This window comes from Lytechinus pictus, chromosome 10 (assembly GCF_037042905.1).
Source record: "Lytechinus pictus isolate F3 Inbred chromosome 10, Lp3.0, whole genome shotgun sequence".
Classification (NCBI taxonomy): domain Eukaryota; kingdom Metazoa; phylum Echinodermata; class Echinoidea; order Temnopleuroida; family Toxopneustidae; genus Lytechinus; species Lytechinus pictus.
In genome coordinates, this window is record NC_087254.1 from 20,429,639 (window position 1) to 20,501,727 (window position 72,089).

The 72,089-nt window shown below is 35.1% G+C and overlaps 4 protein-coding genes across 4 annotated transcripts in view; all 4 read left to right on the forward strand.

Moving 5' to 3' along the window:
- The first annotated feature begins 563 nt into the window (after positions 1-563).
- Positions 564-9,883, forward strand: LOC129269246 (fibrinogen silencer-binding protein-like). The gene is made up of 3 exons (XM_054906719.2): positions 564-1,160; positions 6,965-7,644; positions 9,080-9,883. The coding sequence occupies exons 2-3, from the start codon at positions 6,977-6,979 to the stop codon at positions 9,594-9,596; spliced, it is 1,185 nt and encodes a 394-aa protein (XP_054762694.2). The 5' UTR covers positions 564-1,160; positions 6,965-6,976; the 3' UTR covers positions 9,597-9,883.
- A 4,903-nt stretch (positions 9,884-14,786) lies between these two features.
- LOC129269248 (beta-1,4-galactosyltransferase 6-like) lies at positions 14,787-27,844 on the forward strand. Its single transcript, XM_054906720.2, has 9 exons — positions 14,787-15,038; positions 17,013-17,304; positions 20,199-20,333; positions 21,529-21,576; positions 22,879-23,138; positions 23,536-23,652; positions 24,790-24,977; positions 26,159-26,383; positions 26,940-27,844. The coding sequence occupies exons 2-9, from the start codon at positions 17,109-17,111 to the stop codon at positions 27,166-27,168; spliced, it is 1,398 nt and encodes a 465-aa protein (XP_054762695.2). The 5' UTR covers positions 14,787-15,038; positions 17,013-17,108; the 3' UTR covers positions 27,169-27,844.
- Positions 27,845-32,060: 4,216 nt separating this feature from the next.
- On the forward strand, positions 32,061-35,634 carry LOC129269249 (uncharacterized). Its single transcript, XM_054906721.2, has 3 exons — positions 32,061-32,645; positions 33,714-33,919; positions 35,026-35,634. Exons 1-3 carry the CDS (start codon positions 32,568-32,570, stop codon positions 35,135-35,137), a joined length of 396 nt encoding a protein of 131 aa, XP_054762696.1. The 5' UTR covers positions 32,061-32,567; the 3' UTR covers positions 35,138-35,634.
- A 30,966-nt stretch (positions 35,635-66,600) lies between these two features.
- LOC129270319 (uncharacterized) overlaps positions 66,601-72,089 on the forward strand; it is an 11,480-nt gene continuing 5,991 nt past the window's right edge. Inside the window, exon 1 of the mRNA XM_064106051.1 lies at positions 66,601-66,606. Within this exon, the coding sequence (XP_063962121.1) occupies positions 66,601-66,606 (6 nt within the window). The remainder of the gene's footprint in view (positions 66,607-72,089) is intronic.

A 72,089-nucleotide genomic window follows, 5' to 3' on the forward strand; every position in this document is an offset into this window, starting at 1 on the left:
ACCTATATAGCTGATATCACATAGCTGTTAATCAATTTCATTATGACGTCACTATGCGCATAGTGTAAAATATGCATGATCATGATGCCCATGCACAAACATAACTATGGAACGTCCTAAAAACTTAATCCACTCAGAAAACCCCTTAAACCAATATACGAGCATAAATTGTCGTCCTTGTACCTTTTTTTTCTATATCTTAAAACCAAAGCTGAGTTTTCATGGCTTTGAGAGTGCATTGCGATCTATGCTCCTCAACAATCAAGCAATATATGACCCATGTTAACATCATAATATACTTATAATGCACATGAACGAAGCTTATTCCTATTTTATATTATCAAATTCAAAGTTTGACACTGATGTTGATCTGTCATCCTCATGTTTTATGGCCGAAATTTGTTTTATAGGCCTATATACATTTTGAATTCTCTATATATTTCAAAATCAACTTAAAAATGTTGCTGAAATTTTGCCGTCTATAGCCATCCTCCCCCCTCAGGTACTACCAGGGTCCATGCCCCTATTATCTGGCACCCTGCACCCTGCGCAATTAAGCCAGTAAAACAGTACGGATATAAAATTAGACATTCAACGTGGAGCACTCCCTAATATGGAAATGCTATTTTCAACACTATACTACAAGGGAACACACAGCTTACTTCAGCACAGTATGCAATAACCTTTGTGGAAATTTTTTGACCTATTCGAAACAGCGCAAAAACGCTGTGTGTCGAGTGTTTTAGGTATGACTGATTTTTGTACAACCGCATGCAGCTAGCAGTGTATGCGTACTTCATCCACACACAAAAATAATAATACCGAGTGTATGTCAGACACAACGTGTGCACTCACACAAAGCTGAGATTTCTGTCTCTTCAAAAATAGGCAGCATTTTATCTGGGGCTTTTTAATACTGTATCCAATGCCAGCTTGGACAGAGCTTTAAATCATATCTGTTCAGCCTTTGTTGTGGTTTTCTAGCCGTTCCCAGTGTTATAAGAAGAGATAAATTGAACCCGAGAAAATTGCCTGTTTTGAAACCTGTTTTTGTCAGTCGAAGAATTCTTCACTTCACTTCTGCTGCTGGGCTATATTATATATATATAGCAGCCGCGTTGCAGTTGAGCTTTGTCACCTCGGTATACATTTCCTGCGCGGTGAGTACGATACACACACAGTTTATATAATAAACACACTCGATCGCCAGTTGCCTTGCAAGCTATTTTAGTCAAGGAAAAATAGAGACAATAATTCAAAACCGGATTTAAGTCCTATTTTTATGACTGTTTGTCTTTATACTTCATTCGACTTTTTAAATTCATCCCTGCAAGTCATATCAATGTGTAAAATTGATTTACCCCGTAAGAGAACTACATGTATGGAGGGCCGGGGGTAAACACCCGGGGTAAAATGCGAATGGAGAAAATTGAGAGAGGGGGGGGGGGGTAGTGTTGTAAAATATGCCATTGATCCCTTGATTGAATGCAACGGGCAATAGACTACTTTATATTTTCATAAAATACCAACATGTCGTCTACGCCGGGCTTTCGAAATGCCCCGCTCCATCTTAAATTTTAAAGTGGAAGCTTTAGTGGAACAAATTTCTTATGTAAACAAACGGGAACATGTGGGCTTCATTTGGCGGGAATTCGAACAATACAAATAGATCTAGGATTGGTGTTATATGATATTATATTCTCTATTATGTTCATTACTTGTTTATCGTGTCTCATATTTAATACACAAAATTATCATCCTTATCATATGATATCTCATGGTAGTTTGATTTGTTCATACAGCACCCACGCAAGCAACTGAACATTCCCGGGCAAACATTTCTCCCCCCATCCCTCTATACGATTCGGAATGGTTAGATGGCGCATGATGTGTTTATTATAATTATGGCCGTGCAGGCAATTAAGCAGGGGTGCATGATGGGGGCTGCTGAAGAACCCCCCGGCCATGTTTTTTTTCCCGGGGGAGTTGCCTATGTAAAATACCGGGCCATATAGGCTACACCCAATCAGGTATATGCTAAAGTGTAAAAATTAATTGCTTGTAATTTTTTTTCCCACCAAAATTAACTTCATTTTGGAGTGAAAGCTTTTTTCCTGCCATTTTTTCCAATTAGCACCCCCTCTCAAAAATTGTTTTAACTCTCCTGATCATGCATATATCTACAACTTTCTTTCTTGACTGAACCAAACCTGATTTTTCACCAAATTCCGCTTTAGTTTTGTGAATAGTACTTAGAACAGCATTATTTTATCAAGAAATTAATCAATGTAGATTTCATGTATTTTATCAAATCATTAATCAAATCAATTTTGAATTCTATACTTTAAAACAAAATATATGAAATTCATATGTCCCTATTTCCAAATGAGCATTCACTTTCTTGCAGTAAAACGTTATGGTTTTGGGTAATTCCGCGACATTCTTTACACTTTTAGTCATCCCCAGTCTATAATTGGCTCGATCCTACTTGAAGATTCATTTATATGTTTTTATTTCTATTCTATATTTGAAGCGTTGATACCTGTATAGTCAAAGGCTACTTCATATCAGTCCCTGAGAAAAGTTTCAGTGAAGGAGGATATAGTTCATAGGATCTTTAATTTGAGACATGTGTTCGTCTTAAAAGTTTTAAATTTGATTCAAATATCAAACATAACAAATTGTGATACTCATATGCTATCGCTGGATAGTTTCAAAGTCATTGAAAGTGTAACATAGTTAGAAAGAGCTTTATTCTGAAAAAAATCACGTTACGTTAAGTTAAACTATACACTTTGTAAAGATTAAAGATTTTCCATTTTGATCGTTTCATCTTTATTAATCAATTAAAAGAAGTTTTACATTCAGCCTAGGTCTATGGGACATAACATAACCAGTGGTGTAACAATGGGGGGGGGGGGGCTTTGGGGCTCCTGCCCCCCCCAAAAAAAAAAAAAAAAAAAAAAAAAAACAAGGCAAAAGCGATTTTGTGTCTCGCCCATTTCTTATGAAAATAACCAGAAATATCGTGATTTGCGAGGGCACGAAACATAATTGTATCGAACTTCATTGTGAAATGACTGGGATGGAATAACACTTGTCATAAGAGCCTTGCACGTAAACTTTAATGTTGACCTGAAAATGACCTTTTACCTTACCATGTGACTTCCGACTGCAGCATAACATGCAGGTCCCCCAAGTCCATCTACCATCCAAGTTTGGTTGAAAAGCGACTTACGGTTGTGGAGTTATGTGTCATTAGGTTTGTGACGGACGGACGACATTTGGATCCCTAAGTCTCGCCTTCACCTCTGGCAGTCTGGTGGGCGAGACAAAAATTAGAATCTAGGAAGAAAAGGAAAGAGAGAAGGGTGAAATATTATATTATTTCTGAATATTATGTCAAAACCTATCACAAAATTTGATTTTCGTCTTAACTTAAAATGATTAAATCTTTTTACTCGCGATCGCTTCGCTCGCTTTTAACAATAAAATTTAAGTGATACGTCATATCTATATAGCCCTCTCAAAATGTTTAGCTCATTACGCCACTGAATATGATAATATATTTATGTCATTGGTACACTGTAAGAACAGTGGTGTTAAAACTGACACCAGTTGGTGTTAATAGAGGACCACACCCCGAGGTGTTAAAATTACACCCTAGAGATTGAACATAACACCAAAGAGTGTAAATGTAACAACCAAAGGTGTTGTAATAACACCTATAGGTGTTAAACTAACACCATCAATTTAACACCGGAGTAAAATAATTGGTGTGGTCCTCTATGTACACCGGTTAACACCACAGTTTTTGCTGTGTATGGTGTATAGACAATACAAAATAATATGAAGCATAAAAACATACAAAGATACATAAAAAAACCAAAAAAACTTAATACTCGAATTTTGATTAAAGATTCTATTCATAAGACGGAAAATATTTCTTTGTTCGGATTTGTAGAGCGCACGAATCCACCTTGTCAGCTGCTCAAGGCCCTCTTATATTATCCGGCTAATGAATGAATTAATATTAATGACTCAATATGAATTGTTTTCAAGGCGACGAAGTAGCTATGTATATTGAATGAATTGAAATTTCATATTGTAGAAAATGTTCTTCTAAAATTGTCCTTCGAACCATCAATAATAATTTATAACAAAAAGTTTCTGTAACACTCATGCAGTTATAGGCTATACGCTAATTTGTTGCAATTATTCTTTGGCATGGTCGGTACTTGATAACATCATTTTTTAAACTGATTTCAATGAAATATTGTTAATTTTTCCAATGGTAATCCTTGCATCCAACATTTTGGGACCTAGTCCCCTTAACCGGTCCTCGAATAACAAGATATAAGCAAGATTTCGCTCCGCGGCGCAGGACGAATTAAAAAACATAGAAAAATGTATCAATAATCATATGCCCTTCATGATAAAAAGCAACCAAAAAAAGTCTTTGTCGAAATTGGTGAATCAAAACGGCAGTTTCGTTTTGGTGGATGTTTCATACAGTTCTGTTCTTGTGAAAAAAAATGGTATACAATCATTGGCGATGGTTTAGCGCGCAAGAAAGGTTCACCAGTCGTTCTTAAAGGTCAAGTCCACCCCAGCAAAATATTGAATAGAGAAAAATCAAACTAGCATAACCCTGAAAATTTCATCAAAATCGGATGTAAAATAAGAAATTTATGGCATTTTAAACTTTCGCTTATTTTTAACAAAATAGTGATATGCACAACTCAGTAACATGAAAATGAGTCAGTCGGTGATGTCCATCACTCACTATTTCTTTTGTTTTGTATTGTTTGAATTATACAATATTTCATTTTTTACAGATTTGACCATAGGGACAAACTTAACTGAATCATATAGTATCAAACAATGCTAGTTCCACATGTTCAGGGAGGAATTAATCACTGTTTCACTTGACTATGAGGAGATAATTAGAATATTTCATACTTCATATAATAAAATACAAAAGAAATAGTGAGTGGATGACGTCATCACTCTCCCCATTTGCATATCGACCAGGATGTGCATATAACTGTTTTGTGAAATTAAGCGAAACTTTAAAGGTCAAGTCCACCCCAGGAAAATGCTGACTTGAATAAATAGAGAAAAATCAAACCAGCATAGTGCTGAAAATTTCATCAAAATCGGATGTAAAATAAGAAAGTTATGACATTTTAAAGTTTCGCTTATTTTTCACAAAACAGTGATATGCACAACTATATATGTGAGTCAGTCGATGATGTCCATTACTCACTATTTCTTTTGTTTTTTATTTTTTGAATTATACAATATTTCATTTATTATAGATTTGACAATAAGGACCAACTTGACTGAACCATATAGTATTAAACAATGCTAATTCCACAAGTTCAGTGAGGAATTAATCGTTGTATCACTTGGCAATGAGGAGAAAATTAGAATATTTCATATTTAATATAATAAAATACAAGAGAAATAGTGAGTGGATGACGTCATAGTCTCCTCATTTGCATACCAGCTAGGATGTGCATATAACTGTTTTGTGAAATTAAGCGAAACTTTAAAATGTCATAACTTTGTTATTTTACATCCGATTTGGATGAAATTTTCAGTGTTATGCTTGATGGATTTTTCTCTTTTTATTCAAATCAACTTTTTGTTGGGGTGGACTTGTCCTTCAAAATGTCATAACTTTCTTATTTTACATCCGATTTTGATGAAATTTTCAGTGCTGTGCTTGTTGGATTTTTCTCTTTTTATTCAAATCAATTTTTTGTTGGGGTGGACTTGTCCTTTTAAGTCGCTCTTAACTTAGTAAATTTTCACGCTCTTAATAGTAATTTCTTTAGCAGGAAGGTCGTGCTTTAGGATGTATAAAGGTCAAGGTAATATCTACTTTATACCTTATTTTCGGCGAGGACATGCATACGGTTTTGGCAAAATTGGGCCGTAAAGAAAATTTTCGCTGCAGGGCGAACCTGCCCCACCCTGGGGCAAGTTCGCCGGTTTGGCGGGGCGAGTTCGCCCATACACTGTTAAAAAAAACTGATTTTACAGGGGAAAAAAAGAAGATTTTGCAGAAAGCAATAACAGAATCATTCTTTAAATTCATAAAACATGAATTTTTCTGCAATTTAACAGAACAGGGGTCCGTTGCAGAAAGAGTTGCGTTTAAACGCAAGTAAAAAAAAATCAATCGCTAGTCCGAAATGCGCGCTGTTGATTGGTTGAAAATCAAGTTGCGCATGATTTTTAGAGTTGCGATTGATTGCAACTCTTTCTGCAACGGGCCCCAGGTCTGTTTAAAAAGGGGAAAAGGGTGTTTTCTTAAAGGAAAGTAAGATTACGCAATCTGGTAAGATTACCGTACATGTGTTCTCGAGACTCTGCTGCAGGAACTTCTTTTATTTTAAGGGTAAATTTTCTAACAGTGTAAGGAAAAAACAGTGATATATGAAACAAAATGATGTGTTCAAAGATGTGTTCAGATGACCTTTCGCCAAGGTATGTTGCTACCTTTGGGCAGGTTAATATTACATCATCAACAAAACCTACATCCAGTCATAGCAAAGTGGAAAGTCAAGTGGTGGGCGGACTTGCCCTGGGGGCGGATTAGCCCCGCTCTCCCTTACTCCTATGGCCGGTTTAAGATCGCATGCTCGATCCGTTATGAAAATCATAAGTCAGAAAAAAAAATTACGAACAGCTTGATGAATCGGCATCCTGGACTTTGGACAAACGACATATTTGCAATCTTTCGTTAGCTTTGAAACTCAGAACGAAACCGCTCTTCCGATTCACCAATTTTTGACAAAGATATACTGGTTGCGTTTGTCATTTGACGGGGATTTTCAATACATTTACTTTAAAAAAAATCTATTCTGCGTCGCGTTGCGGAAACTCCGTATGAACGATATTAGTCTTACCTATGGCATACTTCTTATACAATATTATTTATGTTTTCTTCCAGAGTTGTCTCAACATGCCAAAGGCAAACAGGTTTACTTTGGAGGAGAGGATGGATGTTCTGGAGCTGATCAAGCCGAAAGTTGCTATAGTGGACGCATTGACCAGTGATTTCGTGGCCAATGAGAAGAAGAAGGAAGTTTGGGAAGAAATTACCAGGGATTTTATCAAGGACCGTCCTGATCGACAGGAATTGACCTCTAAAGAGGTGAGAGAACTATGGCGAAGGGTAAAGCACAGAGCTAGAATGGATGTTCGTCACGCCATTCAGAATGCCAAGGTGGGACACGTCAGATCCATGGGAGAAGCAGACAACTTGGGTTGGCTCCCTGAAGATAACACTGGTCACAAGGTCATCGACATCAACGACCTCGGTTTAGAAGTCGATACTAAGTTCATCACTGACTTCGTGCCTTTGCTGGAAGAAGAAGCGACTGTACTTGAGACACGGAACGGTGTCTTGCTAGACTATAATGGAAAGGGCAGTACGAAGGAAAAGCGGCGGGCGTCTTCAAGTCATTCAGTGCCCTCTAATGGGAAACATAAAGTAGCCAAAACCGATTCGATAGGTGGTAATGATGTCTATGAAGTCATAGAGGTCGAGGATAGGACTTCACCAGAAGTGGAAACACCACTAAGTGACCTGTCAAGTCCAAACCAGGAAAACCAAGGGGACACTTCACAGTGAGTGCACAGTCATTTTAAAAACCAATAATAATATAATATAATAATAGCCATTTTTTATGTAGCGCTTCTCCCAGAATGGCTCAAAGCGCTTCACAGCATACTATTACCCCGGTCATTGGATTAATTTCAATCCCGCACAAAAAGTGCACAATTTCCACTCCCTGGGGACCATTCCTTGCATTCATCGCAGCCTCATTATGGCGCTGGCAAATTCAAATATACAATATCTTTCGCATCCTACCGGGTACCCATTTAGCACCTGGGTCGAGAGTGGCAAAGTGTGGATTAACGCCTTGCCAAAGGACGCTAGACCGCGGTGGGATTCGAACACACGACCCTCTGTTTACAAGGCGAGAGTCAGAACCACTACACCACGGCTCTTCCACTGAATAATATTAATAATGCAATATTTGCCAGCGCCATTTCTCCTGAGCTATGTATATTGGCCAATGGCCATACCTACCAAGGGGGGGGGGGGGGCTTGACCAGAGCTGGACTCCCTATGGATGCCATACGATATGGAAATATAATGGCCCGAACTGAAGTAGAACTATTCTGATCCCCGGTTTGATCTTATTGGTCTCAATTATGGGTAGCTAAATGTGACACCAATTACCTCAACTTCAATTTACCAGCAAGGATGAATGTTATTTGAGGAGTGTTTCATAGAGTTTATGAACTATAGAAATGAAATGCTTTGTGAAGTATGAAGTGTTATGTTTTTTTTATTATTATTATTTGCTTTTATTACTGCGTTCAAAATAATAAAATATCAAATGTGTTTACAGATGCAATATATATGCCTATATAAAATAATCAGTAATAAACATGTGAACAATATAATTATAACACATAATTAATACAAAATAACGATACGAGAATAAACTTCACTTTTCAATAATAATAATAATAATAATAATAAATTAATTAATGAACGCAGGAGGCCGCCATCGTAAGCGGTTAAGCTTGATATTGATGGCGGCCTCATAAAAAGGTTCGTGACTGAGATTGATATTTACTGATCAAGAAAGAGTGCCCTGCAGAATTTTACTGCCCTTTTTAATAGTCACAGTATTTTGGGAAATGGCGGCGACCTTTGACTTGTTCTAGTTGTCAGAAAATGTTTGCCCCTCCTGACGAGGTGCGCCACTGCCCCCACCCACAACACACACAGACTCACATTTGACACTTTAGCCAATAATATTATACCATGTCTTGAGTGAAGACCAGACGCCAAACTTTATGTCTGTGTCAAGGGAGAGCCAGCCACAGCTAGTGCATAGTAAATTTAGTCTCACTACTTCAGACACTGCATTAGGCACTATGTGAATTGCGAAAGCAAAGGGTCTGTGCCTGCAGACTAACCACACACCTTCATAATAATATTACACATAAACTCACCTTTTTCTCTCCTTTTTTTTTTTTGCTACAGGATTGATAGTATGTATGATGTTCATGGGGGTATTCAGATCGCTGCTGTAATGAGCCAACAGCCAGAGTTTGCCCCAGATACAACCAGTAGGAGTGCATCACATCATTTCGATCAGCACCAGCGGGTTAGAACAAGCACTACCACGGGAATGAACCCCTCACTAAAACCGGCAATGAACTCGAAACTCGGTATGTACATCGGTATGAACTCCATGGCCCACCCGAGTATTGGCTCACCGATGAGCTCGGACATAAATACGAACATGGCATCGGATATGGGTATGAGCTCGGGTACGACCAGGGCATCGACAGCGATGAAAGACACTGATAAGGAGCTGACGGCGTTGTCGATCGAGTATTTAAAGCAGGAACATGAAGCAAAGATGGAGTTGATTCGTTTGAAGCAATCAGCTGCAAAGGCAAAAAGTGAAACAGCCAGGGCAAAGAGATCAGCTTACGATGAGAAAAGAATGTTTTACTTTGAAAAAAGAAAGCAATTGCATGAAGATCCTGTTTGATTTGGGAAGAAAAGTATTTTTCTAGATTCGGACTGAAAAGTGGAAACAAAAGAAATGTGTAACTCATTGTGTCAATACGACTCGTTTGCAAGAGTAAAAAAACGCGGCTATAGCAAATAATAAACTGTCGGAGTCTAGAGATAGGTCTTCGACGATGAACGGATTGATTTTATACGCATGCCCATTCTCTTACCAGTTTTGTCACGATCGTGAGGAAAATAATCATAATCTTATCATATTGTCATCAGAAACTTTCGATTTTATTGAAAATTGCAGCAGTCTATATATACATGTATAGAAAATGAAACTCAACTATACAGGATTTCTTATTTTGTCAATAATGAATAATGGACTTATTAGCATAAAATGAACAGCAGCCAAGGCAAAGGAGTGAGCAACCAAATTTTAAGATCGGCTTATGATGTTTTTAGAAAAGAAAGCAATTACATCGACATTGTATACCGATCCGGTAATAAGTGTCTTTAGGTTACACTCGTCCACGCGCCGGGTCAGAAGTGACCCCGAAATAGGGTTAGATGTGATATAGAGTTATATCTGAACTTATTCCGGGTCATTTTGATCCCGGGGTTTTGATCCAAAGGAGGTGTGACCTCAATGGACTGATTTCCCGGTTTCTAAGAGTATACAAGTGTATTCTACTGGAAAGGATTTAGACAAAATATTGACAGTGACGACATGGTGATTCTGATATCTGTTCCATTTCGGCAAATATTTGAAGTAATTTATGTAGTCATTATTTTTTACTAAATAAACGTAAAAAATATATTATCATCGACTTACCTGTTATGACTTTTCTATAAAAAAAAGATATGCACCGTTTTAGAATTCCATTTTAGATGTAAGTCAGCCCTGATTATCAACTATGTTAAAAACACTTTTGAGACACAAAGTTCAATTATTTTATGTAAATGGCAGGTTTGCCCTGTTATACAATAAGTGTTCCCCTTCGTTTTATTTCCTTTTAGATTGAAGGATTATAAGAGACTTGTATAAAAGGCAAGTCCACACTAATTGAGTTGAGTTTTGATTTATTTTCTAAGATTTGTGTTTACAGTAGAAGAATTTCAGGGGGTGGTGAGGATCACCCATTACCGATATTTAACCTGTTTTCTGCCTTTTTAATTTGTGCCAGTATTTCGAAAAAAGGGCAATTTTCGTAAAAGTTAAAGTCTATATTATATCTTTAGCATGTTTTTAAAAGATGTTTTTCGAAATAAGACAATAATGTATGCTAACTCGCTTCACTAGCTCTCATATTGATGAGACATCATGCACAAAACCAAAGTTACTTTGACGATTTCAGTAAAAAAAATTGTCACAGCAAAAGTCAGATCTAGGAATCATAGAAATTAGCATAATTGTGTGACATTATTTACCTTTTTATTATTTTTACTTTTCTGTAAATAGTGTATTGTATACTTATTTGACATGCCATTGTATACTTTCTATGCATAAATCACAGTTGGTTATTATAAAAACTATTAATGTGTTTTAAACTCAGTTACATAATACAGGTTTGTATCATTACTTGCTCGTACATTTTAGTGTACAATTTTGTATTCAAATGTCGTTATACCTTTACTATTTGTGTGCTTTTTCACATTCCGAGGTGATTAAGGAGCCTGGAAATGTTACAAAATCATTTTTAATTGTCTCTTTTTGTTTCTTCATTGGACATCGGAACGGAACGATAAGCGAACAATGTCAAAAAAGACTAAAAGAAAAAATGAAACAAAATCTTGCCATTGCATATTTCTCGTTTGCCATGCAAGTAGAAATAAATACCGTTTCTTTGGTCGTTAAAGGTCACGTTAATCAAAAGAAAGTGTAAATGGTGTTTGAATGTTTAGATTTCTTTACAATGATAATAGCTAGTTTTCGCTCCGAAACGTACGGAGCATTAAAAAACGCAGTGAATGTATTGAAAATGTCCGTCAAATGACAAAGAACAGTTGGGACGTCTTTGTCGAAATTGGTGAACCGGAACAGCATTGCTGACTAAAAATTGCAAATATGTCGTTTGTCGAGAGTCAGGACAAAACTTCTATTTAGATTCACCAATTTTCGACAAAGGCTTCTTGGTTGTTCTTTGTCGTGAAAAGCATTTGACAACACATTTTCTATGTTCTTGAATCTTCCGTACTTCGCGACGCGTCGCTCTCGGGGTCGCTCTGCGAAAACAGCTCGCGGTCACACCAACACAAGAGACCCATCACAAGCGATCATGGTCGAGCAAACCTTCGACGCAGTATCGATGTCGGGCTGGGGACAGTTCGTTTGTGTGACTGCGTCTATAATGTCACGGTAAATTGCCAATTCGTCTAATGCCAACTCGTCCACTCATAACATTGTCTACTTTAGTTTAGTCTAATGCCATTCCAACCATCAACATTTTCGTCAAACAACCATTCGGTCCAATCACCATTTGGTCCAATAATCACTTCGTCTCATTACCAGTTGGTCTAATACCCAGTTTCTTTTCATTCAGTTGGTCAATTAAACAGTCCAGGTGAATGTTTCATAAAGCTGTTCGTAAGATAAGAACGACTGTTGATCCTTTCTTTTGGTAAATGGTATACACTTGGCTTAGCGCGTAAGAAAGAATCACCAGTCGTTCTTAAAGTCGCTCTTTAATTTCGAACAGCTTTTATGAAACGGCCTCCAGTTAGACCTAAAATGGTATATGGACTAAAAATGGCTAATGGACCAACTGGTTATTATAAATTGTGATTGGACGAAATGGCAATTAGACCCCGTGGATAGTAGACGAACTGTTGGTAGACCAAATGATAGTATACGAGTTGGTGATTGGACGAATTGGCATCGGACCAACTAAAATTAAACCAATGTCACTGGCGTTAGAGACAGGTCTAACATCTCTAGGTAAAATGAAGTCAGGTAGTTTTATCTTCTTTATTGCATAACAGACCTATATAGAGATGCTGTCACTGGCTTAATATTACTTTTTTTTTCAACAACAAAAAATCGATCTATACTTTTCTATTTATCCGCCTTTGACTGAAATTCATTTTAAACTGTTTAATTACTTGGATGGATTTGATTTTGATGTGTCGAGGTGCCTTTGTCTCTGGACCTTGAATAGATACCCAATAAATTGAATGAACATGATGAAAAGGATTGGGAGTCATGAATAATTAACAAAATTAGCAAAACAAATCCAACGAAAAAAATTATCCAGACAAGAATGACCCATCCAAGATCCATGTATTTTTCCTATTTAGCCTATATTGCTTAACGCGATTTCAAAAACTATCATATAAGAATATTAAGCCTATCCATAATCAATAATCATTGTTATGGCAATTTGAGCAGGTCATGGGCAGGGGGCAGGGGCAATATTGCAGTTTGCAAACATGAAAAATATAGGAGAAAAAAAAAATGAGAGAGAAAAAAAGAGGTGAGGGTTGTGTAAATCTATCTTGATTCTATTGTGAGTGGTGGAAATGCCTTCAGTTTGCTAAAGTTTTCCCATCCGCCCTAATCAAAATATCCGGATGCTATTCAAGATCTGGGGCACTGATCAACGAAAATACAACCATTAAAATTTATTTTCATTCAATGTTAGCTGGCGCCCTTCAATATTCGGAAACGGTGTCATTAAGTATGTATTCCACAACCGCCCAATCACCGGTCACAAATGACGAGATCTTGCTCTGGCCTATTTCGCTCTATATACCTGGTATATTTCTTTTAATGGTTGACCGAATTTTATAGCAAGTATCAGAAATATTTAGAGGTTACAGAGGACATTAAACAATTATGTGCATCATTTAAATCTAACCGCCTTCATATGTGACGATTTTCTGTTATTGATGACTGATGACTTGGTGTTCATATTTTAAAATTTTGTTTTATACAAAGCATTGATAAACTCAAGAGGATGCTGGCAAAATTGCAATCCCGTTTTGATAGGGGAAACGTATACTATTACTATAAATCAACTGCCGTAAATATACTTATGCCTGATTCGATCGCTATAACGACCCGGGGGGGCCACTTACATTGACGAGTGGATACCATGCGCGACCAAAAAAACACGTAAAAAGGATGTCTTTTTCAAGATAGGGCACGTTACGTACGTAACGTGATAAGGGTGTCAAAAACACAAAAATAATGAAAAAAGGGTATCTATTTCGTTAGGAAAGCTACGTGTTTAGGGTCAAATTTGCGGGGATGATAAAACAAAATTAAAATGTTTTATAAAGGATGTCCTTTTTGCTCCAACACTACGTGTTTAGAGTCCGATTTGCGCGACGTGTGGAAGGTAGGGCCGTTCTAACCAAGTGATGTGTAAAAGTAACCGACGACCGACGGACCCGTGACATATCGCTGTACTTGTTTAGGGGTTCATTTCAGGGAATACTTGTCAAGAGTATCGTTTTGTTTCCAATACTTGTTAAGGGTAGGGTTTCACAGGCCAATACTTGTTAAGGGGTGCATTTTCAGAATATGGAAAATACGTGTTTAGGGTGCTTTTCGAGACCCCATGGTCGCGCATGGTATCCACTCGTCAATGGAAGTGGCCCCCCCCCGGGTATAACGATTATGTCGAATCCACAATAGCCGCCATTAGTCCATATTTAGGATTTTTTCCAGTTCATTTTCAATATGATTGAGCGTTTTGTAACAAATCTTTTTGGTTGTATCGACTCAGTTCCAAAGCTATAGCATCTTGGCCATACTTAATAATGATCATGATGAATGCCCGGATGATAACACCTGCGTGAAGGGAAATTGCTACTGCAATGGGACACGTTCTCGTCCCAAAGTGTCAGGTTGTCTGGAATTGGGCGGCAACTTGAAAAACATTATTGCTGCACCGGCGAGCTGCAGAAAGTTGTGTCTGCGACTGTGGAATAGTGTTAATAATAATTATGTTACATATTATTTTCGACCACTGATTTTATTTATTGCTTAAGAATCATAAACATCTTGCTTATATCCATCCATTCAAACGCCCAACTTCCGTTAACCGACCATCTTGACGAAACGGCTTCAACATTAACACGGTCTATTGTTATGCATCCTTGTGTTACATCACAGTGTATTCATTGGCACTGCTTTATAAATCTAAGAAACCTTATCATTGTCTAGTGCAAACATAACACAATAACGATTATCTCATCTTGAAGGGACGATAGTCCCATCAGTGTTTACATGTGTTGCAAACAGGAAAACCACAACTTATTTCATAGAGGTGAACATATATATTCTTTTGGCTTGATATCTGTAAAGCGTAAATCATTTTGGAGGATACACTGCCAAGAATTATCACACTTCTTCCTCAGCGTAATAGAATTGGGCGTTGCTGAGTACCAGAGTAGATGTAGATGTGGATTCGAAGGTGTTTTCTATCCGAAGGCTGTACTCGAAGGAAGTATATGGTGTTTAATCATAAAGGTAATTCGCAATATTATCATGCTTTGAAATCTACCGATCATGCCTTATCATCTTAGTTTGTTAGACCGATATTTCAGAACATAATAAGTATGCCTATTCCTCGAATTAAATTTACACTATGGGATTAGTCTTCTCTCCAGAACTTTATCGTAAATATAACAGACTTGTTTGAAATAGATGTTTTGAGAATGAAATTGTTTAAAATTAAAAATATATCAATTTTCGTTTCTTCACCTGAGTATGCTTTCTAGCTCGATACTACAACGCAAAGCATAGGTAGAAAATATAGGGCCTGTAGCAGGGTAAGAAGAAGCAGTAGTATGTATGTATATTAGTAGTATCAGCAGCAGCAGCAGCAGTATAGTAGTAGTAGTATAGTAGCAGCAGGTAGTAGTAGTAGTAGTAGTAGTAAAGAAGTATAGTGGTGGTGGTGGTGGTCAGGGTCGGATCCATGACTTTCCAGGGGGGGGGGGCAAATTTTTTGGAGGAAAATTTAATTTGGCAAGCAAAAAAAACCCACAAATTATTTCGTACCCGAAAAAAATGATCCGCCAGGTGTGGTGGTGGTGGTAGTAGTAGTAGTAGTATTGTAGTAGTAGTAGCAGCAGCAGTAGTAGAAGCAGCAGCATTAGTAGTAGCAGCAGCAGCAGACGTATTAGTAGTAGTAGTAGTAGTAGTAGAAGTAGTAGTAGTAGCAGCAGCAGCATTAGTATAGTAGCAGCAGCAGACGTATTAGTAGTAGTAGTAGTAGTAGTAGTAGATATATATAGAAGTAGTAGTAGTAGCAGCAGCAGCAGCATTAGTTTAGTAGCAGCAGCAGCAGACGTATTAGTAGTAGTAGTAGTAGTAGTAGTAGTAGCAGCAGCAGTAGTAGCAGCAGCAGCATTAGTATAGTAGCAGCAGCAGCAGACGTATTAGTAGTAGTAGTAGTAATAGCAGCAGCAGTAGTAGCAGTAGCAGCATTAGTATAGTAGCAGCAGCAGCAGCAGACGTATTAGTAGTAGTAGTAGTAGTAGTAGTAGTAGTAGTAGTAGTAGTAGTAGTAGTAGTATTAGCAGCAGCAGTAGTAGTAGCAGCAGCAGCATTAGTATAGTAGCAGCAGCAGCAGACGTATTAGTAGTAGTAGTAGTAGTAGTAGTAGTAGTAGTAGTAGTAGTAGTAGTAGTATTAGCAGCAGCAGTAGTAGTAGCAGCAGCAGCATTAGTATAGTAGCAGCAGCAGCAGACGTATTAGTAGTAGTAGTAGTAGTAGTAGTAGTAGTAGTAGTAGTAGTAGTAGTAGTAGTAGTAGTAGCAGCAGCAGCAGTAGTAGTAGCAGCAGCAGCATTAGTATAGTAGCAGCAGCAGCAGACGTATTAGTAGAAGTAGTAGTAGTAGTAGTAGTAGTAGTAGTAGTAGTAGTAGTAGTAGTAGTAGTAGTAGTAGAAGTAGTAGTAGTAGTAGTAGTAGTAGTAGTAGTAGCAGCAGCAGCAGTAGTAGTAACAGCAGCAGCATTAGTATAGTAGCAGCAGCAGCAGACGTATTAGTAGTAGTAGTAGTAGTAGCATGCAGCAGCAGCAGCAGGCGTAGTAGCAGTAGTAGTAGTAGTAGTAGTAGTAGTAGTAGTAGTAGTAGTAGTAGTAGTAGTAGAAGTAGTAGAAGTAGTAGTAGTAGTAGTAGTAGAAGTAGTAGTAGTAGTAGTATAGAAGTAAAAGTAGTAGTAGTAGTAGAAGTAGTAGTAGTAGTATAGTAGTAGTAGTAGTAGTAGTAGTAGTAGTAGTAGAAGTAGTAGTAGTAGTAGTAGTAGTAGTAGTAGTAGTAGTAGTAGTAGTAGTAGTAGTAGTAGTAGTAGTAGTAGTAGTATACATGTAGTAGTAATATATGAGAAGAGTATAGTAAGCCAAAGTATTCACAAAATCATCTTAGGTTATTCAAAAACTTGCAGTGATATCATAATTTCATTTCTGCACTCTACTATTTCATTTATTATCATCAGATAACACTATAATGACGAGATGACAAGGAATCCGCTGTTACGTTTTCCACCACATATGATATTGTGCCATTCATCATCAAATCACTGCCGGTCCAAATGAAACTCCAAATTCCAATGCTGTCCCATGTCACTGCAGTGAAGTCACGATTTTCGTCTGTGACTTCTCACATCTGGGAAACCTTGAGCGATGGGCGTGTCCTTGGCAGAGCTCTCTTCTGGTATATCTGGATCCTGGTTGTCATGGCAACCGTTTCAACGCTTGCTCTTTGGGCGTCGTTTGATGCAAGTTATGGTAAGGAGGAGTTTTTATATCGCTGTCCATTCTTTCTTTGACTTTTGAGAATCAATCGCATTAATTTGGGGATCTGTAAATTGCTCTCTATCTAATTTTAATTCAAGTTGAAGAGTTTTTTTTTCATTTACAACTACCTAACAAAAACAAATAAAATTTTGTAGTACAAGAATCATGCCCAAGCTCTCATGGTCTGATAAATTGTGTTGAAAGTAACTTAAATTAAAAAAAACAGAACAAAGTCAATCTACCAAGATTTAAAAAAAAAACTTTAATCTGTTCTTTTGAAGGTTTGAAGGCCTGCAAAATTAAGATACGACGTGTTTTGCATCATTTTATGTTTCATTGCATTGCAAAAACTCTGGTGTTGTTTTAACACCAGCCCGGAATCTATATATGTCCACAACAGAGAAGTGTTTAACAACACCAGTTTCGTTTTGGTCTAACACCAGATAGGTGTTTATACAACACCAATTAGTATCAAAACAGCATCGGTTTGATTCCAAACTGGTGTTGTTTCAATACTTCTCTGGTGTGGACATATATAGATTCCGGGCTGGTGTTAAATCAACACCTGAGTTTTTGCAATGTGTAAATGAAGCACAGAAGCCCCTGATCATGCTTCAATACTGACAAGGGAAGGGGCCAAGCTTAAAGAAGTGGAATGTGTATATATTATGAACTCAAGAAAAGACTTTCTATCTAGAAAAACTCGGATAGAATGCATGCATGTAATAAGCCGTATTTGATTTTTCGGAATTAAATATTTCTCTTCAACAAAACTCTCCCTGTTTAGGGCATGTGTAGAAAGTATCCCTTTGTATGGGTCAGGAACGTGGACAATCAAGAAGTCCTTAAGATTTAGACTAGATGGCACATAAATATACTCGACTTTTAATGAGGTTACAAAATACTAGTAGGATAGATCACAAAACAAAAGATGAAATTCGTGGAGATCTTCCCCCATCTCCAACACGGTAATTAAACGTAATTAGTATGAGATTTGCTGGTCACTGTTTTTTTTTCTGATGTTATATTAATTGTTGCGCCTCCCTCATAAAACCAGAGGACGGATACCTAATTTGTTACATGATTTCCCAACTCTCATGTCAGATCGCAAAGCCTGGCATATCTCGGATGCGTCCGATTTGTAGTGCACTACATGTAGTGTAGTAAATGGTACCACTAAGGGACGCACCATGAGATATCCAGGTGGGTGGGGGGGGGCTGGAAGTTTTTCCCCAAAAAAACTTGACTCACCATCAGAGTAAAAAAAAAAAACTTGGTCCATTGATAAATCATCTGAAAGGTGTAAAAACAAAAAGAAAAAACATGTCTCAATGGAGTAAGGAAAAAACAAACTTTGCTCAAAGAAGAAAGGATTTTTTTTTGCATCAACCCCTCCCCTAGGTATCAAATGGTGCGTCCCTAAATATACCAACATAGTGAACATTCGTAGGCATGGTTATACTCAAACTAGAATCCATCATGTCCACATTAGATGCCATGAGCGGAATAGACAAAAATGGGTTTGCCAATATTTTCTTGGCATTTCAATCTAAATTCCTTGAGACTCGAAGATAATTGAATCTCCAAACTTACCAAGATTTAAAAATAGTAAATTGCCTATTTTAGTTGACGTACTCAAGAATTAAAAGATGAGTGTATCTACTGGGAAAGGCAATAGACAATGCCCCCCCCCCCCTCCTCATACAGTCGTTGTTGTTTGTTGGGTATAATGGCAACCAGTCATGTTTGACTATTTTTACCGCAACTGGGTTTTTTTTCTTCGTTCTTTTCGTTTTGTCCCTTTCCTTTCTTTCCTTTTCTTTTCCTCAATCTTTCCTCTCCCATTTTCGAAGTATACTTTCTTTCCTGTGATTTCTTCTTCTTATTATCATCGTTATTATCCTAAGAAAGGAAGTGCGATAGCTCAGTCGGTAGAGCGGGGGTTTCGGATTCCGGTGACCCGGGTTCGATTCCCAAGAGGTGCGCTAGTGCCCTTTGGTAAGGCATTTATCCTCATTACCAGGTCCCTCGGAAAGGACCTTAAGCCGCTGGTCCCCTGGTTGCTTGCTCACAGGCATTCGTGCTTTCTTAGCAGTCAGGTAAAAAAACCTCGGTATAAAAAAAAAAAGACTATTGTATCTTATACAGCTAACCCGGATCCTGTCCGTTCTTCGACACCGTCCAGACATCGTCACTTTTGTCAGTCAAAATTTTGCCAGTCTCCACTTCTTCAAGTCGGCCATTACTAATACCATTCATATCATGTTACATTCGTTTATTGTCTTTTATGCTTTTTATCTAAAATTGCATTAGCTTTTTAAATGTATGTAGCCTTTAAAATGTTATTTTACATTATGTTTTACTATGTCATTTATTGTGCCAATACAAACTTTTAAACAAGATTTTGTCAGCTCCGGCTGTTTATTCCTATGCGACAGTTATATAAACATGTTTGATCATCAATAAAGACCATTTTAAATTGAATTGAAATGAATTGAACTTATAATCTAAACTCAAATCTTTGCCATTATTTTGACGGGCTTTACGTGGGAGCCACGTTCAAATATTTCAAGGTTCATCTTTAAAATTGTATTTAATTTGCCTATGGCCTATATAAAGATATTTTCCCAATATAATAGCATACAAATTATTTTAGAAAGGGGATATCCTACCCTAACCACCAGACGATATGATTGAAATGATTACCCCTGTTCGTGTAAAAAAAAAAAAACCCAGGAATGCTCCCCGTTAGTGGCGAAAACCATTTTAATGCTTGTCACAGAACTATATGGACGAAATAGAGCGTACCATTGTGGCCTGAACCATGGTTAATACGCTGGCTATATTATTTCAAACATTTTATCAATATTTGTTTCACTATGCAGGGCGTTCCCTAGTCGTATATCGCTCCGGGAGAGACCTGGATGGAGGATCGGAGTTGATGAGTGGTCTGAGAAAATTATCAGATCGGATTGGAGAAGCTTTTACAAGATCAAGGACAGTTGATGTCAGAGCGAGAAGTGAGAAACTATGTTATTAGCATAATTGCAGAATTTTGTTCTCAGGAGAGTTGGCAGTCTATATACGCCAGTTTATTTTGGACTTTTAAAAGATACCACCCACTTAATATCTTTCGCAGATTATTTGTTTCAATGTGAGCTATATAATATGAAGAGCTCGGCTGTAGAAGGGGTTAGATCCACTTTGGGGATCATTTCGAGAAAAATCATATTTGTTTATTCTCCCATATTGCAATATTCTTATGAGAAACTAAATTGCCATGATGCACTACCCTGCCGTGTGAACATAGAATTGGGTATAAAAAATGTACCTGTCTTCATTTTTTAAATATATATATTTAAAAAAAAATTATCATTGTGGATCTATATCCCCTTTTCAAGCAAACTGAAATGAAGCCAATCCCTTTTGAATAAAAAAGTGAATTTTCTTTGCCACTTTTATTCACGTTTTAATGTGAATTTCAAATTGTCTTTGGTATCATCAGAGCGACTAAAAATCTATGTTTTGAGACAACAAAAAAATAAAATGTATGAAAAATGGATTTAACCCCTTTTGACAAATTAGCTCTTCAGAAGAGTTTGTTTGCAAAACGGATTAGATCCACTCCAAGAAAATCATTTTTTTAATTCTCCCATATTGCAATATTCTTATGCGAAACTAAATTTTCATGATACCCTACCATGTGAACATAAAATTTGATATAAAAGAAACCTACCTGTCTTTATATTTTTTAGAATATTCTTTTCCAAAAAAAATCTTTGTGGATCTAACCCCTTTTGCAACTGAGCTCTTCATATCTTATCAATTTGTTGATCATTCTTATTGATCTATATATTTATGGATGGCGCCACACAGAGGAGGGAACCGCAATTAATGTTTATATCCAACTATTCAGGGGGAGAGAGAAGAAGAAAAATTGGTTTAAAATTGATTCAGAGGGTTCAGTTGTAGAACTTAATACCCCGTTATACGTTACCCCATCAAAATACCCCGACCCAACTCCCGACTATAAAGCGAGACTTCATCAGATAAATAACTCCGGACAGTAATCAAATATCACCGTCGTTCTAACAACTTTCCAACAGATAAAGACTTTAGATCTTGTAAAATAGAAAATGTTTTATCCGACACATATTGAATTACATGTATGTTTAGTGTAATAATCATTCCCGTTTTATACATATATTTTTACAGAATCTATCCATGGTCCGGTTTGCCCTGAGATAGACATACCCGGTTCAGGTAAGAGATCTCAAACAGCCCTACAATCCATTTTAATCAAATCGTGATCAATATGTGTCGTTTACGCTCGAAGCGCAATTCGTCAGATTTGACAAGCTGAATGATCACCAGACCAGGGGCCCGTTTCATAAAGGACTTGCAACTGTTGTAACTTTGCCATTACGGCAACTACCATGGTAAACTTGATTATGATTGGCTGCTAAGCCCCGTTACCATGGTAGTTGTCATTATGGCAAAGTTACAACAGTTGTAAGTCCTTTATGAAACGGGCCCCAGCACTTGGCTATCTTAATTGATACAGATCGGACTGTATACGTGATACTGTACAAACGATGAGAAATTGCCTTATACAGCTTCTACCGTATAGGCAAACACGAAAAATAAAAATAAAACATTCGATAATTACTGTCAATTTGCCCTATATACTTTTAAACTTAACCCCCACAGTTATCTAACAAATATAGATACCCCCCCTTTTTTTTGGGGGGGGGGGTACTTAATCAATCCGCCAGTGAGCATAGTGGGTGTAAGACTCATTTTTAGAAGTTCTCTTGATTGGCACCATACATTTTTATTGCATAATACGCTCTATTTCTAAGACTTAGTAAATCGAGATCGGTTGTGGTTACTGATCAAACGAACACTTACTTCAAGATTTTATATACTTTAATCAGAAATATTATTTAAAAAGAGATAAACTTGTTGCCTCGATGGGATTTCAAACTGCAATGGTTTTATACGTGCACACGTCACTATAGAGCCGGGGTAATAGTATGCAGCGCTTAGAATCATTTGTATTAAGCGCTATTATGAATGCTGCATGCAAGTTCCCCGCTGTGATTAATTCAAATGATATGCAACTAGTTATCAGATGCACGTTCTGAATCAATAACTATTTACATAGTTTAGCACCTGACTTATTCTTTAATAAAGCTAACACGTGTCTCTCTCAAAATTTTACTGATCACTAAGAATGATCATTACCTTTTTTATTATGATTATGAACAAGGTACACTGTAGTCCTATAGGTCTATGATTATGAAAGTTGACATTTGAGCCAAAAAAAGAAGATATATTTGATATCATTTCTGAAAAGGAAATCTTATTTTGAATCAAGTCATACAGCTGTACTCATGAGGGCCTTTTTTCCGAGGGGCGGGCCAGAATATACGAACATTGTATGAAAGGGTACGAAAGTAAGAGAGCAAAGTGAGCTAACTTATCACGAAGCCGTATTTTGCACTTTGAAAGTTGAAAAGAAGGATTTGGTGCACACCTAACCCGCTACCATGACTATTTTAGATAAAAACCTAACGCATGAACTCAACGAAACAACAATGAACCACGCAGAGGAACGCATCCTCCTCACTCACACCATGGATGCCCGTCGGCTCACCCGACATAGCAACGAGAAACTACAGGATCTCTACTACGCAAGGAGGATTAACAGAGCATCTGGAGCTGGTATCCCGGATGTACTGAATGATGGGCTTGAGACAGAGGATTATATTGTGTTACCAGGGGGTCATTGGATACCCACCACCTGCTCACCCAGATGGAAGGTGAGACTTTGGGAAGAAATATGAAGATATTTATTCCTAAAGGAGTTGGTTCCCTTTTAGACTTGGAAAATTATTTCAAAAAAATTTTATAAAATATATCGCTAGATTTTTAATAGGATGATAGAATTAATCTATAGGAAAATAGCCAGATCGTGATATCGAAATAGGATAGCAGTGTACAAGGGATAATGATGGCCTATACTGAAAAACCTCCCCAAAAAACCATGAAGGGTAAGCTCATTTTGAAAAAAGGCATTCTTTAGAACCTTGCAAAGAAAATGTACTCACAACATTACTTTCTATTAAAAAAATGTAATTAGATTATTACTTTATAAATAAATAAATAGTTAAACATTAATTTGTAATGATATATTTACTATCCTTTTTCCCCTTGTAGGTAGCAATAGTAATACCATTTCGAGATCGTCATCAGCATCTACCTATCTTGCTGCTTCATCTAGTACCTTTCCTAAAGAGTCAATACCTAGAGTTTGCCATATTTGTTGTCGAACAGGTAAATATACTAAATGAATATAAGCGCACAGAAAAAAAGTTTGGTAATCGCTATATAAACATTAAATTCGTATTATCATAATTATAAGAACAGCCCTATTCCAATATCCATCTCTAAATGGCTAACTTGTTTCATGGCTGTACTAAGTAATTTTGAAAACCTGAAAATTCACCAAAAGTGTGCACGAAATCCTTTAATTTCACTCTCGAAAATGCAAAAGGGCCCCGCATTAGAAGCTCGGTCATTTCGCTCCCTCGCTTTCGGGTTTCTTCGAAAATTTTTAAACTTCTTGCCCCCCTGGAAAAGTTTCTGCGTACGGCCATGTGCTGTTTATACATGAGGCCATCTTTGTTTAATTGTATCCCGGAATTCCACTCAGAAGTGCCCAATATAATTGAGGAGCTGACCAAACTCCTTATTGGACAAACAAAACAAATATTTTATTTTCTTGATTTACTCGAAATGAACTTTCGTGGATCAGGGCCGTCCCTTTGTTATACCCAATTCAAGACTAATAGGAATTTCAATATCAATCAGCTCCTCAGTTGAAGTTTGAACGAAATACAATTATCTCTTCAAAATGTATTTAAAAAAGCATTCATTACAAGTCATAATTAGGTTGCCAAGAATTATTATTTTTACATGAAATATCATTATATATCATCCAAGTAACTCTGTTGACAACATTTGAGAACTCATCAGGGCGACGTTATGATTATTTTTTTCACCAAAACCTTGATCTAAACAATTAGTTCTATAGGTCGGATTATTCTCCAAAAAGTGTTGTCAAGTAATTATATCGCAAAAATGAAATTAGTAGAAAGAAAATACAAAAAGTCATGATTGATTCCTACATACTATACAATATTCGATAGCAAAATAATAGAGCGTCATTTATTAAGAAAAAAGGGTCTAACTTATGCATACATGAGAATATTTGCAAATTGATTACTTCGTAAAATTTTACTACGAAAATTGACAGATTACGTCACGGTTGACGAGGTACGTGCCGAAATTCGGCGCGATCGCGTGGTCGACTCCGATTGCTCGTAAAGCCGAACCCCATTAGAGGCATTTCATACTTTCCCCTATGCACATTTTATTTAGTATCCGCTTTTATTTCATGCCTATCAATAGGAAAATGATCTTCGTTTTAATCGAGCGATGTTGATGAACGTCGGTTTCGTCGAGGCTCTAAACTACACCATGTTTGACTGCTTTATATTTCATGATGTTGATCATATACCTCTCTCATATGGAAACTTTTATGGATGCAGTGGAATGCCTCGTCATTTCGTCTCAGGTGTCGACCGATGGAATTACAAGTAAGTATAGACACATTATCAAAGTCATTTTGGACGCTATACTCTGCAAAAACTCTGGTGTTGATTTAACACCAGCCCGGAATCTATATATGACCACACCAGAGAAGTGTTAAACAACACCAGTTTCGTTTTGGTCTAACACCAGATAGGTGTTTATACAACACCAATTAGTATCAAAACACCATCGGTTTGATTCCAAACTGGTGTTGTTTCAATACTTCTCTGGCCGGTGGACATATAGATTTCGAGCTGGTGTTAAATCAACACCGGAGCTTTTGCAGTGTATTATCTTTGATATTAAGGTACTACAGGTGAGCGTTTCATCAACAGTTATCGTCTGACAATTGCTCTCGTTGAATTTGAATGGATAAGAAGCTCATGTGTGTATGTGTGGGTTTGTGTATGTGTGAGTGGTATGGTGTGAGGATGGATGTTTGTGGCTGATTATTAAGTTAATTTGAGATAATTTAGCTTGTTAATGTCAATGTGTTTAAATTGTCTTGAACTTATTGTCAGTCTATATTGTTTGTAACTGTTATTTTATGAAAACCAATAAAAACAGAAAAAAAGAAGCTCATGTGTCTGACTGTTACCATGGTTACTGTGGGATGACTTTCATGAAATCGTTTCATCAACATTTGTCGTTTCATTGACAATTTTTTGTTGGTTTTGATTGCCTAAGAAACAAAGGCGTCTAACTTTTACTAACTGTCGGATGAAATAACCTTGTCATAAAAAAAAGTTCATCATAACAGATTTACTTTGTTGGATAACATAAAAAGGTTCTTTCATGAAAAGTTCTCTTGAAGATGAGAGAAGGGGCCGCCCGCCTCTATGATTTGCCAGTAAGATAATTGGTCGAACAAAGCAATCATAAAAAGGTTTATGATGAGAGCAATATATTTTTGAGGAAAATATCAATTTCAGCTGGTTTTATCTAATCTAAACTCTAAGTAGTCATAATAGCGATTGTTATCATTCATTATCGTTTGTCGCCAATGTTATTTTGCTATTTAATCATCATCATCATCATCATCATCATCACCACCACCACCACCACCATCATCATTATCATATTTCTGTAGTTGTTGCTTTGTATGTAATATCATGATTATTTTCTTCTGGAGAAAATTGCGAAAATTCACGATTATACATTAAATCCTCCTATTTCTAATTAACAGATTATTGTATTGGGGATTCTTTGGTGCTGTTACCGGATTCACGAGAACACAGATTGAGACATTTAACGGGTTTCCTAATGTCTATTGGGGATGGGGAGGAGAAGACGATGATATCTTAGGCCGGATCAGGGCCAAGGGACTCGCGAAGACCAGGCCTTGGGGACCGGTTGGATTCTATAATGTCATACCACACCATCACAAGAGCGCCAAGAAAAATATGGACAGGTGATCTATAGAATAAGGTTTTGCCCTTATCTAAATGAAATAGCGTCACTTGGTGTTTGTGTATATAGTTTAGATAACGAATACTAAACGCAGAGATTGTGTTTTCCTGTAATACGTTTTAAACATAACTATGCCACACCTTTATCAATAGTTTATTCGAACTGATTTATAGTCTTTGCCAACTAAATTTTGATAGACCTTTAGAATAAGGCAATGATCGTGTCCCATGCATGTACCAATAAAAAAAAGCAAGAAAATTTATCGTTCATTATTTTGTTTTACTGTTTGTGATTCCAAAACAGAAAAGAGGGGAGTTTAATGTACTTCCGTAAAATACAAAACGAAATCGTATTATAATATATAAGGAAAGAAATGGAAGGCCTATAATAGATATGGAAAGACGGCCACCGAATTCCATTCTTAGCCTTATCTTTGTATAAGAGTGGTTATTTTTATTTATTTTATTTATTACGTATTATTTAAACAGTTAACGAACCGAACTTTGAAATGTTTTGGTGGGTTAATTATTTTTCTTTTATAATATGTTTCAACACAGGGTATGTCTTCTGAATAATTATAAAGAGCGCATAGATACAGATGGTCTGAGCAACCTGTACTATGGAACGCCACGTGTGACGCTGTATCCCCTATACACCAACATCGCAGTAGACATTCAGGACCTACCCTGGAACGTTGCATGGCATGTATGTGACCGTGATGCTGAACTCTTGGAAAAGATTTTAAAAGAAAAAGATTTTATTGCAGATGAAGGAGATGGAACGTGAAATACCACTTTGTCTCATATCTTCTATATTATCTTCTTTGTACGAATCTTCAAGTAGCTCATTGTGGAGTAAAATCAATGTGTAAATATCTTTTTTTTTCTATATATCAAATATTTCAATGCAGAATGTATCGTTATTTTGTCAAAATTTGAATAGGGTTATAGGAAATTCACTTTATTTTTGCTAAGACGCCAGGGAAAATTGGGGTATTTCATTTTTATAAGACATGCACTTTGCCGTCGCGCGTACATACAACCTTACGTATATAATGCAAAAGTGCATTATTTACTAATAGCTTTATGTATATCATGAGATGGAAATAAGTAGACTATCACCTACATGTAGACAAAATTAGCAATGCGATACTTAGAAATGATTAGTTCATGCGGTGAATGACAATCAGTCAATTTAATATTGGACAAAATTGCAATCAGACCAATATACGCTTTACCCAGATAATGAGAGATTGGGCTACCGAACCATATAAAAATATTATCGCAACATTTTATAAGGATTAACAAAATGTTTTTCATGTCGTGTTTTTCCATTTTTCATGCATGATGTCTTATCAAATTTTGAATGTTTTTATGATGTGAAGTACAATGTATTTTAATGATCTGATTCGATTTTTTTTTCTCTAGAATGTTTTATGAAAGGGTTCCACTTTTTATATTTTAACAAAAAATGTATTTTTACCACAGTAAATACCTCAATGACATAATGGGGTGTAATTCTTGTATGTGTTAAAGGTCAAGTCCACCTCAGAAAAATGTTGATTTGAATCAATAGAGAAAAATCAGACGAGCACAATGCTGAAAATTTCATCAAAATCGGATGTAAAATAAGAAAGTTATGACATTTCAAAGTTTCGCTTATTTTTAACAAAATAGTTATATGAACGAGCCAGTTACATCCAAATGAGAGAGTCGATGACATCACTCACTCACTATTTCTTTTGTTTTTTATTGTTTGAATTATACAATATTTCAATTTTTACGGATTTGACGATTAGGACCTCCTTTGCCTGAAGCACAAAATGTTACAATAATGGAATTTCACGTGTTCAGGGAGGAATGAAACTTCATTTCACATGACAATGACGAGAAAATCAAAATATTTCATATTTCATATAATAAAAAACAAAAGAAATAGTGAGTGAGTGACATCATCGACTCTCTCATTTGGATGTAACTGGCTCGTTCACATAACTATTTTGTTAGAAATAAGCTAAACTTTAAAATGTCATAACTTTCTTATTTTACATCCGATTTTGATGAAATTTTCAGTGTTATGCTGGTTGAATTTTTCTCTTTTTATTCAAATCACGTTTTTGTTGGGGTGGACTTGTCCTTTAATAATATTTAAATATTGCAATTGCCGAATGATACAAACATGTTTTCTTGATGATTCCAAGAACTTACATTATGTTATATAATGATTTAACATTAATTTTAAAGAGGAATCGTCTTTCCATAATTTATAATATAAATATTTTTGTTACTTCTGGTTGAATTGCTGACTTCCGTCTAAGTAACTCTCAATTATAGGTACACTGTTAAAAAGCTGTATATACAATTTTAAGCACGTTGTTTAAGCCCGTCACTCTAACAACTATTTAAACTTTTTAAACAACTGTTTAAACTTTTTAACAATCATTGTTTAAAAAGTTTATACAATTACAAAAAAGTTTAAACAACTTGTTGTTAGAGTGTAGACGGGCTTAAACAACGTGCTATTTTTTTTGTTTTACTGTGTGTGGAATGGGGGACTCTGCATGCACGATGACATACGAATATTCTTAAATAAGCCGTTATTTTGGCACGTCATAGGCCTAATCAATTCGTTGAAAAATTATCACTATATGAATCCTCCAATGGAAAAATAGATAACTCTTAAAATGTATGTGCCATATGTAGTATATTCTTCTTGGTTTTAAATATTATTGAAACAAACCATGTAAGTTGTATTAATCAAAGTACATATTAGTCACAATCATGATGTAGTTCGATAAGATCTTGCCTGTAATATAATGTTTGTTTTTTCTTCGATTAATGTATCCGTATTAATATCTGTATATAATTCAGAAAAACGTTTTGATTAAATAGACACTTTTAACACTTTTCTTATAGTCTATAAACAGTAGAAGAAAAAAAGTAAGGACTTTTTTTAAATCTCGAAACGGCTATTTTCAGCGGCACTGATTAGAGGGACTCTCTTCCGCATGATCTTGACAATCGAATGCATGTGCAACCATTAAAAAAAAACCTTGTTGGTATTTAATTTAAGTATTGTAATTTCATTATTCAAGATCCGTATTCCCAATTCATTGCATATTATCAGAATTTTTGCTCGATTTTGAGCTAAGAATAATTATACACGAGACTCTAAAGATCGTATAATTGCTCTGCAGACTTCTTGATTTGCGCTTGTATACTGCGTGTAATGTTAAAAGGTGAAGTTCGATGTGACAAGGCCTTATCACGAATATGACCAGAACTCGCACGAAATCAGGTTCAAAATTAAGAGGGGAGGAATGGTGTCAGATGCAGAGGAAATCTGATGTGTTCATCAAACTTAGTCTTTTACAAACCAACATTTTCGAACCTTCTGGATTTTTTTTGTAACTTGTCATGCATTGTTCCTATAAAGTTTTGTCTCAATGACAATCATTACTCTTCATGAGTGCACTTTATACGTGAAAAAAATAAATGTATCATGAATTGCTGATGAGTTTGCTTGTTTTTCAAAATCTGAGTTTAGAGTATGTTATATACTACAATCACACCAACGGAGCTCACTCCAAATCATGCTCCAAACCGACAGACACATTAATCTCATTGGTATGATAATAGCTTTTGTCACCCTGAGTCTTGCCTGTGTGTTTTTTCTTGTGACGACAATTGCTGGCGAAGTATGGTGAACTTAAGCTCTTAGATAAAATAAAATGGGCCAATCTGGCAAACCTTCATAGAAAGGCAATCCTAATAGTTGATCATAATATTTTACGATAAAGCGACCAATTATTATTTCCTCAGTTTCAAAATGTATCATAATTATTGTTTCAGATTCATGAATATGTTGACTGCATTATAGGCCGATGGAATATTCTTAAAGTTTGATCCATTTTTTAAAAATAAAGAATAGGAATGCCAATAATGTATTGTTATTTCAAAATAATGTTGATTCCAAACAACTCCACCAATCATCAACAATAAATCAATGTGGTGAATGACTTACTTGCAGAAAACACAAGAGGGCGCAAAATGAAAAAGTATATTGATTGAACGGAGGAGTATATCGGAAATTATGTATTTTGGTTGAAATTCAATACTGTAATCGCCTTCCGATCGTAAGTGGAGACCTTGGATCTGTGGCGTACGCAGGGACCCCCTTAATTTTTTTAAATACCCAAACACCCCCCTTAAAAAATGTTGACGAATTTTTTTACTTGTCAAATTTGTGTTGGGTACGAAACGACCTAAAATGTATGATGATGACCTATTTTCCCCTTTTTTTTTGGTTATCAACGTTCCTTTCATCTTGAACCCCCCCCCTTTCAAAAATCCTCCGCACGCCACTGCCTAGGATATTGCATGGGAAGCTATAAACGGATTAATTAAACAAGGTTTCAACCTAATAATTAATTGAGCCATATGACCAAGTTTATTGTTCTAAATATATATGCAGAAAGTTCATCTAATAATTTTTTTTCCACTAACTTTAGCAATCAGTCTCTCGTTCGTAAAAAGCAAATATAGTGAACATTAATTGTTTTACAAAGTCGGGAGGGTTTCATGAAGTTCGTCATGGAGATCTATTTTACTGGAGCTAAGGAATTTATCTTCTTCGTTTAATTTTATATTAATGTAGAGCCCTTTGGCTTGCTTGCAGTGGCGGCTTCAGGATTTGTATACTGGGGGGGGGGGGGCAAGTGGGAGACAAGATAACTTTGTCAGGGGAAGCAAAGGCGGGCACAATTTTTTTGCCTGTTTCACAAAATCGACCGCGAAGCGCAAGCTAAAATGTTTAGGCACTATTGCTTGACCTGTTAAGAACTGTTTCCAGTGACTCGTAAAGATGATATTTCATCAAATCAATAATGCGAGGAAGAAGCGCGAGATAAACATTTTTAATATCTTGAGATGATTAGTGGACGTTGAAACTTGAACATGATGGGTACTAAACTAAACAATGCGAGCACATAGCGCGAGCTGATTTTTTTTTATATTCAGCACTTTTTTGTGATTATGAACTGCAGGATGCGTAGCACGCCAAAACGAGTAAATAAAAACTCGAATCATGAGAAAAATAATTTGTGCATAATGAATCAAACATAAGCCCCATGTTATTTGATTGAGCATAGGCTTATCCTCAACAGCCACTGCTAATAACGCGAAGCCGCCAGCAAGATATTGAATATTATGACCTGAAAGATGGCCGTCAGAGCAGAGGATTATCTTTTGTATAGGGGAGGGGGGGTGCAACAAAAGATGCCGTCCCATGAAAAAGGGACACGCTATTTTTAAAGGCCCATGCTCGTATTTTTGGAAGCTAACCATGAGTACGGTAAGCCTGCATGAGAAATTCCTCAAAATTTGAAGAGTGAAAGCGCTGTTTGGAGCACTTTACAGCTTGACATCATTTACTGCACATCATTTTTTTTTATTTGAAAATTATTTTCTTGCATAAAGTGTACTGTGCACGCAAGTGGTTCGGGGCCATAGAGATAGGTATGCATGGTCGGGGGCATTCGGTCGGCAAAATCACTCGTACCGCATACCGTTCCGTCGTACCGTACGTACCATGCATGTTAGTCTTAATGTTCGGCTCGCATATCGCGATCGGCTAGCTCCGATCCGTACGTACGTACGCACGCATATATTTTCCCGCGCGCAGATATCGTTTCACATCTCATGAAGATGTGATTTCGATGCATAATTTATCTCCTGAAAAGTTGCATCTGTGGATTCATACATTAGGTGGACTTAATAGGATTTTACGGAATATTTTAACTGGATTCCTTGGTACTACTGGGTGAGGTGATTATCAGGAGATATGATTCTAAACTACTAAAATATTGACAATTTTTTTTGCGCCTTGGCCGTGACCGTGTGACTGTGTGAGGCGATTGTGTGACTTCCCATACCGTAGGCATTATCATTGCTTGTTGATGCAGTTTCGATTTAGTTTCAATCATTCGCATAGTGTATTTACTATTCTTGTGAGGTTATCGACAAATGAAGTTTATTTATAAATAAATACTACATGAGAATGGATTAAAATACATGATACTGGAAACTTAAATCTAGAGGAACCTCGTCTTTTCCCTTCATTACTAACTCAGTCTCAACAAGAAGCCCTTTCTGAATAGCGTGACCACGTCCAATGCACAACACACGATGAATGCGAAGGCGGACATCAACTTGGATCGGATAATTGAGCAGCTCATGTCTGTTCGTTCAACCCCTGGTAAACAGGTGAGGCGTCAGTTTAATTGCAGAATACCCCTCACAATTGGCCCCTCTCATTCACTCTCCACCAACGATTTAGTAGGCCTAGTGGTTTATTGTCATTAATGGTGCAAATAAATGGAGACTTTAGCAGAGCAGGGGGTAGACAGGAATAACCGTCGTTTCTGGGGATTTATTCAACAATTTCTGACATTTTAGTATAATCGTGAGCCAACGCAGTTCAGCGGAACAACCAAAATACAGAGACTGAAGCTTTTGGTCTAGGCAGGGGGGCACTCTGTCCCCTGGCGAACTTTTGTTTGTCAGGAAAATGAAAAATGAAACGGAAACATGGACAAGTAAGAAACAAATACTTTTAGAACAGCAAGAGAAAAAGGGGAAATCAGAAAGAAAGAAGAACATGTCCGAAAAAATAATCCCGGAATACAAAAATGATGGAGAAAAGGGGAAAAAAATTAAAGGACTGCAAAATTGAACAGGAAATGATAAAGCAAAAGGGAAAGAAAGGATGAAAAAAGAAACAGGAAATGAAAGTAGAATTGCATGAGAATAAGCAGGGGAAAAGCTGAATTTGAAAATGAAGAAAAAGAAAACAAAAAAATGTCTAAATAGAGCTTAGCCTTGCCAGATTTTATGCAATAACAGTCACTTTTGCCATTGGGATACAAAAATACATACTAAACTTTTAAAGGTTATGGAGGTACATGTATATGACATTGGCCTAGGAAAAAATATGGAAAAGGGTCAAAGAAATGGACCCACTTTCTATACCTCCTCATTGATGAAAATTTCTTTCTTGACATGCCTTCATTCCAAACTGAACCTAGCAATCGAAATTCTCGTTGCTTTTGACTATCATCAAAATGATTGCTTGTGCTGAACGATAATACTTTTTAAAACCAAAGTCGGGATTTTTACTAGCTCATTCTGCAATCTAATATGCTGTTTATCAAAGCATTTCTTTGTTTACTATCTGCCTAGTACTGAATTTTATGCAAGTTTTTTTAAGTACTGTGCATTAAAAATGAAGATTATGAATTGTTATTTCCTTTTCCACACTCACATTTACAACAGGTACAACTGCCAGAGAATCAGATTCGGCATCTATGTCAGTTATCCCGAGAGCAGTTTTTGGAAGAACCAATGCTGGTTGAGCTAGAAGCTCCAGTCAATATTGTGGGTGACATCCATGGCCAGTATGGAGATCTCATCAGACATTTTGACAAGTGTGGCTTCCCACCTGAATCAAACTATCTATTTCTTGGAGATTATGTAGACAGGTAACAAAAAATAAAATAAAAGAAGATTGCACAATATTGCTATAAATAACATTGTTGATGAAATATTTTTCATGATTTCAAATTTTAAATATATTTGTATAAATCTTGAGGTGTGACTATTAACTCTTAATGTGCCATTCACTGTAATCAGCGAGTGCCATTTTCTTTTCAAAGAGTCTATATTTCATTGTTTTATTTATAAAAAAAGGGAATCACTCCTGAGACAATAATGTTAAACCTCTTGACCATAAGCTGAAATGAAAGATGGAATCACTCATGCATGCAATGCACTCCTCAAAATGCGATAGGCATAACAATAGCTGTATGACCATTGCACGAAAATGTGTTCGTGGCACTCCAGTGGATGCACAGATATGTGTTCATGGCACGTTAAGGGTTAATGCTCTTGAAGGAAAATGAATTCATATTTAGACCCTTGTATGGAAGGAACACTACAGAAAGATGAAAAAGGTACATGAGTACCAGCAGGCCTTGTTAAAAATAAAAAATAACTGGATTTATTATGTAGTGCTTTTCCATAGGATACAAAGTGCTGTTAACAGCATTAAGTTAAGGTTCATAGATTTATTACAGGTGTTTTAAGATGCTTCTTGAAGAGGTAAAGAGTAGAGATGTTTGAGAGAGATGGAGGAAATTTGTTCCAAAGATGTTGGGGGAAGGGATGGGGGGGGGGGAAGAACTTGAAAAGAATATACAAATTTTTACAAATAATATATATGGCTTTCATCAGCAATGTTTGAAACAGAACCTTGAAATTAAATTCTGGTAGTCATATGATGAATTGCAACAGAAGGAACCTGACCTATTTTCTAAAGAAATATAATCCAACATTACCCCCCCCCCCTACGCTTGGAATGAAAATAGTTGTTGACGTCTTTCAATTAGCAATAGGATTAAAACAGAAGTCCATGCTTCTAAATATAGATTTCTATCGATTTCTGGTAAATAGACCATTAGACAAAATACTGCAATAAAAGGAAGATGCCAATATTTTCCAATGTGAAGAATAAAACCTGATCAATCAAATGAAGTCAAATAGTTTATTGTTCCAAATGGGTTAATATTTGACCTTATCTTTGATACAGAGGCAAACAATCCTTGGAGACCATCTGCTTGATGTTGGCCTACAAACTCAAATATCCTAACAATTTCTTCTTACTTCGAGGAAATCATGAGTGCGCCAGTATCAATAGGTAAGTGTCTTGATTTGTTACTGTTTGCAGATCCCTCAGGCCCATTTCATAAAGGATTTACCAATGTGTTAACTTTGCTATTATGATAACTCCCATGGTAACATGGCTCAGCAGTCACTCAAAATCTGGGTTTCAGTTTCCAGGGTAGTTTAATGTCAAAGTTACCATAGATATAAGTCTTTATGAAAAGTCGCCCTCATGAAAACCTTAGTGAGACATTTAAAGGGATTCTCTGGGCTGAAAATATTTATTTCTTAAAAAAAATCTGAAAATTTCATCTAAATCTGATAACAAATGGGATATGATGTCATATCCCAAATTTCCTTTTTCTTATGTTATTGAATGAAATCATAAATATTTCATTTTTTCATACATGTGTGAATGATATGTCTGCCTTATAATGAGAAATAAGTTGCATCAATGAATATCTAATGCACTTAATCAGTTGTTATTTCAATATTTTTGGCTCTTGAAGGGGGGAAAAATGAATAAACCTAATTTATATAATAAAATACAAAAGAACAAGTGGGGATATGGCGTCATCAGTTTGCTCATTGCATATTCATGAAGACATGCCTAAAACTGTTTCATTGGAATAATGCAAATCTTTAAAATGCCATAACTTTGTTATTCCTTGTCCAATTTTGATCAAATTGTTTGTCTGATTTTCCTCAATCTGTTCAAGTCATATTATTTTCAGCCTGGAGAACCACTTTAATAGATATACAATTAACCTTCCAGAACACTTTTGTCAATGCAGTCATATCGAGGAGGGGGGGGGGGGGGTACAGCTAGGTTGTAACACTAGTGTGAACATTGAGGTAGTAGAGTTTTTAATAGTAACTAATAAAGCCCTGATATATTTTGCACTCTGAGAAGCATTGCAACAAGTATTTGTGTGCATGTACATGTACATAACATCTTTCTTACATGTATTCTTCTATGTATCAAATTAACATTTGGGTTTACATGAAGAAAATAGGGATTGTCGAGGTAAAGGATAATATTGTTGCAGTCTGGTGTAAAAATACAAACTCAGTTTATTCAGTTATGTGGAGTTTACCTTTCTGTCCAAATAAACTTGATCAACTGATGAAACTGAACTAGATCCTCATGCAACATACTGTACACATTTTATGTGTTCTGCATGGTGAGTGCCTATGAGATGTGCCTAGATACATAAGTATGACTATTGATTATATTCTGGTAGACTTGCATAATGAATGCAGTATAGATCTAGCTGTGCACAAATAGAAGAAAGGTTGAGAAACACATGCAGAGACGAAGAGAGGGAAAGAAAGAGAATGAACAAGGAACAGAAAGAGATGAGGAGAGAAAGAGCAAAAGGGAGCAGAATTTGAGCGTTTGTATTTGTTTTAATACCTTCAAATTATCAATCCTGTCCTTTTTTATGATTCACTTTGTTTATTGTCACATACACATGTATTCACTGATGAGGTTTATGTAAATGGACATATGTACAATGATATTTTGTGAATTTTTGAAAATTCAAGGTTTTTTTAATGTCTCCACCAACCATTAGATTTGGAGGTGTGTTGGGGGGGGGGGGGGGGTCATACAACTATACCCAAAAAGATCTGTATCTTGTTCTCAAAATATTCAGGTTTCATGAATATTAGTTAGCTTTAATATTATCATCCCATGGTATGACCTTATCTAGTTACGGTATACATGTCAATATTCAGGAACGTACACTTACAGTGAATATATTACACTAGCATTCAACTGCAGAATCACCGAATCACCCATAAATTCCTCCCCAAATGCATGCTTTGGGGCAACCATTCTTTCTTGAGTGGCCCAAAAATATATCACAAATAATATTCAAGATATTTTTATAGAAAATCAATATTCTGAGTCATGTTGTTTTCCAGTGAGAAAATCCTCTCATTTCTATCTAATGCAGATGTGAACGTAGTCAAAGAATTTAAATTTATGAGCTTACTTTTACATTCCACATTTGAGTTTGAAGTATTTTTATAATATAAAGTAAATATTAAGAAACTTTCATTGAATAATTCCCCTCATTGGGTGTGTATACCTTGGGGATGACCTTGATGTTGACATTTGTACGCTAAGTAAAGGAAGTGCAATAGCTTTTGTCTATCCATGGTTGAACAGTGGTGTAATGATTTTGCAAGTCAAGCTTTAAACCTAGTGATATTATTTATAAAGGCTCTAAATCATAATTCCACACCCCTTGGAAAAGATGTAAAACCATCAATCATGTAGTAGATTTATCGCATGTAGCCGTGCTTTCTTTATATGGATAGCTTTCAGTCAAAAATTTCCCAAACCAACCCAACACCTGATCATTGAAGGTGCATATTAAAGTAGGCTTGCATGGATTGCATTGAGGGTGTATGTACAGTCCACTAGTAGTATTGCTCAGTCACCGTTACTATGCATCTATAGAGAGCAAAGGATCATACATGTACGTCAGAAATACATAGGATCTTCATTCACCTGCAGGTGCTTTGGCTTATGATGATAGTTAACCCTTGTCCATTGTCACCATTGGTATCAATATCGTTGTGTAGAAATGAAAAAAAATATGTACAGGCAGATGTCTCTTTTGTGAAATCTTGAATCGTGTATTACAAACTGATTACTTTCCGCAGATATGAAATGTCGGGCTAGGGCTGTCGGTTGCGAGAGAAGGCTTGTGGTTCACTCAAGAGCCTCTCTCTAATTCATAGTTATCAGATAGGTTTACATCACAAAAGGCATTAAGTTTTTTTCTGATAAAAATATTTCATTCATAGATACACGTACATGTATAAATAATGTATATCCTGTACTGGTGGGTGTTTCATGAAGCTGTTCATAAGTTAAGAGCGACTTTAAGAACGACTGGTGATCCTTTCTTATTGCAAATGGTATATTCATTAGCGATGGTTTTGCGCGTAAGAAAGGATCACCAGTCGTTCTTAAAGTCGCTCTTAACTTACGAACAGCTTTATGAAACGGCCCCCAGGTATGTAGTTTTAATGATGGTGTGGACTGTACATGATTGTATTTGAAATGATGATGGCTGAAGTTATGATTTCAAATGGCTACTGTACATGACAACATGTACATATACACGTATGTACACTGTAGGCCCTACTTAAAATCGATAATGATATGTTGATCGATGTTCATACAGTTGTCATGCAATGTAGGCATTGCATGTATGTGAGAAATGCCTATGCTTCAAGTAAATACTACTCCTATACTGATGATGAAATCAATAATGAAACCTTTGTGACTTTGTCATGATATACATCATGTAATTAACATATTGTCATCATTAAAGTAAGTACTTGACAGAAATGTCATGCCCCTCTTATGGTATAAACATGGGGTATACTACCTCTATGATGAAAAGATGCAGTCATGCCACAAGGTCAAGCTATAGCAAAAAACATTGGGTAATACACGAACAGTATTGCTGTATTACCCATTCATGCATATGTGTACAACGTCTCGCCCATTCAAATCTCATCTGTGCGTGTATACTATGGTCATTGTAGTGTGCATGAGATGCTGCACAAGGATACTACTAGTACCTGCAGTATAAGCAGCTGAGCTTAAAGGAGCATCTACGTTAATGAAATACTCGTGTGGTCAAAATTTCCTTTTTTATTGATACACATACATACACCTCACTTTGTGCTTATAGGTGTCAGTAAAAGTGCTTCCAGTGTTACAAGTACATATACCTCTTTTAAGAATCTGATGTTTTTAGATATTGATTTAAGCTTATTTTTTAAGAATTTTCCTTTTTCCTTTAATTTTACACACAATCCAGTGTAAAATGCTGTACATCTCTTCCCATTTGTATAGCCAATTCATCGTCATCCCAATATTTTAGTCAGAATGTATTGAAAATCTTCTATGTATATTCTATTTCTAATTTTTTTTGGTTAAACATGTTTTTTTTTATAAATTAGATCATTAGTTTAATATGTAAGTAACTTATTCAATAATGATGTTTGTTCTTCTGTATTTAGATTCTTGGTACATGTGCAATAATATGTTTGTGTTTATTTTTCTTTATACAGATCCATATTTATAAAGGATTATGCATTCTGGCTGTTTTCATATGTTTTAATAAAACCAAATCGAGAAGAATATCAGTAGTGTATGATAGCTAGTCTGTAATGTACATATGATGTATGCATGGTCAGTAGCACAAATTTGTCCTTTCTCTATTGAATGGAGGGAAATTGATAGACAGCTAGTTTAAAACACACATTGAAGGTAATTGAGTTTACCCAATGGGAGTTGTTTGCCCGCCATAAATGTCAAGTCTGTCCATTTGAACTAACAGCCAGACAGATCAATAATGATTGAGAGTTTCAAAGAAAATATAAATTCCTTGGAGACAAGACTGTTTCTAACATGAACATTTTCTTAAAAACTGATCTATTCATACATTGTGATGATTTATAATTTTGGAGAGTCAGGATGGAAAGTTGCACTCATACACTTTATACATGAAGTTTCAATGTGAAATTTATCAAGTAATGCTCAGATGAAGATGGCAAAATTGATGTGAAATGAAGATGAGAGGAAAAATAAACTTACAATAGACTTTGTCAACAGTTGTTTTTTATCTATTAATCATCACATTCATGTAGAATCGGAATATTATTGGAAGTAGTATTTTAATATTGCAATAAATATTAATCAGTTCAGGGACGATTATACACTATAATGAAAAATATCATAAAAGTGCTCTGAAAAGTCCCACTTTGCACTGTGCAAGTGCATGCATATATCATTTTAACTTCAATTATGCTGACCAAAAGGAAATTAATTCATTCATATTCATTCAAAGATTAAAAAGATTCATAGATTAAAAACAACATTTACAATCATATTGATATAGAAATATACAAGAAATAGAAATGATTTAATAATTTTAAGAAACGAGGAGACCGCTTAGAAGGCAGAGAAGCCTTATTGGTGCTGCCACCAAAAGAACAAAATACAAATTATATATTTAAAACAAAAACCTTATATACAACACCTAAAAAACCTAAAGACATACATGTAGCAGATAATCCTGTAATAAAAAAAGAATCAAATATTGTAGTTATTAATTAAATATGATTTTAGTCTCCTTTGAAAACAGAAGGGGAAATGCTCTCCTTTATATTCATTTATAAAGTAAGGTTATTCCAAATGATTGGACCTTTGAAAAAAAAAATTTTAGCAACATAAGTTCTTGTCAATGGTAAGTGAAAATGAGAGGAACTGTGTGTTTTATATGAATGGAAATTGTCATTATTAAAAAAGAAATCGAACCTGTAGCATCTTTTATAAAAAAAACAACATGTTATCATTTTGTAAAATGCATAATTGACAAATGAAGTTTGCATGTTGGAAACTATGTAAATAATTCTCACTTTTGTTGGATACTGTTTTTGACAGAATAATTTGAGTAGTAATTGATTCATATTCATAGGTCGATGATGAATATAGCATCAATAGTGATGAAAATTAGCACAACTAATGTGTGAATCTAATCGGGTAAAAAAAAAACTTGTCTGCTTTTAATATGGATTGTGTTCCTTGATTGTTGTTCAACTCGTTGTTGAATTCCATGGTTACTAATATACAGAGTGCCTTGCAGCTTCATGTATAATACTCTGAAGTCTGCTTTTATTCTAGGCTGCATAATGCACTTATATTTTAATTTGATCACACTCATATAATCTGCTGTCTGCAAAGATGCAGTAATATCCTATAATTGAATTAATTTGATAATCTTGAGAGCTAATTGTACATCTTGGTCAATAAAGGTGAGAATATTCATCAATCAACACAATTATCTTGGGAAATAAAATTTAAAAAAAGGCAGTTCTAACAGCCTCATAGTATAAAGTAAAGTTCAAGGAATAAGGAATGTCAAGAATAGAAGTTTTTGTTCATACAGTATGTCAATGACAGAAAATTGTTCAATGTCAAGAATGTCTAAAAATAAGTCTGCAATATAGTGGGGAAAGCATACATAATAAATCACTTCATAATTTAAGAGAATATGGTAATCACTTCCAAAAAATGAAATGTTCTGTGTAGGAGAGCTGAACAAGTACATTAGAAATTGTACAAACTAAAGATTGATATTACAAGGAACTATTGCACCACATTGTAACCTTTATTTGACATTGATGATGGTTAATATTACATGTATGCTATCTCTATTATAAAGAATTTTCAAGTTTTTTTCAGCCTGTGGTATTGATGTCATTAATACTGAATAATGCAACAATACTGATTTACACTAATTTTGTACAAATAATAAGACACATTTTATGACTTTTTAATAGCATTAGTTGAAAACTGAGCTTTGCATTTGAAGGTTTAGGCATGAGTAAGAAAAGATCAGATTTAAGTTTTAAAAAAGTCTAGACAAGAGATAGCAAATATGTAGCTACATTTTTATACATGCAGGAAAAGACTTTCTACAGGTGTATATTTATGATGTTTGGACATGACCTTTCAGTGGTTTTATAAATCAATGGACATCCATTATGTCTGAGTGGATTAGGCATATTCTACTTTCACCCATGACTGCTCAGTGTTAATAAGAGAAGCCAATTTCATGGGTTGTGTAAGAAAGAGAAAGACAGACAGACAGACATACATACACACAGACATACAGAGACTGAGACAGAGACAGAGAAAGGGGGAGACGTGTGCATTTTAAAGTCAGGTAGACATGGTATTTCAGAAAGTTTTTTTTTGTACTTTATTCAAACCTGAATTCTCAATATGAACTCTGCTTTTCTGAGATTGAATGTAGAGGCAGTTAAAGACGAGGCAAGGTGGCATTGAAACAAAATACTGAATTCAGAAATATCCCAGCCTACATGTAATGTATGAGCTGCATAAACAGCACATTACCCCCTTTTTTTTGGGGGGGGGGGGGGGGGTAAGATGTCATATTCAATCCTAACAATTCACCTTGTACATGTACATATATGAAGCTTCAAGAATTTACAGTTAAACCTGACTGACTTTTTCTCAATAATACAGCGAAACCTTACCAGTAAAGACTGCAATGAAACGATCACATGAAATATAATGACGGCAGTGGTTTATAGACAGGTTCATTTATAGAGGAAACTATCCAAGAGAAACAAACTTGTGGTCATTATAGACATGTTATCCTCTATTGTAATTGTAAAATAGGTGTATGTAGTCTCTATTAAAGCAGGTTTTATTTGTATGTTGTGCTGAATAAAATAATATGCTGTCTTATCCTGGACATTATCAGATGAAAAAATTGCAGAGCCTGTATTGAGCATGCCATGAATGCTGTCATACATCAAGTCTGAGGGGACTGTACTGTCCAGTATGCTTGACCTTAACCTTGAGCTATTGTAATAGGCAATTGTACTTTCATGAGACTGCAATTTTACTTTTTTTGATAGTACTCGGGAATAAGGAGATTCATGTATCCCACCTTCTCCCCCTCTCTCTCTCTCCCAATACCCCTCCTCTTTACTAGTGGCAGGAACATGCAAGAGGTAATTTATAAAGGGAGAAGTACCACCTATTAAATGTACATGTACACTGTACGAATATACAGAGACATTAAAAAGGTAAACATTTCTCAAGTAATTGCAGTGATAAAATGAAGATAGAAAGAAAGAGAAAGAGAAAGAAACAAGGAATTCGAGAAATGAAGAAGAAAATGAAGGGAGGTAAATGGAGAAGAAAAAAGAGAGAGAGACAAAGATGGGGTACATGTAAAAAAAGAAGTACAAAAAAGAGAAAATATCAGTTTCTGTAGATAGTTTTGAAAGGGGATATACAGTTTAGCTATAAAAATGTTTTAGAGCTGAACGTACATTTTGTTTTCTTAAAACAGAAATGCCACAACAACATTAGCTTGACAATGTTCTGTAGAATGTTTGATGCAATGGCTTAAGAAAATAAACTAAGATCTTTCCTATTTAATAACCCAGTCTTTTGGCCAAGGGGTGACATCATCTGGGCAGTAATTGGAAGTAGTCACAGCTGTGGTAACAAAGGAACATGGCTAAATTTCTGCCTCTGAAAATGCTGGAAGGTTTCTAATGTCCTCAATGTTTCCATTATTACTAACGTTTATATGGAGAACCACACACATTACCACGACTTTTGAAGAAGACTAATGCAGAAACTCTAACCAAAAGAAAAGTAAAAAGTCAAGAAAATATATAGTGGGACTGTTTTCATCAAGCTTTCTTATTATGTATTGCAGCTGAGATGACAATGACACAATGTGATCAGGAAAAGTCTTGATTGAAAGTAATAATCTTCTATCTAAGCTAGATAAACAGTTGTTTAGTAATACACATGTTGACATTACCATATAACAACCACCTTTGATTGACATCTTAGATTATGAAATTGATACATGTAGATCAATAAAATTTCCATCATAATTGATATATAATCTCTATGCTGGAACTTTTTGATGTTGACTTTCTTCAGTGGCAAGTAAAATCCAGCAAGCTTAGATATAAATGTGGCATTCACTAAATGACCAAGACCAAGATTGTCATTCCTTTTCTTTATTTTTTTAAATGTAATTGACAATTTAGATGACAAATCCTGTGAAACTGGGCCCATAATATTATAATTCACAGGCAGATGTATTATATCTATAGTAGATGTAAAGTTAGGGCCTCTTTTTATGAAACTTATTTTGACTATTTTCTTCCCTTTTTCATTTGATTTATCTATGGCAATTTGTGAGGCAATGTAATAAGGCGATATTGGTTGTAATTGATTTGGCAAAGAAGAAATATCAATCATAAATCTCTATCAATTGCAGCTGAATGGGGCACCAAACGGTAAATTTGACTGATGAATTATCAACAGTAGATGTGAAAAAAGGTTTATCTTTCATGACTCTTTCATTGCCAACTAAAATGCAATACCGCAGCCGTTACAAGCCACTAAAATCTGGATGTTTATAGCCTAAAAAAACACCTGTCACTGTGTTTCACCTTAAACGTTTGGTATGATGAACAAATTTTAATAGATGTATACAGGTAGTTTCTGTAATATAAATATACACCTGTAATGCCCTAGAGACATTTAAGTTCAACACACAACATTCATGATCAAGGAGACAAATAATGTGAAATGGCTTTATGGGGGGGGGGGGTATGGTTTCATTGTTTATTTTTATGGACTTTACCTTAATTTCAGGGTCTAAGTTTAATTAGATCAATTTCTTTTTAAAGGCAAACAGATGTTAAACAGTCACTGCACATACAGTGGAATGCAAAATAATTTTTGTGATAATTTTTATGGATAAATCACTTGTTACCTAAATGTTTTTTTTCTATCACTGGTATGAGTGAATTAAGAAATGTTTTCATACCTATCTGCTTCAGAAATTACTACACCGACTGAAAAAAATGTTTTATTACCAAAATTTGATTAATCAGTGTGTAATGTACATGTGCACATATTACATTTCATCAAACACTGCTATGTCAGGTACCTGCTTGCCGAAGGGTGGACAGTTGGCGATCTGTAGATGATGCCGCCTGTATACAGGCATGTTCATTCTTGTACAAAAACTGCATGACATTACATAATCAGTAATTCATCTTGATTGCATGGCCATGTGTATGAGTTGGATTAATATGCTGTTTGCTGTTTGGCAATGATATCTACATAGACTGCAGGATACCAATCAGTATTATTGCATAGTGATTGCTCAACCATGCAGTACACAATGGGGTCTGAAATGCTGAATTAACTCCACGAACTGTCAATCCAAATTACAGCATTACCGTTCAGGTGTGCTCCAACCACACACTATTGGATGCATCATTTCATTTGAAAATGAGGTATTAATATACACCATAATGGTTCTCCATATGCCTGTTGCTAGCTGTATAAAGTCAATAATACATCGTACATTCAAATTGAATGATTGAAATGCTTTGGTTTGCTACATTCAAATTGAATGATTAAAATGATTTGGTTTGCAATTAACACCCTAATCAATTAGTCTGTGGTTGAATAGTGAGTAATTACACATACCTGATAAGTTGTAAATGTGGTAATCTTGCAAGTGTTGCACCATATTGGGAGACAAATTTTAATATACATGTATATCCAAGTGTTTTGATAAATTGTTTGTAACATCAAGTACATGGACATAAAACAGTTTTGAAGGAAGCATGCAAAGAATAATAATTGTCAATACATCTACAGTTAACCATCGACTCACCATCATTTCGGAGAGCAACATAATACATTTATACCCCTTTCATAAACCCAATAAAACACAATTATGCGGCTAATAGCAGCATAATTTGGTCGTAAAATCTGAGGAGGACAAGAGTTATCCGCATTATTCTGATGCTGCTATTATCCGCATAATAGCGGCATCGGGACAAGATTTTGAGTTTATGAACGTATTTCCAAATAATGCGGATAATTGCCATGGTGCGGTCACAAGGTCACCCATTTCCAACACAACCGCATTGGAGGGGGCGTGTCCAGTTGTCATGACGATTATCCGCCTTTTTCAGGACGGGCGCTCGTAAAAATAATTTATGGAGTTTGTGAACGCAATTTTTATTGAATTATCCGCATTACTCTTAGGCGGCTAATTGGAGGATATGTTTTATTGGGTTTATGAAAGGGGTATAAGACTCAACTTTATCATTAAATTTCTTGTGCTTCTTCATCAGTTTGGGAATCTATGTATTAAAAATACATTACATGTACACCACCAACTTTGTTGTAGTACTTGTCTATCCTGTCTGAATATTTCAAAGAATATAAATAGTATGTTGGAAGCATCAATATATGTATCTATAAATCTCATTATTCAATTTGTATGAATATGTTGGATTGCTCTTTTACCCTCAGATACACACATTTTTCATGAAATTGTTTGATGTTCTAGGTATTTCATTTTCAAATGTTTGCATTTTGTTTTTAAATGATAATTATACCATCACATGTATGTATGAGTTGATGGAGAGTTGCCCCCCCCCAAAAAAAAAAAAAAAAAAAAAAAAATCCCCAAATTGTTGTGTATTTCTGGAGTTATAAATAGCAGTTTGATGGATGATGAAAATTTTTTAATTCATCTTTTCTTCTTAAAATAACGTGAATACTCCTGACGACATACTGGTTATAATTGATGGATGTCTCAAACTGAATAACCTTAAATGCTCATTCATTCCAATCAATTTGTAGCCAGATTGACAGTGACAATCTCAAGTAAGGTCAATCTAATTTGAGTCATTTGAAGAGGACACATAAAGGCAAAATCTGGCATTGGATTGTATTAATTCCATTAGAGAGATAGCCATATCCCAACTTGTCTAATAACATTGTAATTAGATTACGCTGCCCTCAACCCATTTCTTCTATTTGAAATGTGCAGTGTGCTATTGTACATGTACATTAGGTATTTAATGGCAATCAATATACAGGTCTTTAGATATGTTTGGTGTAATTTACACTCTGACTCTGTGATGTATTATGCTGCAGGTTATGTTTTCATTCTCATTGAGGAAGAGACTGGATGATCTGAACATTATTGATCTTACATGTCATTTACTTATAGAATTAATTGTACATTTACATGTATATAAACATGTATATACATGTACAGATAAACAACTTACAGAAACATAACCACGTCAAAATGGCATGCCATTCCTAATGGTAGTAGGTCTTAGTGGTTTTCTTTGTCATGTTTTAAATAAAAATAATCCATTATGTTTGCAAAATGAATTTTCTTACCTTTAAAGTGTGAAAAGTGAAAGAGTTTGAAGATACAGATGGAGGATGAGTATTAATACAAATGTAAATTATTTACATTAAGTGTTGGCTCAGATAACACAAAGCTTATTGTAGGCCTGTATAAACAATAGAAGCACTCTGCATATCTCACTTAGAGCGTGAAAAGCAATCAAGCAGAGAAATTGTTATTCTTCATCAAGATTAATGGCACATGGGGGAGTATGTGGTTTAATATCATAACCCTATAAATAACGGGGCCTCCAGCAAATGCATGAATATGAAATGTCATACTGCATGTTCACATTGCCATCATTGTAAATCGGCATGGTATCACAGGAAACTGTGATAGTGTGTACATGCCTGCTACCCTCCTTCTTGAGGAATATGATTGTCAGGTCAGACTTGATTTGATTGCCTTTTTTAATGCACTCTTGGTCATCTAGTCAATGTCTAGGCACATATGAGCATGGTTGTATACATGTACCCCCCCCCCCCACAACCTCTTCTTTTGAAAAATTCATTAAAGTAGATTATCCATAAAGCAGTATAGAACAGGATTTTTGTGTTATGAAATAGTACTTGTATGTTTGATATCCATAAAACCTGTAGAGTATTAAATGTACAACTTCATGTACATGCAATAACAATGTATGCCAATTAAGTTTGCATGTTAAACATGTACATAGCCTTTTGTTTGTTTGTGTATTATTAAGGCAAGTGACTTTTAAATAGAAAAAAAAAAATCTTGAATACAAAAATGTAGTGGCCATTGAGATGTAAACATTTGAATGTGTTTTTTTTTTAATCATTCATCCTGTGAGATGATTTCTTAAAAAAAGGCTTTTGAGCATTTAAATATCTTCCTCATAATAGTGATTGGACATTAGAAAGTCAGACGAGGATTGAAGCCTGAAATTGTCAGCACTTTCCAAGCGTGAGAAGTGGGTTTGATTGTATCAAATTTAAGATATAAGTTCTTATTTTTATGAGCGACCCAACCAAAATACATTGTCTGCAATAATAATATTCAGTGCAACTTTTTTTAATGTCCTCAAATGTTAATTGTTTTCCCCATGGCTTTATATTTACTTTTAAACTAATCTTGGATTGAAATTTCTAACTTGGAATGGGGGGGGGGGGGGAACTTTAACTGCCATCCCTTGACATGTGAGGCAGAAATAACAACATGAAGAAATGAAGATGTGTCAACTGGACATGAAATGACTATATTTTAACAGATTTGCAGTTTGTTCAAACAAACACAAGTTTTAAAAGTGTCCACTCTCTAGACTGAAATGTTGCATTACCACTTAAAAGGTCAGAGGACTCGATGAGTAAAAGTTAATTTTAAAAATGATTTAGATACACCATGGGTATGCTAACTAGAGGTTGATCTACTACCAGGTGGGTGTTTCATAAAGCAGTTCGTAAGATAAGAACGACTTTAAGAACGACTGGTGATCCTTTCTTTTGGTAAATGGTATACACCATAGGCGATGGTTTAGCGCGTAAGAAAGGATCACCAGTCGTTCTTAAAGTCGCTCTTAACTTACGAACAGCTTTATGAAACGGCCTCCAGGGCCTGTTGCATAAAAGTTCCTATTATGGTAACTTTGCCATCCAATGGTAACTTCCATGGTAACCCTGATCAACAGCCAATCAGAATCAAGGATTCTATGCAAGTTATGATTGGGTGGCATAGGGTTAGGGTTAGTTGATGTATACAGAAACTTTTATGCAATGGGGTCTGGGAAATGTGATGTAAAATTTCAGTATAAACTCATCCTTCCTAAAAAAAAATTGTAATTGAATTTGAATTTTAAGAATGAAGAGAGTGGAGTCAATCATCTTTTCAAGAAACTGTACATGTATGATTGTATTATGACCTAAAATCAATTTTGCAAAACACAGTGTGTGATGTACCATCATATGAAATGCTAATAATACAACAAGCGTATTTAGGTTGAGAGACTCATGGCAAGGATAATAATGTGTGTTTGATTGACCTACATTACATGCTCATTGCTGTATACTGTATATGAGTGAGTGTAGTGAGTTAAAGGAGCTACGATTATTAAAACCGAAAGCCCTGCCTATTAAACACAGCACCTAGCTCCATCAAACCCTGAAGCCACAAGTGCCATAAAATTGCCACTTGAAAATTTACAGCAATCCTTCAATTTCTTACAAATTTCAAGGCAAAAATTGTAATGATGAGGAGAATATAACATTCTCCATGTATGAGATCTTGTAGAGAATCATTCACCAGCCCCGCTGCTCACCTCACAAGATTTCATTTCATCATATCTAAATGTAGCTGTTGGCTTGGCTCTCTCCGCTAGCTGATAGCATCAGCATCGCCTCAAAGAGCTACTAAGCTAGGGATGAATTAGGAAGTAATTTGATTTGGAAGGATTGAGGCGTGTGAAGGGGTTAGTGTAATCAATGGCAGTATTGCACTGTTTACTTCTATCACACCTTCAATGATTAGTTTCTAGAGCCATGGCTGATTGTCAGAGGTTAGAATGCTGTAATTACATGTAGGCACAGCCATGTACGTGTATGTGCAAAATGTGTTTATATCAGTATTGAAAGACCTTCTCACATTATTTTAGGGGGCTTTTCATTTTCTTTCTTCTTTTTTTTTATGGTAGATACAGGTATTGTAAAATTACATGCCTCGTGATGATTTTTTTTTGGGGGGTGCATATTTTTATATTGTGCCCATACCATTAGTTTTTTTAAGTTCTGCAAAAATATGCATTTTACAAAAATGATACATCCTTTTGTACATGTACATGTATGTGTGACTGAGATTAGACATTGCTGCAATGATATAAGAATGATTTTTGACTGAATTATCTTCCAATGAATAGTGCATGTTATCAGGGTTAGATATGAACCTACTAATCTAGGGTAGTGCAGGTACCCTGAAATCAATCTGATGCTGTGTATTGCATGCTACTTTGCATTAAATTGAGAACTTCTAGTCACACTCGACTCCTTGTGCAACCTCTCCTACATGTATCTCACATACCCCCCCCCCCACACACACACACACTAGATACATGAACATGTACATCATATCCAGTGTTTCCCAGTTGTCCCAGATTCCAAAGAGTTACATTGCATTAAATGTTGGTTAATTACATGGGCCCATATTGAAGGAAAACTGAAAAGACTTCAGGGGGCTGTTTCACAAATATGCTCAGGAGACACAGCTATTCAGGGAAAATTACACTGGGGGTTGGGAGATTTTGACCTCGAAATGCTCAAAAGAGCCCCCCCCCCCCCCCAATTTTACATTTGCTGCAATGTTAAAGCTTATCTAATGCTGCAAATTTTAATAGACAATATGGTTGTAAATAGTAGACTCCAAAAAAAATGCCTGCAGGTAAGACATTAATCAGATTATACTGCTGCAAATTTTAATAGACAATATGGTTTTAAATAGTAGGTTCCAAAAATAAATAAAAATGCCTGCAGGTATTAAAAACACATTAATCAGATTATACTGTAAATGTGTTCAAATATCTTCAACTATTTGTGAAAACAGCTGCCTTTTCATTAGTTTTTACATGAAATTTCTCTTTTTTTTTTTTACAAATAAGTAATTTGATTATAAATCTGATTTGTCCTGATTTTAAAGGCCGAGAATATACTTGTACATGTAGCTTTGATAGTTAAATGTTCATGCCCCTTTATTAAGATATTAAAAATACATATTGGAGACGTGATTCCTATCGGCTGTCCAATGTTGATGGGTGGTTGACTGTACAGATAGGCCCCAAGCACCTGCCAAAGTGAGTTTCTGAGATATTAACTGATCTGTATGACAAAGCTCAAAGAGAATAGCAGGCTCTATGAGTACACATTCTCATAGTACTGTACATGTACATGCCTGTATACATGATATAGAAACAGGATCACTGTGCATATGATTGAGCTTGGGGCCAAGAGGGAGTTTTCCATCACAAAAATTATCTGTTCACAGAGAAATGCAATCTACAAGACAGGTGTGTATTGATATTCTCTGCCTTGTAGACACATACTGACAAGAATTTCTCTCTTTATATCATAAATGAAAAATAGATGATTTCAATTACATTGATAAAAGTTATCAGAGATACACAAGTACAACTCTGTAGTAAGCTCCAAAATTTTGTTAAACGTAGGCCTACATATGCACTCCAAATACATTTGAAATTGTTGACTGCATGGTGTGTTTACCAGTGGAAAGAAAAAGCTAGCAGAAGGAAATTCAAAATCAACCATAGACATTTTTGAAAAAGAGGTAGTGTGTATTTTATTTTGTGCATAAGAACTTAGCAGTAATAAATGTGTAGAAAATCAAAGTTCTTTTATTTTTTTTCATGTACATGTACATCATAATGTATCATACATGTAGATGCATATCAATTATGTAATTTTAATAATGTATATTTTAGTACAAAATGAAATGTCAATTTGGATGCATCAGTATCAGTTACATGTACTGCCAACCTTCATTAAAGGGATGGTCCAAGCTGAAGATATTTATATCTAAATAAATAGAGTAAAATTCACAGAGCAAAATGCTGAAAATTTCATCAAAATCGGATAACAAATAACGAAGTTATTGAATTTTAAAGATTCGCATTATTCTGGTGAAACAGTTCTAGGCTTGTTTTTTTATGACTATTCATTAGGTGGGCTGATGATGTCATATCCCCACTTGTTATTTTGTATTTTATTATATGAAATTAGGTTTATTCTTTTTTTTTCTACCAAGAACTAAAACAAATGGATTGACATCTAAAGTGCATGAGTTATTTAGTGCCACAACTTATTTAATCCTAATGGAGACACATCATTTACACTTGTATGAAAAAATGAAACAATTATGATTTCATGTAATAACATAAGAAAAAGAAAGGGGGGATGTGACATCATCAGCCCACCTAATGAATATTTATGACAATGTACATATAACTGTTTAAAAAAAATATTGATAAATTTTAAAATTCAATATTAAAGTTCGTTAATTCTAATCCGATTTTGATGAAATTTTCTCTGTGAATTTTACTCTATTTATTTAGATATAATTATTTTCAGCCTGGACCATCCCTTTAATTCCCCTCTACAGTATGTACAATGTAATTCTCCCCACCCACCCCATCTCTGCCCCCCTTCCTTTTCCTTCATTTATACGGTACCCACCTTTGTCCAACATCTCTCGCACACTTCTTGTATTCTCAGTTACTATATATGTAGTACCTCACTCTTGAGGCTAGCCTGGAGTCGCTGTGTGTGACCCCCTTCAGTACTTTCAATTGATAAACACAGTCTGTGGGCCTCCCACCATACCATACGTTTGGGGGATGTTGTGGAGGAAAGATAGCCTCTTCTATATTTAGCTTTGGGGAGATTATGTTTACTCTCTGTGGGTGAACGGGTATCTTTGTTTAAGGTATATGCCAAGGATTGGGTATTGAGGATATAATTTCAAGGTGCCATTCATTTCAGTTACTGTATGGAATTGTACACCGTTTAATACATCAGCAATGTAAAACCCACCAATAATGTACAAAGATTTAACTTGCTTTACCAAACATAATGTAAATCCCTACTTCCTATTGTAAATAGACAATAATAAACAAAACTTAATTAACTCTAGTTCATGTATACATTCAGACCTGAATTACAATGGAATGACATGTATTCTTATAAGCATTTTTACATGCATTCACATTTGCATTAACATTACATTTCCTACGGGAGTATAAAAACTTTAAACTCACTTCACTCACATGCCCTATTTTATGAGCAATAAAATATAAAAGAATATGGGATACATACATGTGCAAAGAATGTGAGATACACAATATTAAAAGTTTTATTGTATTATTCCTATCTAAAATGCCTTTTTTATAAAACAAGATTAATGGTTTTCCAATGTTGATGAATAGCATATAAAAGGTTTTCAATTATTGATGACAAAACATTTCTTAGAAAATGTACTATTAAGAGTAGGCTTGGCTCAGTCTCTCTCCCTGTTATATTTCATATTAAGTACCAGTTACAGCTTTTGAGATAATACCATCTCAATTTCCATTTCAATTTGCATGGAAATTACTTTCATGGGCTGCACATCTGTGAACATTTGTTATGTACATTAAATTCATTGGACTATGATCCTGATTGATTAGTGTACTGAGGCCGTTTATCTCAAACTGAATTGCTTGGCTGCATACTTGTATTCAGACGTTTTGCATTATTAAGAGAAGTAAACTTGACTTATAAAATTACATATTTGACTACAATATTTAACGTGCAGGCACATAATTCAAATTTTTTTCTTTTCAAAGTCAACAACAGGAGGAATTCAAGGAAAGCATGATTAAGAACATGAAAAAAATGAAATATTTACATGTAACTTCAATTTATTTGAATTTAGTTTACTCAAATGTACAGTACAGTACATGATTGTGATCTATAAATAACCTCGCATTTATAGACAATGGGCATAATTTATCATTTACGATGCAATAATCTTTCAATTTTTTGTTTTTGTTTATATTTTCTTTCAGAATATATGGTTTTTATGATGAATGCAAACGACGCTACAATATCAAGCTATGGAAGACTTTTACAGACTGCTTCAACTGCCTACCAATAGGTAAGATCAACATTCATCTTAGGATAGACTCTGTCCATTTTGTTTGCACGGATAGCTCAAGCAAGGCATATGCAGGATTTTTTTTGTGGGGTTGTACTTGAGGGCTCACAGGGGGTGAGTGAGTGCATGATGACCCCCTTTTGAACTTGGTCACGTCATTTTCACATGCACCTGCAAGCCTGCGTGATATGTAAAACAATGCTATAACTAAATTAATTATGAAAAAGTATGCAATATTATAAGTGTATGAAAAGATATGAAATTTTACTCTTTTTTAATGAAGTCTATAACCCAATCAAGCAAAAATTCTGAATTAATGTCAAGGTTTTCCTTCTGTCTTTTGTTGTGTACTTATGTCCCTATCAAACAAAGTTTGGAGGTGGTATAATTGCACTTTTCTGAATAACAAATCAAAACTTAATTTTCCACATTATATTTAGGTGTATTTTTTTATGTAAATAAGATCATTATTTCATTTTCATATTAAACTTTCATTAAGGAGGATACAACATACACAAACTATATTATATTGCATGGAATATAAGTTACCAAATGAAATAACCCTATCAAGGTATTGACATTTCATCTTGCCAATTTGGTAATATATTAGGTGACAATATTGATACATGTACTGTAGTATCATTCAAATATGATACTATGGGTAACGTAAATTCTCCCACAGACCACCGTGCAATGTTAGCATGCATTGGCTCTCCTTCAATAATACACATGCAAATATTTATACAATTATTAGCATTCCGATTGCAAGAGTGTGATTTTCATGCAACAATCTGCAATATATGATGTGCTAAAAGGGAAGAGCCAATATTATACAGCAGAAACTGGAATGCTAATGATATTAACTCTGTACTGGAGAAGGACAAGTTTGCATTGTGATGTCATGATTATTGACATCGATCACAATTGACGTGAATAGCCATTTGCTTCATCTTCAGTAATTAAATTGAATATTGGACAGAGTTGAAGGACATAATAGCCAAAAGGAAGCATTATGCGTATGCTAGTAATATTGACCTTGATCATGGAAAAGGGTATCTATTTGAAACAATCATATTAAATGTTAAAGTTTAACCTAGTGTTAATGCAGGGGCAGATCCAGGATTTTCCAAAAGGGGGGGGGGCAAATTTTCGGAGGAAAAATTTGACAAGCAAAAGAGGTGGCACACCTCTATTTTCATGGCATTTTTTAATGTACAGTATGTATGCGCAAGATACATACTGATCATGACTATTGTCATATCTGCATGTATGCATGGGGAAAAGCACATCGCAGTGATGTACAGTGTATATGCAGGGGCTGCAGAAACAGGGGAGCTGGGTAGGCTTCAGCCCCCTCCCCCACTCTGTTCCAATATTGTGAACAAAAAACATTTAAAAAGACCATATGACTGATTTTTTGCATGGTCACTTCCCCCCTTCAATTTTCCCCACCAGACATTTTTTTGTGGTACTGAAATACATACATTGTACTGATAAAGAATGCTTGATACAAATTAAGCCTTCAACTACAGAAATGGCCTTGCAAAAGCTACACTGTATGTTGCTCACCCTCTGTTGCATTACAGATGCAGTCTGTAGGCACAGACCCAGGTTGAAACAACAAGAGGGTCTTAACACAAGACTAGCTCAAATAAAATTTGCTGTTTCTATTCCAGGCCTTTTGTACACAAGGCAGTATAGGCTTTGCATTCAAACCCCAACTCTAGTGAAGGGTTTGCACAGCAAACTTTTGCACAGCAAACTAACTCAGATGTAGAGTGTTTGCATCGTTATGAACTGAAAAAAATTAATGTGAAAGATATAACAGATAAAGAACTGCCCTGCTTTTAATACCTGAAGTATGCTTCAACTGGATGATTTTATTTCATGATTGTTAATTTGTAAACATCAATTTATCAATAAACTTCCTGTATTTACATCTTCATTAGATATGAACCAACTGACAGAAAGAGACGAGCATTTGTTACAATATAGATAATCTACACTGTACAGGCTAGTTTACTGGAGGTTGGGATGGAAATTTATTTGAATATCTGTATATAATACAGACTCATCTGGACTGAATTTTCCAATGCAATGTTATAGATTTTATATGTTGGAAGCATGTAATTATGACATCTGTATGTATGATGGATTATCCTTTAATAGTCAATTGTGCATTGGGTGTTAGTAGATAGTAGACATTATAAATACTTTCACTTCATGAAATATAGATAGTACTTACATGTATAGTGATATTTGAAACATGAAGAGTTTTATTATAAACACTAAAGAACTGGAATGTATATGTATTCAATAAAATAAAATTGAGCGCTAACAGGTACATGTATAATGAGAGCAAAGAATGCAGGAAGGGGGAAAATGAAAAGAGGAGAACATAAATTCCTTATTTCATGTAATACATTATTTTTGTTATATTCTAAAATACAAACATGTTCATTAAATCAGACAAGTTATAATATGATGAGTACAACTTGTGTCGATGTAACTTCAATGATACTGTATATACCAGACTTTGTTTTATAGAGAAGAAACACCTCCAAGTACATGCACATGGTAAATAACTTGATTCTTCTGATTTATCTCCAAGATGTAAGCCCAGGGTAGATAAATTAGTACTCACTGAATTACATTGCATCTTTCATAATGGAGATAACGCCATAGTATATCACCATGATGAACATGTGTATTTTAGATATCATACTGATTTCAAATCAGGAAATTTTGATGGCATTGCTTTTTTTTGTCTTTCTATTTATTGTGGGGGGGGGGGTTTGTTTTGCATGCACAGCAGAGCAAGACTCTAGGCGCCGCTTTTCCGACAGTGCCGGGGTCATCAACATCAAATCTTATAACCAAAAGATCAAGTTTTTGAAATGTCATCGTAACTTAGAAAGTATATAAACCTAGTTCATGAAGGTTGTAGATAAAAATAATGAAGTATTAAAATATCCTGCCCAACTTTCAGGTCACATGATTAAGGTCAAAGGTCATTTAGGGTCAATGAACTTTGACCATGTTGGGGGTATTTCTTGAACAACCATTGTAACTTTGAAAGTTTATGGATCTAGTTCCTAAAACTTGGAAATACACGTATGAGTAGTGAAATATCACTGAACATCCCTTGCAAGTTTCAAGTCACATGACGAAAGTCAAAGGTCATTTAAGGTCAATGAACTTTGGCCAGGTTGGGGTTAATCGTTTAATTGTCATCATAACTTTGAAAGTTTATGGAAAGAGTTCATGAAATGTGGACGTAGGGATAATCAATATCACTGATCATCTTGCACAAGTCTAATTAGGTTTGACCAAATTATTTCCAAACACTCCTTAAATTAGTTTTCCTCTGTGTGCAAAATAACCCCCTAAACAAGGTTTTCACAGGCTTCATTAACACATTTTGGCCCCTAAACAAGTTGTCGCCAGAATATGACCCCTTAAAAAAAGCCTTAGAAAAAATACCCTAAATAAGTTTGATCCTGCGATTGATCATTGACCAATCTTTCAAAACCACCCTTTAAAAAAAAAATCAGTGTTTTTGATACCCTTAACGAGTGCACGCGCGGTCCGCGTCCAAAACTGGAAAAAAAAACACCCCTTTAAATGCGTTTTTTTAATCACGCATGTGTACAGCAATATATTTGACTGCCCCCCCCCCTCCCCCGGTTAATCAACCTCCTCCACTATTGGAGATTCTTGCAGATATACTTGAAATATGACTGAACAGGGTCAGCAAGTTCTATATAGGTAGCAGAACAATCATGGTTACACTGGAATAACGAGTCAAAACACCTTGCAAGCCCTGAGCAGTACAGTAATGAATGAGCGCTAAGAAACAGGAGGCCACCAGTAATTCAATTCCATGACCAAGATATATTTTCCAGCAGATATATTCACTCCTTGGCTGAAAGAGGTCAACCTGGCCAATATCCATAACAGATCGGATCCTGACACTCTCTCGATAAGAAAGAGCCAATAATGTTTTCACCTGCTTTCCATGTCCATCCAGCGGTCAAGATTGATTCCTTATTTTGTAAAGGTTGGGAGGTCATTTCAGCAAAATAATTTGGTAATGCCCTTTAGAGAGTTTGATACAGGTTAACTGTGTAGGATCTGTGTCTGATAATATTTGCATGCCAATGTGTTCATGTTCACTTTGTAATTTTTCTTTTGATGAAATCATTGTTTTATTTGTCCCAAGGCATTGATGAATAATACAGTGAAGTAAAAGTGAGACTGTGTTTTTTTTTTTCCTGAGGAGGGGAGGGAGGGGGGTTGTCAGATAAATTCAACAGGGGAGTATAAAGGGAAACGATAAAGGAGAGATTGAGAGACAGGAAATAACAAAATAACATGCAGAGAAAGACAGACAGAGTCAGTGATAGTAGTAGGCCACAATATGGAGATAGAAAGAGAGAAAAGAAGTCAAAACAGATGTAAAATATAGGAGATGTACATATAGCAGAGGAGGAATATGTAATAGAAATGTGAGAGGTTGTAGAAAAATAGTGTCAACAGGAATATCCCACCCGTTAATAGTGAAGCTTATGTCAATATGTACTTATTTACATTTTACAAAATATTGTTCAACATATATTTTTTTCAATTCTCTTCAAAATTTGGAGGTATAGTTGCATACATTAATATAATTTATAATAATAATAATAATAATAATTATAACATTTGTAGGGCGCTTAATACAGGTGTTTCTAAGCGCTCAGTTTTCTGCCTATCAACTAAATTACCGGGGGGAAAAAAAAAAAAAAAAAAAAAAAAAAACATGAAATATGCCTTAATGTTAAACATAACAAAGTATGAAAGAAATTCTTGATTTTTTAAATGAAAGATTTTGCAAACAATCTAGATATTTTCCTCTCTCTTTGTCTCTTTCCCTCTCTCTTGCCCTCAATTTCTCCATATCGGTTCCCTTGCCCTATATTTTGGCATCACCTTTCCATTCTAAAGTATCTTGTTATGAATTATTATCCCTATCAGAGCAATACATTTCAACTTGGTACATATTTAATGTTGTAAAGTGACTCGGGTCTCTCTTAGTGGTATTTCACACGACCCGTTTTAAGTTACAGGTTGCCACAGTGATGGACTGCGTGTGTATAGAGGTGTGTATACTAGTGCATCCTGAGGGACCTGTGAATGCTATAAAGAGATATTGCTACCTTCTAGGGTTTCATCAACTTTATGTGATTCTACTATTCCCTTGCGGAATATTAGCTTTCGTAACACATATGAGTGGGAGGATTAGATTGGGATAACTGGTACATGCCTTTTATTAGTGTTAGAAAACTAAACTGATAGAGTATCCAATACTAATGCCAATGGCTTTTAACTATTTAGCAACCTACGTGTAGATCTTTCATGGACTGTAGAAAAAATTAATGCAATGCTCTGTTTATATGTTTTCTTTTTAATTGTTTTAAAATGAGGTTTTTTTTTGGGGGGGAAGCATTTGTGTTTTTTAAACTAAGTAACATTACGAAAGGAACAAGAACATGCAGATTCCTGTGAGATGCAGAGTAAGAGTAGATGATATTACATATAGGCCTAGTTGTTCATAGTGTAACATGAAATATACCATAAGCACAATTATAACTTCACAAATAACCAGTAACAATCTTGCATAACCATTAAAGGTTTTAGGTTTTGCTGTAAAATGTTTTGCCCCCCCCCCCAGCAAATAGGGGTACATGTGTAAAAATATCCCACTTGACCTGAAGATGATATGCATTAATAGCAAAGTTGTACCACAGATGACAGTAATCATGTCTCCATGGTACAACTCTTGTTTCTGTTTTGTTTAATACTCATTTTTGAAAACTCATGTCATGTAAAATTGCTTTACCTGCACACTCATTAATCTCTCAGCCTTAAATACATTTCCTGATATATACTGCACTCTGATGAATTTAAAGAAATAGATTTCAATAAATGTTGTTATTTGACTCAACAATACCCTCAAATGTATAAAGGAATCAAAGTTTATTAGACCTATAAATCACTCGAGACAAATCACTCTTTATTTCAGTGTTATGAAGAATTAGATCAAGTACAGTAGAATAGAGGATGATTTTAATCACCAGAATATAGAAATAAAAAGACGTACATGTATACCAATTAAATGTCAGTATTAATGATAAAAATCATCTTAAGATATTCACACATATTCCAAGTTCCTAATGTGTTAATTAAGAGTATTTGAAATTTATGGTTTGATTATTGATTGTGGATTTCAGTTAATTCCAAATATTCTGTAGGATGTATAAAAATATATACATATATATAACAGCTATGGAGGCCTTGCAATGTGGTATGTATAGAGACGCCCCCTCTTATTGTAATTATGTTCTTTACATGGTTGCAGCCAGCCATAAAAGACCTGGCATGAGCATGTCATCACTCAAGCAAGAAATTAAAAGCTATTGACAGTGAGCATATTTGTGTTGATGGGCTTGCTTCTTTCTGAGTTCCCAAAATTGAGATTTTGATTCTTCCCAATAGCTTTTTATAATAGACACAATTAAAAAAAAGTTTTATGAATTTTATGTTGACTTTTAATTGGTTAACTAGGCATTTTAGATATTATGAAGCAAAGCTGCGAAAATATTTTTTTCAGTCGTTTCCCCACCCCAGTATAATACCGTACTGATAATTTGTCTCATCGATTAAAACCAATTAGAGATAATTCATTTTGTAAAATTACAATCCTCATCAGAAGTATTTAATCAAAGAAAATAAAAGAGCAAATTTAATGAAGGATATGGTACATGTATGTACATGTAGACCCAGCTCCACAAATACTAAGTTTGAATCTCTCCTTGATACAGTGCCAATGTTTGCCTTTTACCTGTTTCAAACACTCGAATGGGTCAAATGTGTTCCTGTTTATTTGAATGAGAACATTAGTACATGGTGCAGGATTTCTTTTATCAAAGAGAGTCATCGATTTTCTTACATGTATGCCATTCCATGATGAAATATTTGTATGAATGAAAACACTGTCTTGCTGTAAATGAAGACCTATACAAAATGTTTAAGGGTAAGAACTGCTACCTATGCAGGCAAAAAAATCTCCTTTTTTAATTTCTGGGGGTTACTTTTTACAACTTCCTCCCCAAATCTGCAACATTTGATAAAGCATTATGAATGAGGATTTCCAGGGTTCCTTTTTTTTTAGTTTTCAGGGCTCTTTTGAGCATATGGGGGGGGGGTGCTAAATTGCCCCAGCCCCTGTTTAATTTTTTTTTGCCCTGCGCCCTATATCAATGATGTACATGACAGTATTTGAAAATTATGTGAAGGCATTACACCTACAATAGTATCTACATGTACATTATTAATCATGGAGATACAGCAATAGAAGAATTGAAATTTTTGATTTCGGCTTTTTTTTAGAGCCGAGGACTTTGCTCTGTGATGTAATCACCTCGATAGTACATGTTTTTTTTTTAATAGATGACCTTCTATGGCAGACATGTTGATTAGTAAGGCCATGTGAACAATCTACTTTTTATACATATCAAATTTGATTGATTAGTAATGAGAACAGACCCACTTTCATCAGTGGGGGAGTTTATCAGTGATCAACTCGAAAATTGAGGTGACCTTGGCTTGCCTTTTATAGAGCCTGTCTGTAAAATTTTAAAAGGGTAGCTTGCCGTCGAGTAATATAAAGCGTACATGAATGAGTTTGGTTATATGAATGTTTCATCATTGCTTCTAAAAAATAACATCAGGTTCCTGATCAAATATGTAGAGGGTATGCATTCATATTTTTGCTGATAATTTATTTCATACAAAGAGGAGTTTGTTTAGAGTTATGATAGTTCGTTAGAAATTAATTGATGTATATGTACTATTCTATCTTAGTTAGATATGAACTTAGGCACTTAGCACATATTTTCTCCTTGTTTTTCTTAAAAAAAGTTTGCAGTCTATGGATTGTAGGATTACATATCACCTCATAATTTTTGCATTTCATTTTGATTTTGCATATTGAATGTTAATAGATGAGGCTGACTAATAAAATGTTGGCCCTAATAAAGGCCACAGTGTTTTCTATGTTTCTCTGGTTCTATGGTTAAGTATTATTTAATGAGCATGTTTTGTTTAGTCTAATTATACATGAGTTTAGCCTTCATAAGACTCTTGACTGTGTCAATGTTCTATATATTGTATTGTCTTGTAATTTATATAGTCTTGTCATGTTTGAAATATTGAAGGATTACACAATTTTTATTTTTTATTTTTTTCAGGTAGTTGATTTGTTTGTACAGTATACAATAGGTGTGTTTAAAGAGTCTCAAAACTAAAGTTGCTGTCATTGTATTCAAATCCTGCCATTTCCCTGTTCTAATTTTCAGCTGCTGTGGTTGAGGGCACAATCTTCTGTATGCATGGGGGACTGTCTCCTGATCTTAATCAAGTGGATCAACTAAGACATATCAACAGGCCGCTTGACATCCCTGATCATGGACTGGTGTGTGATCTCTTATGGGCTGATCCAGATGAGGTAGGATCATCTCGTTGGATTAGATTATATAAGGATGGATTAGATAAGATTAGATTAGATAGGATGAGGAAACAAGATTATCTTGATGTTTTAAGACATATTGAACAGGCTGCTAGACAGTCCTGATCATGGACTGATGTATCATCTTATAATATGCTGATACAGATTAAGTATGATCATCTTGGATTAGACAAGATTAGAGTGGATAAGATAAGATTAGATTATTAATGGCAGATCAGATTAGTAAACTTTTCTCCTTTAGTTGGATTTATCAGATTTATTTTTTTCACTTTCACTTTCACTTTCACTTTCACTTTCACTTTCTCCTTTTTTCTGCATATTCCATTCTTACCAATTCAAAAAGAAATCAATACATTATGTACAAGCAGATACGTACAGTACATGAAGCATCTTGTTATCATTGTTCAAGTTTTGAGAGGTAATTTTGATAAACAATTTCATCAGCAATCTAAATTTGAATCATTTCCATCTAATTCATGTACAGGATATGTATAAAAGTGAGAAATAAACATCCAAAGAAATTAACCAAATCATCTTGCATTCTTTTATGACCAAACACATTACTTTATTGAATTTTACTAGCCATCAGATTTATTAGTACAATAATAGCAATTAAATCTGGATTTTTAGAAGCCTTTGATGACAATAACCGCTTAGAGATAATGAGTATGGCAGCCACTTGAATGATAATGTCTTTTATTCTAATGGCTTTTCCTCTGTAATGAGGATGCTGACTTAAAAGCACAATGCATATTGTATTGATACTGTTGTTATAGCAACATTCATGGTTCCAAAGTCATTCGTAGGAGAGAGAGGGAGAGAGAAAGAGAGAAAGAGACAGAATTGAACAAGTGGGTTACTGGGAGAATGCATTGTATTTGAAACATGCATACATACAGTAATATACACTATACATGTAGTACTTTCAATTCATACTCTTACCGTGTTTACACGTGATCGGCTTTTGGTTCAGAAGCAGAATCGGCTTTTTGGTTTATCTTGCACCACGTTTACACGCTGTTACAAGTTCACGGCGCAGAATCGGCATGCGTGGCAAAAACCTGAAATGATCCGCGCACCAACAATATACGTTATAATAAAGACAACGCTGGATCCGTGCGCTTTGAAGTACGTCATAATGGTAAAGTAAATGAAATGCGCGCCAATTGCTGATGCAGAATCAGCGTTCTGTTTACACATAGTAAAAAAGCTGATTCTGCATCGGCTCGCGGTTCTGAACCTATTACTTTAGTGGTGCAAAATTGCCGATTCTGAACTGATAGCCGATGCAAGTTAATCACGTTTACATGCAACAAAAAAGCCGTTTCTGCATCGGCTCGCGGTTCTGAACCGCGAGCCGATGCAGCGTGTAAACACGGTATCTGTGTTCTTGAAATATCTACCATTGACAACATTATGCAGCAAGAATTGCTGATTCATCCCTCAATAATTTCACTTAAAATGCTCTGTACATGTAGATTTGCATGTAAATGAAAGTACGGAATGGGTATCTTTGGCTGCAAAATTTCTTGTTTTCCATATTAAACTGCACTATTAAGTGCAACCTTTATGTGTGTTTGTCTGAGAGAAAGAGGCAGAGAGACAGGCAGACAGTGTGTGATATGCTGCCTTTATATGGAAGTCAGTCACTGATTGTAATATTTGGCAATGTTAATAAGATATATTTTTACATCATTTGAACAACTGATTTTCACACTTTACTACAGCACATCAGCAAGCTGTAATATATTGCTAAGTACAAATTATACATAGGGTTATTATTTTATTTCAAACTGCCATTTTTTTCTTAATGATAAAACTGTGATCTGTGATTCAACAAATCAGTTCAGTTCAATCAATTTATTTCAAATTAATAATCACAATATAGCAATTCATAAAAATAAAGTAAAACCATATACATGTATTGTAAATGTCTTTCACATAAAATATACATACATGTATATTTATGTTAACCATTAAGCAATAAAGGAGTTAGGGAAGTTATAAAAACACCAAAATTGAGTTTGTCAAGATATCTTCCCCTAAACCAATTTGACAGAAATATAATTGACATAGTAAGAAATAGGAAACTTAGTTGCCCACAATTAGAACAAAATTAATCCAAAGGAAAAAAAATCAAGATCAAACAAAACCGAACAAATCCTATGCAAAAAGTAAAAGGTGGAAAATGTCCTTCCAGGGGAGCGTTTCATCAACATTTTCATCCGACAAGTTGTCAGATCTGACATCTTTCTCTGATGTTGATTGGCTGAGAGGTACTGTTACTATGGTAACTGTCGGATAAAATGGGACTTGTCGGATAAAACGTCCGACAAGTCCTTTTATGAAACGCTCTCCTGATGCATTCATGTAGACAATATGTTATCAGAGAATGTAGGAATCTTCCTTTTAGATGATGTTACATTAAGGTACCTATAGACACATGCATTAGAGCAAGTATATTGACATGAACAATTGAACAGACTATGGGACCTCTGAAAAATGGAAGTTTATCATATTTCTGTTATAACAGCCGTTGGGCAGTACAATTCACCTGTCCTCGCTGTAGAAACGTGATCTTCCCATCCACCTTTAGGGAGGCATGTAAAGTGCATGATGCAGACTCAAACAAGGCTTTATACCATCTAAAATGGCGAGTAATACCCGGACTTCTGTCGGGTTTACTCAAAGATGAAGAATGATCGCAGAGCTAGAGTATGCCTGCGGGTAAAACGCCGGCTGACCTGCATCATTCATTCCATCAGGATGGGAGGAATTTGAACAAACATCCGATCTTTATCTCTCTGTTCTATCTCGTCTTCTTGACTTCACTCACATTTCTGTGGACTCTTAATTTGAAATGGAATGGAGTCAGTTGGGAATTGATTCAGATGGAAGTCAAAGACAGTAATTCAATTTTCAACTTTCAGCATACATGCACATGTAATAAGCCCTATATCTTTCTACATGAGATTCCACTCAACAGAAAATGCATATTTACATACAAGAAAGAAGAAATTATTATAACACCATTAAATATTTAAAAAAATATTTTTTTTAAATATTTTGTTTACATACAAAAAGGAAAAAAAAGATTATGATACCATTAAATATACAAAGCAACTTGCATGTAATTATTTGTTATTTATAAATTGTAGGAATTCTATTGGGACAATAGAAGTTTCAGAGAACTACAAAGGAAACTTTTAAGATGCGAATGAATTATGAAATTCATTGTGGTGTCCTGATAAATAATGACCTGTTGGTTCTTTTTATAATTTGGTTTAAAGATGCTATGGTAATGCACTGCAGTATGAATATGCCTTGCGAATTATAATTCCCTTAGCATTTTCAGGTCTTACTGTATATTTACTTTCTTGCTGAGTAAAGCTTAGAAATTTCAATCTTTTGATACTTCTAACTTCCCCCTCAATCCACCCACTAGCTCTATCATGGGTAACTCTGTTTCCAAATGTCAACAACGCTGGGCTGAAAAATACTGTGTAAATTGTTTAACACTGTTGTGATGAAGCGCTGCTGAATGACGGATCTGTTAACACCGCGTTCCATCTGGAAATGAGATACCTGTTTGCCACGCTGCGACATTTGGAGTATGCCGGGTATTTGTGTACACCACCGCAGGGATGCGGGAACATGACAATAGAATGCCAAGATATGCTTGTTATTCATTTGATTACTTCGTGGCTTATCTATGCAGATCTTGCTAAGCTGAGGGGGGTTGGGGGATGGATGGGGATTGTTGATTGTTGGTGGTAGGGGGTGGTGTTGTCCAATGTTCCTTAATTCTCATGTTTTGCTTATTGGCATAAATCACTAATTGGATGAGTTATAGTGTCCAAGGAATGTTAACATTTAAAAGTATTTATACTCTCTTGCTTATAATGTACTGTAGATCATGTTTTGCCTAGCTTGAATGAGTGTTGATCGGCTTATAATGGGTGTCCATAGAAGACAGAATTCTTGAAATTGAAATGTATCAATTAAATTTCACACAGAATTATAAAGAAAAAAATTGAGAAGGGGAGAGTGGGAGGTGATAGGTGTTCTGATTACATGCTCCATCTTAGTGGATCATTTATAATGAAAGATAGTTTGTTCCATACAGCATTACTAAATATAGTTTAAAGTAAATTTCAACTGTCATTAATGAAAAATATAAATTGTTCCAACTACTACCATTAGATTTATCCTCCCTTTAAATATATTAACATGTACATGTACAAGAGCAGTAAGACATGTCCATGATTTCAGCGTTTTTCCATGAATAAAAAATAGACCATCCATAAGCCACATGTGAAGTATTCGCTGTCATCCTCTCTTCCCCCACAAAACCAAACTTAACAATGTTTTACAATCAAATTCCCAGCTAGGATGTGGTATCATTCTACAATGTGTATCCCTTGCATGATTTCCCCCAAGTCATATTTTAAAGATGACTGTGAGTTACTGTTACCCTGCGGGTTTGCTTAGAGTGAGAGCAATATACTCACCAAGCGTTGACACGCTGAGTATCTGCTGATCATGTCAGAGGCACTCAGTAGGGTATATGCTACACTGTAGCTGTTGGAACATAGAGACCGCTCCACATATGGTGCAAAAATGTACCAGCTTTTTTTTTGTAGTTTGGATTTTCATGCATCAACTCACAAATAAAGAACTTTTTCCAAACTTTCTCCATGTAAACATGAAGTCAGGTCTGCCCCAGCAATTAGCATGTGTTTCATGAAGTAAATTTTATCCACTGATCTGTGATTTTGCCCCACGAGCTGGACAGCGCGACGCGGGATAACCCGCGAGCCAAGTCTGCACCACGAGCAGATGCAGACTTGGCTCGCTGGTTAAAAATAGCTCAACAACATTTTGGGGGGAGTAAAGATAAGAAACCTCACATGCAATAGACCTTTTATACTGAATGGTGTTGAGCTTTGCCATGCCATAACTGAACAAGCCTATGGATAGACAAGATTTTCAATGAGATATATTTGGCTCAACAAACTGGCTATAAGCAGCATATAGGTTCTTCAGATCCATAAGCAGTATGTGAGTAGTATCAGTCTGTAATCGCATCAAGTTTATCTGGGAATGCTAGCTGACGTCATTGTAGTGAAAGTCTCATTTACAAATATTTGATCATATATATTCAGCTCTGATGTATTCTGTGACATATCTTTTTATAGCAACCTTTCAGGTTAGTACTGATGTTTTCAAATGATCATCGAAAGTATGCCAGGATCTTCTTATGGTGGGCAAGTTAAGTAGCAATAGCAAACTGTATTAAATTGGTATTAAATGAGGTTAAAAAGATAATTTTTCTTTTTTGGAGAGAAAATCAAATCAATGAAACTCACATGTAGATCATTTTCAAATGATATTATTCTGCTTTTACATCATGGATGGTGGGCCGATTTAGTCGCATTTCTAGAATTATTGAATTTGCATGCAAGTGTTGAAACATGTAAAGTAGCTGTATTTAGATTGAGAGTGAAAAATCAAAGAATAAGTCCAATTAAATAAAACAAAATGAAAGGCGTTAAGATGTCTTTTAAGCATACATGTAGATTTTCCTGCAAGATGTTTTCTGTACTGTCTTTCCCATGAATCTATTTTAAAGACAGTATGAACTTTAAATTATTAGAGCTATTTTTCTCTCTCACACACTCTCCTTCTCTTACTCCTTTTCCCATCTCTATCTCTGTAATTGTACATTGCAATAGATAGATAAATGAATCAAAACTGTTATCATCTCAAAATAGAGCATGGCAGATAGAGACTGGTGGAAAATGAAGCGAGAGGAAGGTCATTTCATAATGGTCTTTTATAGGTTCCTCTGAGTAGTAAATGACAGACATCAGCCAGCCATGACACTTTGTCTAAGCTGTCTTCCACTCATCAACAGGAAATTCATCATTGAAGATGTTCCAATCGTTGACGATTATTGAAGTATTGATGTCTTTAATAGAGCGTTTCTATCTCCTCTTTATGGGTTCTTGATAAGATCAACTGCCTTGAAAGGGAACAATGCAGCTGCAAATGTTTCAACCTTAGATTGGTAGTTGTACATGTAGATACGCTGACTTTTATCAACAGAAACTTTCATGTCCCAATTAAAAATGGTTTCGATCCTCTCTTATTTACTATTAAATAGCATGTTATATTCAGGATAGTTCCATTTCTATGTTTTTTTAGTACGTTTTTTTTTTTTTTTTTTTTAAGAACCATAAGATGGAGATGTGCACTCAAGTAGCCACTAATATTATCATCGTGGAAAGTAGCTTTGTACTACAATTCCAAATAAAAAATCTGACTTATTTAAGTTGTTTTCCAAGCTTTAATGTCTCTATATTTCAGTATGCAGATTGTTTTATTATACAAGCCTAGACAACTTGCTTTTATGTCTTCAAAACTACAAATGCAAATAGTCAGTCACCTACTAAGCGAATTTAGTAAAATAGCTGGTTAGGTACATTTGTCTCTTTTATTAAATAGGTTGGTGTAAAAACTTGTCATGGCATCATATAGTAGTGTAAATTCAGAGGCCGGTATTCTGAAGTTGGGTTTAAATTAAACTTAGGTTTAAAGTTGTGGTTTAAGTATGGATAGCCAATTGTTACATAAATCACTAAAAGTAGAGATATCATACTTCAGCTCATTTGGCTCTCAAAAATTCACAATTGTCTAGGAAGTATAAATAGATGATTGTCGTCACCATCGATGAATCAGGAAAGAGCACAGTAAACATAACAAACATACAATGTAATTTAAAAAAATTGACACTTTTGGCTTCCCATGATTTTAGTACAGAGTTAGACCATGGTCTAGACCATGGTCTAAGTTAAACCTGACTTCAGAATACAGGCCATAGGGTTTAGAGTGCTTTCATTTAGGAGATGAAACTTTGAAAACATGCATATCATTAGTGAATTCATCTCTTTTGTAAATTATGGTTTCTACTTTTTTACATTTCTTCCTGAGTTTAAATGAATGTATGATAACTTACTCCCGTATGTATGATAAATAAATGTATGACAAGTTTTAAATGAGAAAGACAGCCACCTGTACATTATCTTTAGTTTAATATGGTATCAGATTTGAGTGGATTTCACTGTTTACACCACTTTCAAATGCAACTATTTCATCATCACGCTGTAATAGCCAAACCCTACAAAATATGAACCCAGTCCAGGGCAACCTTCTATGACCATTTGTCCGTGAGAAGTTGTTTACATATCCCCTTTCCACATTTTCCTGATAACAAAAGATTACTGACAGATGAAGGGGCTAGGTAGGATAATCCTTTGTATTATAGTCTTACCTTTTTTCACTTTGTAAAAGAGAAACCTGCCTTCTGCTATGGGTCAGTGACCTTCTGATTCTACACCAAGTCTACCCACTCTGCTCATAAATAGTCATTAGTGCTCTTTTGGTCTCATTTAGTAACTTTTGAAGATTTCTATACCCTCTGACAGCTTTCAGAATCTTCAAATAATGAAGGTTTACATGTACATATGACATATTTATTAAATTTGTTCTTAATGAGTCAAACCTAAGGTTAAATCTTCAGTTTCATCTCAATTTCAATTATAATCTAGTAGAACTAAATACTTTTTCTATTTCTAAATCTACAGTAGATGGAAAGAGCAAATGTACATGTATAAAGTTAAATATTCAAAGTAATTTTACTCAGCAACAGTATAAACTGCCAACTTACACTTAATTAATAGTAGATTTGAAAACATGACAAGCCTCATCTTTTTCCACATCTTAAAGGAACATTTCTATATTACAGCACAAATTGGAAGAATTAACCCTATGGGCATTGAAGCCAAACATTAGCACATCTAAAGCCATTGCCTTGGTGATCTTGATTGATTTAATCATCTGAATTTTATAAGTTGTTCATTCTATTTGATTTGGTAACTTACATTCATAATATAGTCACATTTACGTCTTGATTCATATCTGTAGTAGATGTAGACATGTTATGAAAATAAGAAAGAATGAACAGGTCTTTTTATATACTATCATTTGCATAATAAATAAAACTCAAATTTATAACTTGAATTCAAATCTACATGTAATTTTGGAGTATAATATGAATTTAGAATATTTAGATTGAAATTAATCAATCTTAATCTTCAGAAGATATGAACGTATATTTTCCCAATCAATATCTTTCGGTGAGTCATATCAACTTTTCCTATTGTAGAGAAATAAATAATCTGTAATCATATCTAATGTACTTTTATTTTTTTAATACAAATTTCAATAAATTTCCAGTGGATGTGTTTTTCAAAAGCTTTACATGATGATATCAATATGAAGTTCAATCTAAATCTCCCTGCCAAGTAAATAAGTTTTCAATTGATTCAGATCTATTCCTTTTATACATCAGAATCGGAATATGATCCCATATTTAAACCTAAATCTTAAAAAAAGAACTTGCTTTAATTTCTTAATCCAAATCCAAATGTAGATCTACATTAGATGTGAACATCTTTTAAAAAAGAATGGATTTGTTTTAACTAGGATTAAGATAAATCTACATTAAAAAATCCCCTTATTACTTCAAATGAAGTAAGATCTGAATCTTAATTCTAATGTATAATGCTTGTATAAATTAGATCTAAGTTTTAGATACAGGATGTAATGATGCAAAATACATGTATGACACAGTAATATTGCTGCGGTATACATTTACACCATAGGCTCATGATGCTCTTGTATGCCTTTTAAAGTCATTCTGAGTGTATGCTATTTCATTACTCAAATATTTGTATAGGATTGCCACTTTTTTGCCATACCCCCTCCCCCTGCAGGGAGAGGTGGAGGGGGTGGGGTGCTATATTTCCGTCCCAGTCAACATGAATATCATGAAGAAGTGTAACTTAATTTGATTCTGGTCCTTTCCATTGCATATGATGGTATTTTTTTAATTCTATATTTTTTCCTATCATTTTGTTATACATTTTTTCCCTCTTTTATAATGGATTGCAGAAATGGGTGAACATTTTTGGCATTGTTTTTGTCAAGTCTGTCAAAAATCTACACTATGTTTGTGCTGTTTGAACTGCATTATATTCAGAGGCTGAAGCCATAAGCTATATGTATCTTGACAAATCTGATTGCAATGGAGATTACACAATCAAAATCAGAAATGGCAAGAATTTTTGCCAGAAGCCCCGGGCATTGCCTTGTCTATCGAGCACAAGTTTTGTAGGAAAATAGTAATCAAAGAATGGTTGTCAACATAATGAAAAGAGTGTTCTGCAAATTGTGTAGAACATTTCTTACAGATCATAAAACATTCAACGTTAAATTGAAGCAACATCAGAACATGCTGTATGTTCATATACATGTGAAAACTATCAGACCTGAATTGCATGGAATTTTGTCAAACATGCTAAGGAAGGATAACATTTTGAGCAAAATAAATTTGCAAAGAAAAATGCTTGATTCACTCTGATCTTAAAGCAGATACGAACCAATAGCGCCATCTTGAGTCCTCAACTACTCATACCTGGCCAGTTTCCTGACCCATAATGCTAGTGTAGTCTAGTAAAATAGACCCACTTGAATGATAACATGCTAATTAACCACTCAATACATTCATACCAAGTAGCAAAACATTTACTTTTCCTCTCAAAATATTTGTTTCTCTATACAAATACAATTATAGGTCAATTTATTCACTGTACTATATCTGAAAACGTATATTTTAGGACTATGTATTTATAACACACAGTCAATGAGAGACCACACACAGTTCACTCCCCCTTTAATTAATTTATGTCTTTTTTTTTCAGTGTTAATGTAACAAAGTTGGTGTAATTCTAAGTGATTATATCTAATATCTAATTGTCACTGCTGGCATTTAAAATGAAACAAAACCACAATCAAGTGTCACTTATATGATTAATTTTG

Bases quoted from the DNA above. Each gene is read 5' to 3' on its own strand.
- LOC129269246 (XM_054906719.2), top strand. From the start codon at position 6,977: ATGCCAAAGGCAAACAGGTTTACTTTGGAGGAGAGGATGGATGTTCTG. The intron at 7,645-9,079 runs GTGAGTGCACAG...TTTTTGCTACAG, and splicing joins AACCAAGGGGACACTTCACA to GATTGATAGTATGTATGATG.
- LOC129269249 (XM_054906721.2), top strand. From the start codon at position 32,568: ATGAATGCGAAGGCGGACATCAACTTGGATCGGATAATTGAGCAGCTC. The intron at 32,646-33,713 runs GTGAGGCGTCAG...CATTTACAACAG, and splicing joins GTTCAACCCCTGGTAAACAG to GTACAACTGCCAGAGAATCA. The intron at 33,920-35,025 runs GTAACAAAAAAT...TCTTTGATACAG, and splicing joins CTTGGAGATTATGTAGACAG to AGGCAAACAATCCTTGGAGA.
- LOC129269248 (XM_054906720.2), top strand. From the start codon at position 17,109: ATGAAACTCCAAATTCCAATGCTGTCCCATGTCACTGCAGTGAAGTCA. The intron at 17,305-20,198 runs GTAAGGAGGAGT...TTCACTATGCAG, and splicing joins GTCGTTTGATGCAAGTTATG to GGCGTTCCCTAGTCGTATAT. The intron at 24,978-26,158 runs GTAAGTATAGAC...TCTAATTAACAG, and splicing joins GTCGACCGATGGAATTACAA to ATTATTGTATTGGGGATTCT.